The following is a 71,416-nucleotide window of genomic DNA, read 5'->3' on the forward strand; positions in this document are numbered from 1 at the left end:
GTGACCACCTGGACCTGTGATCACCATGACCATGATCACCTGGACCACCTGGACCTGTGACCACCTGGACCTTGTGATCACCTTGAGCATGACCACCTTGACCACGTGGACCCTGCGACCACCTGGACTTTGGAACCACCTGGACAGTGACCACCATGGCCACCTCGAGAGTGACCGCTTGGACCTGTGACCACCTTGACCATGATCACCTGGTCCTTTGGGCCACCTGGGCCCTGTGACCACCTTGAGAGTGACCACCTGGACCCTGCGACCACCTGGATTTCACGAGCACCTTAACCCTGGGACCACCTGGACCTGGGACCACCTGGACCCTGAGGCCACCTGGACCCTGAGGCCACCTGGACCTTGTGACCACCTTGATCATGATCACCTGGTCCTTTGGGCCACCTGAACCTTGGAACAACCTGGACTTTGGGACCACCTTGACCACCCTGAGAGTGACCACCTGGACTTTATGACCAGCTTGACCATCTGGAGAATGACCACCTGAACTTTGTGCCCACCTGGACCTGTGACGACCTGGACTCTGTGACCGCCTTGACCATGGCCACCTTGAGAGTGACCACCTGGTCCTTTGTGACCAGCTGATCCCCGTGCCCACCTGGACCCTGTGATCACCTGAACCTGTGACCACCTTGGCCATGACCACCCTGAGAGTGACCACCTGGACCTTGTGACCACCTGGACCTGTGCCCACCTGGACCTGTAACCACCCTGAGGGTGACCACCTGGACCTGTGACCACCTGAACCTGTGACCACCTGAACCTGTGACCACCTTGGCCATGACCACCCTGAGAGTGACCACCTGGACCTTGTGACCACCTGGATCTTGAGGCCACCTGGACCTTGAGGTCACCAGGACCCTGTGACCACCCTGAGAGTGACCACCTGGACCCTGTGATCACCTGAACTTCATGACCACCTTGATCCTGGGACCACCTGGACTTTGGGACCACCTTGACCATCCTGAGAGTGACCACCTGGACCTGTGACCACCTTGACCATGATCACCTTGTCCTTTGGGCCACCTGATCCCTGTGCCCACCTGGACCTTAGGGTCACCTGACCTTGTGCCCACCTGAACCCGCACCCACCTGGACCTGTGACCACTTTGATCACAATCACCTGAACCCTGTGACCACCTGAACCTTGGAAGCACCTGGACCTGTGACCACCTGGACCTTGTGCCCACCTGACCCCGTGCTCACCTGGACCTTGTGCCCACCTGGTCCTTCGGGCCACCTGGACATTGTGCCCACCTGACCCTGTGCCCACCTGACCCCGTGCCCACCTGACCCCGTGCTCACCTGGACCTGTGCTCACCTGGACCTTGTGCCCACCTGGTCCTTCGGGCCACCTGGACATTGTGCCCACCTGACCCTGTGCCCACCTGGACCTGTGCCCACCTGACCCCGTGCTCACCTGGACCTGTGCTCACCTGGACCTTCTGCCCACCTGGTCCTTCGGGCCACCTGGACATTGTGCCCACCTGACCCCGTGCCCACCTGGACCTGTGCTCACCTGGACATTGTGCCCACCTGACCCCGTGCCCACCTGGACCTGTGCTCACCTGGACCTTGTGCCCACCTGACCCCGTGCCCACCTGGACCTGTGCCCACCTGGACCTGTGACCACCTGGACCTGTGACCACCTGGACCTTGTTCCCACCTGACCCCGTGCCCACCTGCAGGCCCCGCCCCCTGTGTGGTGGCCCCGCTCCCGGCGCGGGCGGCTCTGCTGTGCCGGGGTTGGGACATCGGCCCCACGGCGCTGGTGGCACTGGTGGCACTGGTGGGACTGGTGGGACTGGTGGGGCGGGGCGGGGACCCTGCCCGGGCCTGGAATCCCGGAACTCCTCCCACGGGCTGTGGGGACATCCCGGAGGAGATCTGCTCCCACCTCGGCTCACCTGGGCTCACCTGGTCCTACCTGGGCTCACCTGGTCCTACCTGGGCTCACCTGGTTGCACCTGAGCTCACCTGGTCCTACCTGGGCTCACCTGAACCTACCTGGGCTCACCTGGTCCTACCTGGGCTCACCTGGTTGCACCTGAGCTCACCTGAATCTACCTGGACTCACCTGGTCCTACCTGGGCTCACCTGGTCCTACCTGAGCTCACGTGGTTGCACCTGAGCTCACCTGGTCCTACCTGGGCTCACCTGAATCTACCTGGGCTCACCTGGTCCTACCTGGGCTCACCTGGTTGCACCTGAGCTCACCTGGTCCTACCTGAGCTCACCTGGTCCTACCTGAGCTCACGTGGTTGCACCTGAGTGCCCCTGAACCTACCTGGGCTCACCTGGTCCCATTTGATCCCACCTGGGCTCACCTGGTCCCACCTGAGCTCACCTGGTCCTACCTGAGCTCACCTGATCCCACCTGGTCCCACCTCAGCTCACCTGGTCCTACCTGAGCTCCTCTAAACCTACCTGGGCTCACCTGGCTCCACCTGGTCCCACTTGGTCCCACCTGAGCTTCCCTGGTCCCACCTGAGCTCACCTGGCTCCACCTGAGCCCTACTTTGTCCCACCTGAGCTCACCTGGTCCTACCTGGTCCCACCTGAGCTCACTTGACCCCACCTTACCCCACCTGTGACCACCTGGACACTGGGAGCACCTGGACTTCATGAGCACCTTGACCACCTGGACAGTGACCACCTGGACATTGTGACCACCCTGAGAGTGACCACCTGGACAGTGACCACCTGGACAGTGACCACCTGGACAGTGATCACCTGGACATTGTGACCACCTCGACCGTGACCACCTGAACCCTGTGATCACCTGGAGAGTGACCATCACCTGCACCTCGGGGCCACCTCGACCATGACCACCTCGACCCCATGACCATCCTGAGAGTGACCACCTGGACCTGTGACCACCCGGAGAGTGACCACCTGGATCTTGGGGCCACCTGGACAGTGACCACCTTGACCATGACCAGAGTGACCACCTTGACCTGTGACTACTCTGAGAGTGACCACCTGTTCTTCATGACCACCTTGTCCACCTCGAGAGTGACCACCTGGACCTTGTGACCACCAGGACCCTCTGACCACCCTGAGAGTGACCACCTGAAACCTGTGACCACCGGGACCCTCTGACCACCCTGAGAGTGTCAACCTGACCCTGGGGACACCTTGACCACCTTGAGAGTGACCACCTGGACAGTGACCGCCTGGACAGTGACCGCCTGGACAGTGACCGCCTGGACCCTGTGACCACCTGGACAGTGACCATCACCTGCACCTCGGGGCCACCTCGACCATGACCACCTCGACCCTGTGACCACCTTGAGAGTGACCACCTGGACATTGTGACCACCTTGACCATGACCACCTTGACCATGACCACCTGAACATTGGGACCACCTCGAGAGTGACCACCTGGACTTCATGGCCACCTTGACCACCTTGAGTGACCACCTTGACCATGACCACCCTGAGAGTGACCACCTGGACCTCTGACCACCCTGAGAGTGTCCACCTGGACATTGTGACATCCTTGACCCTGTGACCACCCTGAGAGTGACCACCTGGACCTCTGACCACCTTGACCACCTTGAGAGTGACCACCTTGACCATGACCACCTTGAGAGTGACCACCTGGACATTGTGACCACCTTGACCATGACCATCCTGAGAGTGACCACCTGGACCTCTGACCACCTTGACCACCTTGAGAGTGACCACCTTGACCATGACCACCTTGAGAGTGACCACCTGGACATTGTGACCACCTTGACCACCTTGAATGACCACCTTGACCATGACCATCCTGAGAGTGACCACCTGGACCTCTGACCACCCTGAGAGTGTCCACCTGGACATTGTGACCTCCTTGACCCTGTGACCACCCTGAGAGTGACCACCTGGACCTCTGACCACCCTGACCATGACCACCAAAACCCCAAAACCTCAAACCCCCAAAATGACAAAACCGGAGTTCCCAAAAACCCCAAACACCCCAAACCCAAAAACCCCAAACCCCAAAATCCCTAAATCCCCAAATCCCAAAATCTCCAAATCCCAAAATCCCAAAATCTCCAAATCTCCAAATCTCCAAAACCCCAAATCCCAAAACCAAAACCCCAAACCCCCAAACCACAAACCCCCAAATCCCAAAAACCCCCAAAACCACCCCAAACCCCCCAAAACTCCAAAACCCCAAAATCCCAAGATCCCAAATCCCCAAAACCCAAACTCCAAAACCTCAAAACCTCAAAATCCCAACCCCCCAAATTCCCCAAAGCCCAAACTCCCAAACCCCAAAAACCCAAAATCCCAAACCTCAAAATCCCAAAACCAGAATCCCCAAACCTCAAAACCCCAAAACCCAAACCCCAAATCCCAAACCCCAAACCCTAAAACCAAAACCCCAAAATCCCCAAATCCCCAAAACCTCAAACCCAAATCCCCAAAATCCTCAAACCCCAAATCCTAAAACCAAAACCCCAAAACCCCAAAATCCCCAAATCCCCCAAAACTTCAAACTCCCCAAAACCCAAAAAGCAAAAATCCCAAAATCCCCAAATCCCAAAACCCCAAAACCCCAAATCCATCGGTTCCAACCCAAAACTGATTAAATTCCCCAAATTCCCAAGATATTTTTAGAAATTCCCGAAATATTTCCCCAAAATCCCCAAATTATTCCTGAAATTCCCAAAATTCACGAAACCATTCCCAGAATTCCTGAAATTCTTCCCAAAATAATTCCCAAAATTCCTGAAATCCACAAAACAATTCCCAAAATCATTCCCGAAATAATTCCCAAAAAATCCCAGAATAATTCCCCAAAAAATCCCAGAATTCCCAAAATATTTCCCCCAAATCCCCCAAATAATTGCCCAAAATTCCCAAAAGAATTCCTTAAAATTCAGAAAATAATTCCAAAATAATTCCCAAAAATTCTCAAAAATTTTTACCAAAAAATCCGCAAATAATTCCCCCAAAAATTCCCCCAAAATTCCCCAAAATAATTCCCAAAATAATTCCCAAAAATTCCCGAAATAATTCCTGAAAAAATTCCCAAAATTCCCGAAACATTTCCCAAAATTCCCCAAATAATTCCCCAAAATTCCCAAAATTTCCCAAAAAAGTCCCCAAAAATTCCCAATATTCCCAAAATAATTCCAAAAAAATTCCCTCAAAAATTCCCAAAAGAATTCCCAGAACAATTCCTTAAAATTCCCAAAATAATTCCTGAAATAATTCCCAAAAATTCCCCAAAAATTCCCCCAAAAATTCCCAAAAAAGTCCAAAAAAATTTCCCCAAAATTTCCCAAAAATTCCCCAAAGAATTCCTTCAAATTCTGAAAATAATTCCCGAAATAATTCCTGAAAAAAATCCCCAAAATTCCCAAAAATTCCCAAAAATATCCCCAAAAATTCCCCAAAATTCCCAAAAAAGTTCAAAAAAATTTCCCAAAAAAATTCCCCAAAAACCCCAAAAATTCCCAAAAAAAATTCCCAAAATACCCCAAAAAAAAATTCCCAAACAACCACAAATAATTCCCCAAAATTTTCCCAAATAATTCCCTAAAATTCAAAAAAATTCCCCAAAAATTCCAAAAAATTCCCCAAAATCCCCAAAAATCCGCAACAATTCCCCCAAAAATTCCCCAAAAATCCCCAAAAAAAATTCCCCAAAATTCCCCAAAATTCCCCAAAAATTCCCCCAAAATTCCCAAAAAATTCCCCAAAAAACTCCCCAAAAATTCCCCTAAAAAATTCCCCAAAAATTTTCCCAAAATTCCCCAAAATTCCCAAAATAATTCCCCAAAAATTCCCCAAAAACTCCCCAAAAATTCCCCCAAAAATTTCCCCAAAAATTCCCAAAATTCCCCAAAAATTCCCCAAAAATTCCCCAAAAATCCCCAAAATTCCCCAAAATTTCCCCCAAAATTCCACAAAAAATTCCTCCAAATTCCCAAAAATTCCCCAAAATACTCCCAAAAAATTCGCAAAAAAATTCCCCAAAAATTCCCCCAAATTCCCCAAAATCCCAAAATAATTCCCCAAAAATTCCCCAAAAATTCCCCAAAAAATTCCCCCAAAAATTTCCCCAAAATTTCCCAAAAATTCCCTAAAAATCCGCAAATAATTCCCCAAAAATTCCCCCCCTAATTCCCCAAAAAATTCCCCAAAATTCCCAAAAATTCCCCCCAAATTCCCCAAAATTCCCCAAAATTCCCTAAAAAATTCCCCCAAAATTCCCAAAAAATTCCCCAAAACTCCCAAAAAATTCCCCCAAAATTCCCCCAAAAATTCCCCCAAAATCCCCAAAATTACCTAAAAATCCCAAAATTCCCCAAAAAATTCCCCCAAAAATTCCCCAAAATTCCCCAAAAATCCCCCAAAATTTCCCAAAATTCAAAAATTCCCCAAAAATTCCCCAAAAAACTCCCCAAAATTCCCCAAAAATCCGCAAATAATTCCCTAAAATAATTCCCCCAAAATTCCCAAAAATTTCCCTAAAAATCCGCAAATAATTCCCCAAAAATTCCCCAAAAATTCCCCAAAAATCCGCAAATAATTCTTCAAAAATTCCCCAAAAATTCCTGAAATCATTTCCCAAAAATTCCTGAAAAATTCCCTAAAAATCCGCAAATAATTCCCCCAAAAATTCCCCAAAATTCCTTAAAATTCCGAAAATAATTCCCAAAAATTCCCCAAAAATTCCCCCCCAAAAATTCCCCCAAAATTTCCCTAAAAATCTGCAAATAATTCCGCAAAAATTCCTCAAAAATTCCCTAAAAATCCACAAATAATTCCCGAAATAATTCCCCAAAAATTCCGCCCCAAATTCCCAAAAATTCCCAAAATAATTCCCCAAAATCCCCCCAAAAATTCCCTAAAAATCCCAAAAAAATCCCAAAAATTCCCCAAAATTTCCCCCAAAATCCCAAAATAAAATTCCCTAAAATTCCCTAAAAATCCGCAAATAATTCCCCAAAAATTCCCCCAAAATTCCTAAAAATTCCCCAAATATTCCTAAAATCATTTAATAATTCCCCAAAATTCCCCAAAAATTCCCAAAATATTTCCCCAAAAGAATTCTCAAAAGAATTTCTTAAAATTCCCAAAACAATTCCCGAAATCATTCCCCAAAAATTCCCGAAAAATTCCCCAAAAGTCCCGAAAAATTTCCTAAAATTCCCCAAAAATCCGCAAATAATTCCCCCAAATTCCCCAAAATTCCCAAAAAGAATTCCCAAAATTCCTTAAAATCCTAAAATAATTCCCCAAAACATTCCCCCAAAAATTCCCCAAAATTCCCCACAAAATCCCCAAAAAATCCCCCAAAAAATTCCTCCAAATTCCCCAAAATTCCCCAAAAAACTCCCAAAAAATTCCCTAAAAATCCCCAAAATTCCCCCCAAAATTTCCCCCAAATTCCCGAAATAATTCCCCAAAAATTCCCCTAAAAATCCGCAACTAATTCCCCCAAAATTCCCCCAAATTCCCGAAATAATCCCCCCAAAATTCCCCCAAATTCCCCAAATCCCCCCGATCCGCGCGTTCCCCTCCCCCACTCACGCTCCTGCCCGTTCGCTGCCCGCGCCGGGGCCGGGCCGAGGAGGAGGAGGAGGAGGAGGAGGAGGAAGAGCACGGGGCCGAGGCCGAAGGCTCCGGGAGCCATTCCTGCCGAGAGCAGAGACAAAACCCGCCGGGAGCGAGGGGGTTAAAGGGGCGGGGCCAGCGGGTTGGGGGCGGGGCCACGGCCGGGGGGGCGGGGCCGCGATCCCGCTGGGGGTTGGGGGGAATTTTGGGGAATTTTTTAGGGATTTTTTTGGGGATTTTTTGGGGGGATTTTTGGGGTTTTGGGAGCCAAGTGAGATCCAGGGGAGATCTGGGGGGATTTTGGGGGGATTTCTGGGATTTTGGGGGGAGTTTTGGGGAATTTTTGGGGGATTTTTTGGGGATTTTTGGGGGTTTGGGGAGCCAGGTGAGATCCAGGTGAGGTTTGGGGGAGATTTTTAGCGGAATTTGGGGAATTTTGGGGGGATTTTTGGGGGATTTTTTTGGGTTTTGGGGGCCAAGTGAGATCCAGGTGAGATTTGGGAGGATTTTGGGGGGAATTTTTGGGATTTTGGGGGAATTTTTTGAGGAATTTTTGGAGAATTTGGGGGATTTTGGGGGGATTTTTGGGGATTTTTGGGGAATTTTGGGGGGATTTTGGGGTTTTGGGAGCCAGGTGAGATCTGGGGGGATTTTGGGGGAATTTTGGGGGATTTTTGGGAATTTTGGGGGATTTGGGGGTTTTGGGAGCCAGGTGAGATCCAGGTGAGATCTGGGGGGTTTTGGGAATTTTGGGGGAATTTTGCGGGATTTTTTGGGGAATTTTGGGGGGAATTTTGGGGGGTTTTAGGAGCCAAGTGAGATCCAGGTGACATTTGGGAGGATTTTGGGGGGAATTTTTGGGATTTTGGGGGAATTTTTTGAGGAATTTTTGGAGAATTTGGGGGAATTTTGGGGGAAATTTTGGGGATTTTTGGGGGATTTTTTGGGGAATTTTGGGGGATTTTTGGGGTTTTGGGAGCCAAGTGAGATCCAGGTGAGATCTGGGGGGGATTTTGGGGGGATTTCTGGGATTTTGGGGGGAGTTTTGGGGAATTTTTGGGGGATTTTTGGGGATTTTGGGGGTTTGGGGGAGCCAGGTGAGATCCAGGTGAGGTTTGGGGAGATTTTGGCGGGAATTTGGGGAATTTTGGGGGGATTTTTTGGGGATTTTTGGGTTTTGGGGAGCCAAGTGAGATCCAGGTGAGATTTGGGAGGATTTTGGGGGGAATTTTTGGGGATTTTGGGGGAATTTTTTGAGGAATTTTTGGAGAATTTGGGGGATTTTGGGGGGAATTTTGGGGATTTTTGGGGGATTTTTTGGGGAATTTTGGGGGGTTTTTTGGGGTTTTGGGAGCCAGGTGAGATCCAGGTGAGATCTGGGGGAATTTTGGGGGAATTTTTGGGATTTTGGGGAATTTTTTGGGGGATTTTGGGGATTTTGGGGGTTTTGGGAGCCAAGTGAGATCCAGGTGAGATTTGGGGAGATTTTGGGGGAATTGGGGGGAACTTTTGGGGGATTTTTTGGGGAATTTTTGGGGGATTTTGGGGGATTTTTCGGGGATTTTTTGGGTTTTGGGAGCCAGGTGAGATCCAGGTGAGATTTGGGGGGATTGGGGGGGGAATTTTGGGGATTTTGGGGAATTTTGGGGGGATTTTTGGGGGGATTTTTAGGGATTTTTTGGGGAATTTTGGGGGAATTTTTTGGGTTTTAGGAGCCAGGTGAGATCCAGGTGAGATTTGGGGGGATTTTGGGGGGAATTTTTGGGATTTTTGGGATTTTTTGGGGGGAGTTTGTGGAATTTTTGGGAATTTTGGGGGAATTTTGGGGTTTTGGGAGCCAAGTGAGATCCAGGTGAGATTTGGGGAGATTTTTTGGGGAATTGGGGGAATTTTGGGGGGATTTTTTGGGGAATTTTTGGGGGGATTTTTGGGAGCCAGGTGAGATCCAGGTGAGATCTGGGGGGCTTTTGGGGGAAATTTTTGGGATTTTGGGAGCAATTTGGGGGATTTTGGGAGCAATTTGGGGGATTTTGGGAGCCAGGTAAAATCCAGGTGAGATCCAGGGGAATTTTGGGGATTTGGGGGGAATTTTGGGACCCAGGTGAGATCCAGGGGGGATTTTGGGGCATTTGGGGGAATTTTGAGGGAATTTGGGGGGAAATTTTGGGGAATTTTGAGGAATTTTGGGACCCAGGTGAGATCCAGGTGAGATTGGGGGGATTTTGGGGGAATTCCTGAGATTTTTGGGGAATTTTTGGGGTCTTGAATCCAGGTGAGATCCAGGTGGGATCCAGGTGAGATCTCACCTGGATCCAAAACCCAAAAATCCGTCCCCGCCCTCAAATCACACCTGGATCGTGGCCACGCCCCCCCAACCACACCTGGATCGTGGCCACGCCCCCAATCACACCTGGATCGTGGCCACGCCCCCTAAAGCCTACTTGGATCGTGGCCACGCCCCCTCCCGGCTACCTCGATCACACCTGGATCCAAAACCCAAAAAATTCCCTCAAAATTCCCCTAAAATTCCCAAAAAATTCCCCCAAAAAATCCCCCAAAAATCCCACCTGGATCAGACTCACCTGGATCAGGGCTCACCTGGATCACACTCACCTGGCTCAGCTCTTACCTGTCTCACCTGGTTCGGACTCACCTGGATCAGCTCTCACCTGTCTCACCTGGATCACACTCACCTGGATCAGCTCTCACCTGTCTCACCTGGATCAGACTCACCTGGATCAGCTCTCACCTGTCTCACCTGGATCAGCCCTCACCTGGATCAGGGCTCACCTGGATCAGACTCACCTGGATTGGACACACCTGGCTCAGACCTCACCTGGATCAGCCCTTACCTGTCTCACCTGTCTGACCTGGTTTGGACCCACCTGGATTGGGGCTCACCTGGATCAGACTCACCTGGATCAGACCTTACCTGTCTCACCTGGCTCAGCTCTTACCTGTCTCACCTGGCTCGGGGCTCACTTGGATCAGACTCACCTGGATCAGCCCTCACCTGTCTCACCTGGATCAAACTCACCTGGCTCAGCTCTTACCTGTCTCATCTGGTTTGGACTCACCTGGATCGGACTCACCTGGATCAGTCTCACCTGGATCACACTCACCTGTCTCACCTGGCTCGGACTCACCTGTCTCACCTGGATCAGTCCTCACCTGTCTCACCTGGATCAGTCTCACCTGGATCAGCCCTCACCTGTCTGACCTGGTTTGGACTCACCTGGATCGGGGCTCACCTGGGTCAGTCTCACCTGGCTCAGATTCACCTGGATCGGGGCTCACCTGGCTCAGACCTCACCTGGCTCACACTCACCTGTCTCACCCTCACCTGTCTCAGCCCTCACCTGTCTCACCTGGCTGGGACTCACCTGGATCGGGTCGGGAGCAGCCGAGCCGGGATCTCCCGGGCCGGGAGTTTTTATAGGGCCGAGGAGGGGGCGTGGTTTTGTTGTGGGGCGGGGCATGTGACGTCAGAGGCGCAGTGGGCGGGGCCCCCGCCCCGCCCTGGGTGGGGGAGGGGCCGCGCTTTGATCTCCCCCCGGAAGCGCCCGGGGGGGGGGAGGGGGAGCGGCCCCGCCCCCAGCGCTGGGCTCGGGACTGAGCGCGATCCCGGCCTGATCCCGGGCCTGGGTTTAACCCTGGTCCCGAGCCTGGTCCTGGTCCTGGGCCTGAGCCTGGTCCTGAGCCTGGTCCTGGGCCTGGTCCTGTCCTGAACTTAACCCTGGTCCTGGTCCTGATCCTTGTCCTGGTCCTGAGCCTGGTCCTGCGCCTGATCCTAAACCTAATCCTGGTCCTGGTCCTAATTCTGGTCCTGAGCCTGATCCTGGTCCTGGTCCTGAGCCTGAGCCTGAGCCTGATCCTGGTCCTGGTCCTGAGCCTGATCCTTGTCCTGGTCCTGGTCCTGAGCCTGGTCCTGATCCTGGTCCTGAGCCTGGTCCTGAGCCTGATCCTTGTCCTGGTCCTGATCCTTGTCCTGGTCCTGATCCTTGTCCTGGTCCTGATCCTTGTCCTGGTCCTGGTCCTGAGCCTGAGCCTGAGCCTGAGCCTGATCCTTGTCCTGGTCCTGGTCCTGAGCCTGATCCTGGTCCTGGTCCTGATCCTTGTCCTGGTCCTGATCCTAATTCTGGTCCTGAGCCTGATCCTGGTCCTGGTCCTGGTCCTGGTCCCGGTCCTGGTCCTAATCTTGGTCCTGGGCCTAAGTGTGATCGCCGTCCTTATCTGCGTCCTGGTCCTGAGCCTAATCCTGATCCTGATCCTGGTCCTGGTCCTAATCCTGGTCCTGATCCCAGTCCTAATTCTGATCCCAGTCCTGACCCTGACCCTGATCCTGATCCTAAACTCGATCCCCGTCCTTATCTTGGTCCTGGTCCTGAGCCTAACCCTGGTCCTGAGCCTGGTCCTGGTCTGCAGCCTAATCCCAGTCCTGGTCCCAGTCCTGGTCCTGGTCCCGGTCCTGGTCCTAATCTTGGTCCTGAGCCTGAGTGCGATCGCCGTCCTTATCTGCGTCCTGGTCCTGAGCCTAATCCTGATCCTGATCCTGGTCCTGAGCCTAATCCTGATCCTGATCCTGGTCCTGGTCCTGGTCCTGAGCCTGATCCCAGACCTGGTCCTGAGCCTAACCCTGATCCTGATCCTGGTCCTGAGCCTGGTCCTGAGCCTAACCCTGATCCTGATCCTGACTGTGATTCTAATCTCGATCCCCATCCTTATTCTGATCCTGGTCCTGATCCCAATCCTGACCCTGATCCCGATCCTGATCCCGATTCCAATCCCCGATCCCGATCCCGATCCCGATCCCGATCCTGATCCTCATCCCAATCCCGATCCCGATCCCGATCCTGATCCCGATCCCGATCCTGATCCCGATCCTGATCCCGATCCTGATCCCGATCCCGGTCTTGATCCCGATCCCGATCCCGATCCCGATCCCGATCCCGATCCCGATCCTGATCCCGATCCCGATCCCGATCCCGATCCCAATCCTGGTCTTGATCCTGATCCCGATCCCGATCCCGATCCGGATCCCGATCCTGATCCCGATCCCGATCCTGATCCTCATCCCAATCCCGATCCCGATCCCGATCCCGATCCCGATCCTGATCCCGATCCTGATCCTGATCCCGATCCCGATCCTGATCCCAATCCTGATCCCGATCCCGATCCCGATCCCGATCCTGATCCCAATCCTGATCCCGATCCTGATCCCGATCCCAATCCCAATCCTGATCCCGATCCTGATCCCGATCCCGATCCCGATCCCGATCCCGATCCCGATCCTGGTCTTGATCCCAATTCCGATCCTTGATCCTGACCCTGGTCCAGGTTCTGATCCCGATCCCGATCAGGTGACCCAGGTGACACCTGAGGAGCCCCAGGTGACCCAGGTGACAATGAGGGGACACCTGAGGGGACACAGGGACACCTGCGGAGCTGCAGGTGACACCTGAGGGGACACTGAGTTGACACCTGAGGGGACACAGGTGACACCTGAGAAGCCCCCAGGTGACCCAGGGGACAATGGGGGGACACCTGAGGGGACCCAGGGACACCTGAGGGGGACACCTGAGGGGGACACCTGAGGGGACACCTGAGGGGACACAGGTGACACCTGAGGGGACAATGAGGGGACACAGGTGACAATGAGGAGACCCAGGTGACAATAAGGGGACTCAGGTGACAATGAGGGGACAATGAGGGGACCCAGGTGACAATAAGGGGACCCAGGTGACAATGAGGGGACACAGGTGACAATGAGGGGACACCTGAGGGGACCCAGGTGACAATGAGGGGACTCAGGTGACAATAAGGGGACCCAGGGACACCTGAGGAGCCCCAGGTGACAAAGGGGACCCCGGAAGTCGCCGGCGACAGCGACAGCGCCACCGCCCGAGGGGGGCGTGGCCAGACCGGTCCCGCCGGTGCCACCCGCGCTGTCACCGGTGCCACCCGCGCTGTCACCTGGGTGTCACCCGTGTGTCACCCGGCACCGCCACCCCCGCCCCCGCCCACGCTGGCACCGCGGGGACACCGCGGGTGGCGCTGGGGACACTGGTGACAGAGGGGACATTGGGGTGGCACAGGGGACAGAGGGGACACCGCGGGTGGCACCGGGGACACTGGGGACAGAGGGGACATTGGGGACACCGGGGGTGGTGCTGGGGACACTGGGGGTGGCACTGGGGACAGAGGGGACACTGCGGGTGGCACTGGGGACAGAGGGGACATTGGGGACATTGGGGTGGCATTGGGGACACCGGGGGTGGCACTGAGGGTGGCACAGGGGACATTGGGGACAGAGGGGACACCGCGGGTGGCACCGGGGACACCGGGGACAGAGAGGACAGTGGGGACACTGGGGGTGGCACTGGGGACAGAGGGGACAGAGGGGACAGTGGGGACACCGGGGACAGTGGGGACACTGGGGGTGGCACTGGGGTGGCACTGGGGTGGCACTGGGGGGCACAGGTGACCCAGGTGACACCGGGGACAGCGGGGGTGGCACTGGGGTGACATTGGGGACACCGGGAACAGCAGGGGTGGCACTAGGGGCACCAGGGATGACACAGGTGACACTGGTGGCACTGGGGGTGGCACCGGGGTGACACTGGGGACACCGGGGACACAGGTGGCAGCGAGGATGGCACCGGGGACACCGGGGGTGGCACTGGGGACGCTGGGGACACCGCAGGTGACACTGGGGGTGGCACCGGGGGGGTGGCACAGGTGACATTGGGGACACCGCAGGTGACACTGGGGGTGGCACTGGGGGGTGGCACAGGGGACACTGGGGACACACGTGACAAACGGGGGTGGCACTGGGGACACTGGGGGGATGGCGGCTGTGGTGGCCCAGGGGACACAGGTGACACCTGGGGGTGGCACAGGGGACACCAGGGATGGCACCGGGGTGGCACTGGGAACACCAGGGGTGACACCGGGGGTGGCACTGGGGATGGCACTGGGGGTGACACTGGTGACACTGGTGGCACTGGGGTGGCACAGCTGACACTGAGGGGTGGCACTGGGGGTGGCACTGGGGATGGCACTGGGGGTGACACTGGTGACACTGGTGGCACTGGGGTGGCACAGCTGACACTGAGGGGTGACACTGGGGGTGGCACTGGGGATGGCACTGGGGGTGACACCACAGGTGGCATTGGGGGTGGCACAGCTGACACTGAGGGGTGGCACTGGGGGTGGCACTGGGGGTGACACCACAGGTGGCATTGGGGGTGGCACAGGTGACACCACAGGTGGCACTGGGGGTGGCGCAGGTGACACTGAGGGGTGACACCGGGGGTGGCACTGGGGATGGCACAGGTGACACTGAGGGGTGACACTGGGGGTGGCACTGGGGATGGCACAGGTGACACCACAGGTGGCACTGGGGTGGCGCAGGTGACACTGGTGACACAGGTGGCACTGGGGTGGCACAGGTGACACTGAGGGGTGGCACCGGGGGTGGCACTGGGGATGGCACTGGGGGTGACACCACAGGTGGCACTGGGGGTGGCACAGGTGACACTGAGGGGTGACACCGGGGGTGGCACTGGGGATGGCACTGGGGTGACACCACAGGTGGCATTGGGGGTGGCACAGGTGACACTGAGGGGTGACACCGGGGGTGGCACTGGGGTGGCGCAGGTGACACTGAGGGGTGACACCACAGGTGGCATTGGGGGTGGCACAGGTGACACTGAGGGGTGGCACTGGGGGTGGCACTGGGGATGGCACAGGTGACACTGAGGGGTGGCACTGGGGGTGGCACTGGGGATGGCACAGGTGACACCACAGGTGGCATTGGGGGTGGCACAGGTGACACCACAGGTGGCACTGGGGATGGCACTGGGGGTGACACCACAGGTGGCATTGGGGGTGGCACAGGTGACACTGAGGGGTGGCACTGGGGTGGCACAGCTGACACTGAGGGGTGGCACTGGGGGTGGCACAGGTGACACCACAGGTGGCACTGGGGATGGCACTGGGGGTGACACCACAGGTGGCATTGGGGGTGGCACAGGTGGCCCCGTGGTCACGGTTTGGGGGCGTGGCCACGCACTGGGTGGTGGTGTTTGGGGGCGTGGCCAAATGTGAGGGCGTGGCTGATTTTTTGGGGACGTGTCCGGTCTTTTGGGGGCGTGGCCAAACGTGGGGCGTGGCTTATTTTGGCGAGGGCGTGGCCAGATTGGGGGCGTGTCTGGTCTTTTCGGGGCGTGGCCAAGCTTGGGGCGGGGCTACGGGTTTGGGGGCGTGGCCAGGATTTGGGGGCGTGGCCGCACATATGCTGCTGTTGTGGGGGGGCGGGCCCAAATGTGGGGGCGTGGCTGATTGGGGGGCGTGTCCTTCTTTAGGGGCGTGGCCAAGGTTGGGGCGGGGTTAAAGGTTTGGGGCGGATCTGCTGCGATTGGGGGCGTGGTCAGGTGTGGGGGTGGATTTGTGGGCGTGGCCAGAATCGAGGGGATTTTTAAAATTTTGGGATGGAATTTTTTCAGTATTTTTGGGATTTTTCTGTAAATTTTTTTGATTTTGGGATGGAATTTTTTCAGGATTTTTGGGTGGATTTTTGGGATTTTTCTGTGAATTTTTTTTATTTTGGGATGGAATTTTTTTCACGATTTTTGGGTGGAATTCTCGGGATTTTTCTGTGAATTTTTTTATTTTGGGATGGAAATTTTCAGTATTTTTTCAGGATTTTTGGGGTTTTTCTGTGAATTTTTTTTATTTTGGGATGAAATTTTTTCAGGATTTTTGGGGTGGAATTCTTGGGATTTTTCTGTGATTTTTTTTTTATTTTGGGATGGAATTTTCAGGATTTTTGGGGTGGATTTTTTGGGGACTTTTGGTGATTTTTTGGGGATTTTGGGCTGATTTATTTCTTAATTTTGGGGTGGATTTTTGGGGGGATTTTTTGGGATTTTTCTGTGGATTATTTTTTTAATTTTTGAAGCGGATTTTCCAAAATTTTTGGGATGGAATTTTGTGGATTTTGGGGCTCATCTTTGGGTGGATTTCTGAATTCCTGGACAAGGGGATTTGGGTCTGGACAATTTGGATTTTTAGGAGTGAAATTTTTGGGACTTTCGTCCCAAAATTTTGGGATTTTTGGGAATTTCAGGGGTGGATTTTTGTGGAATTTTGGGGTGAAATTTTCAGATTTTGGGGGTGGATTTGGGGGCTGGAATTTTGGGGGATTTGGGGATTTTGGGCAGGATTGTTTGGATTTTTTTGGAGTGGATTTTTTGGGACTTTTGGGGTGGGATTTGGGGATTTTGGGGATTTTGGGGGTGGATTTTTGGGTGGAATTTTGGGATTTCAGGGTGGATTTTTTGGGTGGAATTTTGGGATTTTGGGGATGGATTTTTGGGGTGGAAATTGGGATTTCAGGGTGGATTTTTGAGGTGGAATTTTGGGATTTTGGGGATAATTTTGGGGATTTTAGGGATGGATTTTTGGGTGGAATTTTGGGATTTCAGGGTGGATTTTTTGGGTGGAATTTTGGGATTTTGGGGGCCGATTTTTGTGGAATTTTGGGATTTGGGGGTTGAATGTTTTTGGACTTTTAGGGTGGAATTTTGGGATTTTGGGCAGGATTGTTTGGATATTTTTGGAGTGGATTTTTTGGGACTGTTGGGGTGGAATTTTGGGATTTTGGGGATGGATTTTTGTGGTGGAATTTTGGGATTTTGGGGGTGGATTTTTGTGGAATTTTGGGATTTTTGGGGATGGATTTTTGGGTGTAATTTTGGAGGTGGAGTTTTGTGGAATATTTGAGGTGAAATTCATCGGATTTTGGGGGTGGATTTTTGGGTTGGAATTTCGGAATTTTGGGGTGAAATTTTGGGGATTTTGGGGATGGATTTTTGGGGTGGATTTTTGGGATTTTGGGGGCCGATTTTTGTGGAATTTTGGGGTGAACTTTTGGGATTTTTGGGGATGGAATTTTTGGGACTTTGGGTTTCTGGAGACTGGGATTTTGGGGTGGATATTTTGGGATTTTGGGGATGGATTTTTGGGGTGGAATTTTGGGATTTTTGGGGATGGGTTTTTGGGTGTAATGTTGGGATTTCAGGGTGGATTTTTGAGGTGGAATTTTGGGATTTTGGGGATGGATTTTTGGGTGGAATTTTGGGATTTTGGGGCGGAGTTTTGTGGAATATTTGAGGTGAAATTTATCGGATTTTGGGAGTGGATTTTTTGGGTTGGAATTTCGGAATTTTGGGGTGAAATTTTGGGGATTTCAGGGTGGATTTTTGTAGTGGAATTTTGGGATTTTTGCGGATGGATTTTTGGCTGTAATGTTGGGATTTTAAGGTGGATTTTTGTGGAATTTTGGGGTGAATTTTTGGGGATTTTCAGAGTGTAATTTTTGGGTTTCAAGGTGGATTTTTTAGGATTTTTCTCATCCTGAACACCGGCGTTTGGGAGCGGATCATTCTTTTAATCTTGACGCTGTAACTTGCATTTTTGGGATTTTTGGGCTCGTGGCCCCCGGGGGTTTCTGTGGCAGTGGCGTCCCATTTTGGAGGCGTAATCGGGCGGGTTTTGGGTCAGTTCCGGGCCATGGTGTGGTGCAGCCAGCGTCGAGCGGCAGAGGTTGACGTAGATGCCGGGTTTGTGGGGGATTTTGGGAGGATTTCTGGGATTTTTTGGAGTGGATTTTTGGGACTTTTGGGGTGGAATTTTGGGGTTTTGGGGGTAGGTTTTTGAGGTGGAATTTTGGGATTTCAGGGTGGATTTTTGGGGTGGAATTTTGGGATTTCAGGGTGGATTTTTGAGTGGAATTTTGGGATTTTGGGGATGGATTTTTGAGGTGGAATTTTGGGATTTCAGGGTGGATTTTTGGGGTGGAATTTTGGGATTTCAGGGTGGATTTTTGAGGTGGAATTTTGGGGGTGGATTTTTGAGGGAATTTTGGGATTTTGTGGATGGATTTTTTGAGGTGGAATTTTGGGATTTTTGGGGATGGATTTTTGGGTGGAATTTTGGGATTTCAGGGTGGATTTTTGGGGTGGAATTTTGGGGGTGGATTTTTGTGGTGGAATTTTGGGATTTTGTGGATGGATTTTTGAGGTGGAATTTTGGGATTTGGGGGTTGAATGTTTTTGGACTTTTGGGGTGGAATTTTGGGATTTTGGGCAGGATTGTTTGGATTTTTTTGGAGTGGATTTTTTGGGACTTTTGGGGTGGAATTTTGGGATTTTTGCGGATGGATTTTTGGCTGTAATGTTGGGATTTTGGGATGGATTTTTGGGGATTTTTAGGGTCGAATTTGGGGAATTTTCAGGGTAGATGTTTGGGGTGGAATTTTGGGATTTTGGGGTGGATTTTTGGGTGTAATATTGGGATTTTGGAGGTGGATTTTTGTGGAATTTTTGGGATTTTCGGAGTGTAATTTTTGGGTTTCAAGGTGGATTTTTTAGGATTTTTCTCATCCTGAACACCGGCGTTTGGGAGCGGATCATTCTTTTAATCTTGACGCTGTAACTTGCATTTTTGGGATTTTTGGGCTCGTGGCCCCCGGGGGTTTCTGTGGCCGGCGCGTCCATTTTTGGGGCGAATCGGGCGGGTTTTGGGTCAGTTCCGGGCCATGGTGTGGTGCAGCCAGCGGCCGTAGCGGCAGAGGTTGACGTAGACGCCGGGTTTGTGGGGGATTTTGGGAGGATTTCTGGGATTTTTTGGAGTGGATTTTTGGGACTTTTGGGGTGGAATTTTGGGGTTTTGGGGGTAGGTTTTTGAGGTGGAATTTTGGGATTTCAGGGTGGATTTTTGGGGTGGAATTTTGGGATTTCAGGGTGGATTTTTGAGTGGAATTTTGGGATTTTGGGGATGGATTTTTGAGGTGGAATTTTGGGATTTCAGGGTGGATTTTTGGGGTGGAATTTTGGGATTTCAGGGTGGATTTTTGAGGTGGAATTTTGGGGGTGGATTTTTGAGTGGAATTTTGGGATTTTGGGGATGGATTTTTGAGGTGGAATTTTGGGATTTTTGGGGATGGATTTTTGGGTGGAATTTTGGGATTTCAGGGTGGATTTTTGGGGTGGAATTTTGGGGGTGGATTTTTGTGGTGGAATTTTGGGATTTTGTGGATGGATTTTTGAGGTGGAATTTTGGGATTTGGGGGTTGAATGTTTTTGGACTTTTGGGGTGGAATTTTGGGATTTTGGGCAGGATTGTTTGGATTTTTTTGGAGTGGATTTTTTGGGACTTTTGGGGTGGAATTTTGGGATTTTTGCGGATGGATTTTTGGCTGTAATGTTGGGATTTTGGGATGGATTTTTGGGGATTTTTAGGGTCGAATTTGGGGAATTTTCAGGGTAGATGTTTGGGGTGGAATTTTGGGATTTTGGGGGTGGATTTTTGGGTGTAATATTGGGATTTTGGAGGTGGATTTTTGTGGAATTTTTGGGATTTTCGGAGTGTAATTTTTGGGTTTCAAGGTGGATTTTTTAGGATTTTTCTCATCCTGAACACCGGCGTTTGGGAGCGGATCATTCTTTTAATCTTGACGCTGTAACTTGCATTTTTGGGATTTTTGGGCTCGTGGCCCCCGGGGGTTTCTGTGGCCGGCGCGTCCATTTTTGGGGCGAATCGGGCGGGTTTTGGGTCAGTTCCGGGCCATGGTGTGGTGCAGCCAGCGGCGTAACGGCAGAGGTTGACGTAGACGCCGGGTTTGTGGGGGATTTTGGGAGGATTTCTGGGATTTTTTGGAGTGGATTTTTGGGACTTTTGGGGTGGAATTTTGGGGTTTTGGGGGTAGGTTTTTGAGGTGGAATTTTGGGATTTCAGGGTGGATTTTTGGGGTGGAATTTTGGGATTTCAGGGTGGATTTTTGAGGTGGAATTTTGGGGGTGGATTTTTGAGTGGAATTTTGGGATTGTGGGGATGGATTTTTGAGGTGGAATTTTGGGATTTTTGGGGATGGATTTTTGGGTGGAATTTTGGGATTTCAGGGTGGATTTTTGGGGTGGAATTTTGGGGGTGGATTTTTGTGGTGGAATTTTGGGATTTTGTGGATGGATTTTTGAGGTGGAATTTTGGGATTTGGGGGTTGAATGTTTTTGGACTTTTGGGGTGGAATTTTGGGATTTTTGCGGATGGATTTTTGGCTGTAATGTTGGGATTTTGGGATGGATTTTTGGGGATTTTTAGGGTCGAATTTGGGGAATTTTCAGGGTAGATGTTTGGGGTGGAATTTTGGGATTTTGGGTGTGGATTTTTGGGTGTAATATTGGGATTTTGTAGGTGGATTTTTGTGGAATTTTTGGGATTTTCGGAGTGTAATTTTTGGGTTTCAAGGTGGATTTTTTAGGATTTTTCTCATCCTGAACACCGGGCGTTTGGGGAGCGGATCATTCTTTTTAACTTGACGCTGTAACTTGCATTTTTGGGATTTTTGGGCTCGTGGCCCCGGGGGTTTCTGTGGCCGGCGCGTCCATTTTTGGGGCGAATCGGGCGGGTTTTGGGTCAGTTCCGGGCCATGGTGTGGTGCAGCCAGCGGCCGTAGCGGCAGAGGTTGACGTAGATGCCGGGTTTGTGGGGGATTTTGGGAGGATTTCTGGGATTTTTTGGAGTGGATTTTTGGGACTTTTGGGGTGGAATTTTGGGGTTTTGGGGGTAGGTTTTTGAGGTGGAATTTTGGGATTTCAGGGTGGATTTTTGGGGTGGAATTTTGGGATTTCAGGGTGGATTTTTGAGGTGGAATTTTGGGGGTGGATTTTTGAGTGGAATTTTGGGATTGTGGGGATGGATTTTTGAGGTGGAATTTTGGGATTTTTGGGGATGGATTTTTGGGTGGAATTTTGGGATTTCAGGGTGGATTTTTGGGGTGGAATTTTGGGGGTGGATTTTTGTGGTGGAATTTTGGGATTTTGTGGATGGATTTTTGAGGTGGAATTTTGGGATTTAGGGGTTGAATGTTTTTGGACTTTTGGGGTGGAATTTTGGGATTTTGGGCAGGATTGTTTGGATTTTTTTGGAGTGGATTTTTTGGGACTTTTGGGGTGGAATTTTGGGATTTTTGCGGATGGATTTTTGGCTGTAATGTTGGGATTTTGGGATGGATTTTTGGGGATTTTTAGGGTCGAATTTGGGGAATTTTCAGGGTAGATGTTTGGGGTGGAATTTTGGGATTTTGGGGGTGGATTTTTGGGTGTAATATTGGGATTTTGGAGGTGGATTTTTGTGGAATTTTTGGGATTTTCGGAGTGTAATTTTTGGGTTTCAAGGTGGATTTTTTAGGATTTTTCTCATCCTGAACACCGGCGTTTGGGAGCGGATCATTCTTTTAATCTTGATGCTGTAACTTGCATTTTTGGGATTTTTGGGCTCGTGGCCCCCGGGGGTTTCTGTGGCCGGCGCGTCCATTTTTGGGGCGAATCGGGCGGGTTTTGGGTCAGTTCCGGGCCATGGTGTGGTGCAGCCAGCGGCCGTAGCGGCAGAGGTTGACGTAGACGCCGGGTTTGTGGGGGTCCCCGCAGACCCCCGGCCCCCAGGAGGTGATGCCCTGCAGGCGCCCGTTGCACACCAGGGGCCCCCCGGAGTCGCCCTGGGGGGACAAAATTCGGGGGGTCAGGGGCGGGACCCCCAAATTCCGGGGGAAATCCGCGAAAATCCGGCGAGAATCGGGAGAAATCGGCGCCGAATCGCTGTGAAATGGCCCCAAAACCCACCCCAAAATTGCCCCAAAACCGCACCCAAAATTTTCCCCAAAACACCCCAAAAATGTCCCAAAACCACCCCAAAATATCCCCCAAGAACACTCCATAATTGCCCCAAAGCCATGAACAAAACTGCCCTAAAAATGTCCCAAAAACGCCCCAAAATCACTCCAAAAATGTCCCAAAAATACCCCAAAATTGCCCCCAAAATGGCCCCAAATCACCCCAAAACAGGCCCCAAAAGGACCAAAATTGCCCCAAAACTGCCCCAAAATCACCCCAAAACCCACCCCAAAAATGCCCCAAAACTGCCCCAAAATTTCCCCCAAAAACACCCCATAATTGCCCCAAAACCATCAACAAAACTGCCCCAAAAATGTCCCAAAACCACCCTGAATTGCCTCAAAATTGCCCCAAAAATGTCCCAAAACCGCCCCAAAATCACTCCAAAAATGTCCCAAAAATACCCCAAAATTGCCCCCAAAATGGCCCCAATTCACCCAAAAACGGGCCCCAAAATGACCAAAATTGCCCCCAAACTGCCCCAAAAATTGCCCCAAAAATGCCCCAAAAATGTTCTCCACATGCCCTGAATTGCCCCAAAAAGACCTCAAAATCACCCCAAAACCCACTCCAAAATTGCCTCCAAACCGCCCCAAAATTTCCCCTGGAACACCCCAAAATTGCCCCAAAGCCATCAACAAAACTGCCCCAAAAATGTCCCAAAACCACCCCAAAACTGCCCCAAAATTTCCCCGAAAACACCCCAAAATTGCTTCGCAAATGCCCCGAAACAACTTCAAAATTGCCCTAAAAAATGGCCCCAAATTGCCCCAAAAAATATCCCCAAAATGCCTCAAAATTGCCCCCAAAAGCCCCCAAATCACCCCAAAACATCCCCAAAAATGACCAAAATTGCCCCAGAAATGCCCCAAAATTGCCCCCAAAACGCTCCAAAAATGCCCTGAATTGCCCCCAAAAGACCCCATATTAGCCAAAAAAACATCCCAAAAACGCCCCAAAAACACCCCGAAATCGCTCCCAAAATGTCCCAAAAACTGCCCCAAAATTGCCTGAAAAACACCCGAAAATTTCCCCAAAATTGCCCCAAAAATGCCTGAAAAGCCACCTCAAAATTGCCTCAAAATCACCCCAAAATTGCCCCAAAACCGCCCCAAAACTGCCTCAGAATTGCCCCAAAACTGCCAGGGATTGACCCAGAAATGCCCCATATCGCCTCAAAATTGTCCCAAATTCACCTCGGATTGACCCAAATTGCCCCAAATTGCCCAAATCTCCTCCAATTCTCCCAAATCAGCCCAAACTCACCTGGGATTGATCCCAAATCACCTCAGTCCCTCACCTGTCCCATCTCACCTGTCCCATCAGGTGTCACCTCACCTGTCCCACCTGTCCCCCTCTATTCCTTCACCTGTCCATGTCTCACCTGTCCCATCAGGTGTGATGTCACCTGTCCCGCACCTGTCACATCCATGTCACCTGTCCCATCTCAACTGTCCCATCTCACCTGTTCCTCACCTGTCTCACACCTGTCCCATCCCACCTGTCCCATCTCACCCGTCCCATCTCACCCGTCCCATCTCACCTGTCTCACCTGTCCCATCTCACCTGGCAGGTGTCGGCGCGGCTCTGGGGCTCTCCTGTCTCACCTGTCCCATCCCACCTGTCTCACCTGTCCCATCTCACCTGGCAGGTGTCGGCGCGGCTCTGGGGCTCTCCTGTCTCACCTGTCCCATCCCACCTGTCTCACCTGTCCCATCTCACCTGGCAGGTGTCGGCACGGCTCTGGGGCTCTCCTGTCTCACCTGTCCCATCTCACCTGTCTCACCTGTCCCATCTCACCTGGCAGGTGTCGGCGCGGCTCTGGGGCTCTCCGGCACAGACCATGTTGGGGGTGATGGAGTCGGGGTAGATGCGGCGACAGGTGAGCTCAGGTACGATCCGCACCTGGCTGCAGTGCAGGGCCTGCGGGAACGTCACTGAAAACACACCTGGGGTCACACCTGGGCAAGGAACCACCCCACACCTGTCTGGGGTCACACCTGGGGTCACACCTGGGGTCACACCTGGGCAAGGAACCACCCCACACCTGTCTGGGGTCACACCTGGGGTCACACCTGGGGTCACACCTGGGGTCAGGTAACAGCTACACCTGTCTGGGGTCACACCTGGGGTCACACCTGGGCAAGGAACCACCCCACACCTGTCTGGGGTCACACCTGGGGTCACACCTGGGGTCACACCTGGGGTCACACCTGTCTGGGGTCACACCTGGGGTCACACCTGTCTGGGGACACACCTGGGGTCACACCTGGGGTCACACCTGGGGTCAGGTAACAGCTACACCTGTCTGGGGTCACCTGGCTGCAGTGCAGGGCCTGCAAGAACATCACTGAAAACACACCTGGGGTCCCACCTGAGCAGGTAACACCTGGGCAGGTAACACCCGATCTGAGCTCTCACCTGTGCCCAGGTAACCCCTTCATTCCCACCCCATCCGTCCCAGGTCTGTTCCCACCCCTCACCTGTCCCAGGTGTGTCCCCCCTATCCCAGGTGTGTCTCAGGTGTCCCTCCCCTATCTCAGGTGTGTCTCCCGTTTCCCTCACCTGTCCCAGGTGTCCCTCCCCTATCTCAGGTGTGTCCCAGGTGTCCCTCACCTGTGCCTCACCTGTGGGGCTGGTGACGGAGCCCCATCCCGAGATCTGGCAGGTGGTTCCGGGCGCGGCGCAGGTGCGTGCCAGCGGCAGGGGGCTCACCTGGCGGCTCAGGTGCGCCGGCACCTGCAGCCGCAGCAGCATCAGGTCGCCGTCCTTGGAGCTCTCGTTGTAGCCGGGGTAGGGGAAGGTGCGCACCGAGAGGCGCCGCTGCTCACCTGGCGCAGGTGAGGCCTCGCCCGGCCCCGCCCCCGGCTCGCCTGGCGCAGGTGAGGCCTCGCCTGGAGGGGGGGGGTTGGGAGAGGCCTCACCTGGGCGCACCTGGGGGTGGGTGGGGCGGCCCAGGCGGACGGTGATGGGGCTGTGGGGGAGAGAGGGACAGGTGAGACGGGACAGGTGAGACAGGTGAGACGGGACAGGTGAGACAGGTGAGGCAGGACAGGTGAGACACAGGTGAGAGACAGGTGAGATGGGACAGGTGAGATGGGACAGGTGAGATGGGACAGGTGAGGCAGGTGAGATGGGACAGGTGAGATGGGACAGGTGAGGCAGGACAGGTGAGACAGGTGAGATGGGACAGGTGAGATGGGACAGGTGAGATGGGACAGGTGAGATGGGACAGGTGAGACAGGTGAGATGGGACAGGTGAGACGGGACAGGTGAGACGGGACAGGTGAGATGGGACAGGTGAGATTGGGCAGGTGAGATGGGACAGGTGAGATGGGACAGGTGAGATGGGACAGGTGAGATTGGGCAGGTGAGATGGGACAGGTGAGACAGGTGAGAGACAGGTGACCCCGTTACCTGCCCAGGTGAGCCCAACCCACAGCCACGTGTCACTTGAGCCACTCCCTTTGTCCCCAGGTGACCCTGTTACCTGTCCCAGGTGTGTCCAGGTATGCCCAGGCGTGCCCAGGTGTGTCTGTACCTGTCCCAGGTGTGCCCAGGTGTGCCCAGGTGTGCCCAGGTGTGTATCCCCCGTTACCTGTCCGTACCCGGGGGCGTGGCAGTGCGCCGCCGTCAGGACCCACCCAGGTGTGCCCAGGTGTGTCTGTACCGGTCCCAGCTGTGCCCAGGTGTGCCCAGGTGTGTCTGTACCTGTCCCAGCTGTGCCCAGGTGTGCCCAGCTGTGCCCAGGTGTGTCTGTACCTGTCCCAGGTGTGCCCAGGTATGCCCAGGTGTGCCCAGGTGTGTATCCCCCGTTACCTGTCCGGCCCGGGGGCAGTGCGCCGCCGTCAGGACCCACCCAGGTGTGCCCAGGTGTGTCTGTACCTGTCCCAGCTGTGCCCAGGTGTGCCCAGGTGTGTCTGTACCTGTCCCAGGTGTGCCCAGGTATGCCCAGGTGTGCCCAGGTGTGTCTGTACCTGTCCCAGCTGTGCCCAGGTGTGCCCAGCTGTGCCCAGGTGTGTCTGTACCTGTCCCAGGTGTGCCCAGGTATGCCCAGGTGTGCCCAGGTGTGTATCCCCCGTTACCTGTCCGTACCGGGCGTGGCAGTGCGCCGTCAGGACCCACCCAGGTGTGCCCAGGTGTGTCTGTACCTGTCCCAGGTGTGCCCAGCTGTGCCCAGGTGTGTGCTACCCATACCCAGGTGTGCCCAGGTGTGCCCAGGTGTGTGTTACCCGTGCCCAGCTGTGCCCAGGCGTGTCTGTACCTGTCCCAGGTGTGCCCAGGTGTGTGTTACCCATACCCAGGTGTGCCCAGCTGTGTATCCCCCGTTACCTGTCCGTACCCGGGGGCGTGGCAGTGCGCCGCCGTCAGGACCCACCTGGGCGCCACCAGGGTGCCCCCGCAGATGAAGCGCCGGCCCCGGAACAGCGCGGCCTGCCAGGGCGGGGCACAGGTGTGACCTTCCAGCACCCAGGCACCTGTATGGGCACACAGGTGACACAGGTGAGCCAGGGCGGGGCACAGGTGTGACCTTCCAGCACCCACGCACCTGTATGGGCACACAGGTGACACAGGTGAGCCAGGGCGGGGCACAGGTGTGACCTTCCAGCACCCACGCACCTGTATGGGCACACAGGTGAGACACAGGTGTGCCAGGGCGGGGCACAGGTGTGACCTTCCAGCACCCACGCACCTGTATGGGCACACAGGTGAGACACAGGTGTGCCAGGGCGGGGCACAGGTGTGACCTTCCAGCACCCACGCACCTGTATGGGCACACAGGTGACACACAGGTGTGCCAGGGCGGGGCACAGGTGTGACCTTCCAGCACCCACGCACCTGTATGGGCACACAGGTGACACAGGTGAGCCAGGGCGGGGCACAGGTGTGACCCTCGAGCACCCACACACCTGTATGGGCACACAGGTGAGACAGGGTGGGGCCAGGGCGGGGCACAGGTGTGACCCTCGAGCACCCAGGCACCTGTATGGGCACACAGGTGAGACACAGGTGAGATTAGAGTGGGTACAGGTGAGATTTGGGGTCACACAGGTGTGCCAGGGCGGGGCACAGGTGTGACCCTCGAGCACCCAGGCACCTGGGAGAGACACACAGGTGAGAGACAGGTGAGATTAGAGTGGGTACAGGTGAGATTTGGGGTGATACAGGTGAGTCTGGGGTCACACAGGTGAGCCAGGGCGGGGCACAGGTGTGACCTTCCAGGACCCACGCACCTGTATGGGCACCCAGGTGAGACAGGTGAGACAGGTGAGATTAGTTACAGGTGAGATTTGGGGTGATACAGGTGAGTCTGGGGTCACACAGGTGAGCCAGGGCGGGGTCAGGGCGGGGCACAGGTGTGACCCTCGAGCACCCACACACCTGTATGGGCACACAAGTGAGACAGGTGAGATTAGTTACAGGTGAGATTTGGGGTGATACAGGTGAGTCTGGGGTCACACAGGTGAGCCAGGGTGGGGCCAGGGCGGGGCACAGGTGTGACCTTCCAGCACCCAGGCACCTGTATGGGCACACAGGTGACACAGGTGAGCCAGGGCGGGGCACAGGTGTGACCTTCCAGCACCCACGCACCTGTATGGGCACACAGGTGACACACAGGTGTGCCAGGGCGGGGCACAGGTGTGACCTTCCAGCACCCACACACCTGTATGGGCACACAGGTGAGACAGGGTGGGGCCAGGGCGGGGCACAGGTGTGACCCTCGAGCACCCAGGCACCTGTATGGGCACACAGGTGAGACACAGGTGAGATTAGAGTGGGTACAGGTGAGATTTGGGGTCACACAGGTGTGCCAGGGCGGGGCACAGGTGTGACCCTCGAGCACCCAGGCACCTGGGAGAGACACACAGGTGAGAGACAGGTGAGATTAGAGTGGGTACAGGTGAGATTTGGGGTGATACAGGTGAGTCTGGGGTCACACAGGTGAGCCAGGGCGGGGCACAGGTGTGACCTTCCAGGACCCACGCACCTGTATGGGCACCCAGGTGAGACAGGTGAGACAGGTGAGATTAGTTACAGGTGAGATTTGGGGTGATACAGGTGAGTCTGGGGTCACACAGGTGAGCCAGGGCGGGGTCAGGGCGGGGCACAGGTGTGACCCTCGAGCACCCACACACCTGTATGGGCACACAAGTGAGACAGGTGAGATTAGTTACAGGTGAGATTTGGGGTGATACAGGTGAGTCTGGGGTCACACAGGTGAGCCAGGGTGGGGCCAGGGCGGGGCACAGGTGTGACCATAAAGAACCCAGGCACCTGTACAAACGGACAGGTGAGACAGGTGAGCCAGGGCGGGGCACAGGTGTGACCCTCGAGCACCCACACACCTGGGAGAGACACACAGGTGAGAGACAGGTGAGTCAGGGCGGGGCACAGGTGTGACCTTCCAGGACCCAGGCACCTGGGAGAGACACAGGTGAGACACAGGTGAGATTAGAGTGGGTACAGGTGAGATTTGGGGTCACACAGGTGTGCCAGGGCGGGGCACAGGTGTGACCCTCGAGCACCCACACACCTGTATGGGCACACAGGTGAGACAGGTGAGATTAGTTACAGGTGAGATTTGGGGTCACACAGGTGAGCCAGGGCGGGGTCAGGGCGGGGCACAGGTGTGACCCTCGAGCACCCACGCACCTGTGAGAGACACACAGGTGAGAGACAGGTGAGGTTTGGGGTCGCTCAGGTGAGATTAGAGCAGGTACAGGTGAGGTTTAGGGTCACACAGGTGAGTCCCAGGTGAGGTTTGGGGTGCCCAGGTGAGGTGAGCCAGGGCGGGGCACAGGTGTGACCCTCGAGCACCCACACACCTGGGGACAGGTGAGCCACAGGTGAGGTTTGGGGTGCCCAGGTGAGGTTTGGGGTGCCCAGGTGAGTCCCAGGTGAGGTTTGGGGTGCCCAGGTGAGGTTTGGGGTCACCCAGGTGAGTCCCAGGTGAGGTTTGGGGTCACACAGGTGAGGTTTGGGGTGCCCAGGTGAGGTTTGGGGTGCCCAGGTGAGTCCCAGGTGAGGTTTGGGGTGCCCAGGTGAGGTTTGGGGTGCCCAGGTGAGTCCCAGGTGAGGTTTGGGGTGCCCAGGTGAGGTTTGGGGTCACCCAGGTGAGTCTGGGGTCCTCCGGGTGACTTTGGGGTGCCCAGGTGAGGTCTGGGGTCCCTCAGGTGAGATTTTTGGGTCCCCAAGGTGAGTTTTGAGGTGCCCAGGTGAGGTTTGGGGTGCCCAGGTGAGGTTTGGGGTCCCTCAGGTGAGGTTTGGGATTCCCCAGGTAAATTTTGGGGACTCAGGTGAGTTTGGGGTCCCCAGGTGAATTTGGGGTCCCCCCAGATGTTTTGGGGTCCCCCAGGTGAATTTTTTGGGCTCAGGTGTGTCTGGGGTCCCTCAGGTGAGTTTAGAATGGCTACAGGTGAGGTTTGGGGTCGCACAGGCAAATTTTGGGGTTTCAGGTGAAGTTTTGGGGCCCCCCAGGTGTTTTTGGGATCCCTCAGGTGAATTTTGACTCCCCCAGGGGATTTTTGGGGTCCCCCGGATGTTTTTGGGGTCCCCCAGGTGTGTTTGGGGTCCCAGGTGAGGATTTGGAGTTCCCAGGTGAATTTTAGGATCCCTCAGGTGTTTTTGGGGTTCCCAGATGTTTTGGGGTCCCTCAGGTGAATTTTGGGATCCCCCAGGTGTTTTGGGGTCCCCCTGGATATTTTTGGGGTCTCCGATGATTTTTGGGATCCCCCAGGTGAATTTTGGGGTCCCCCAGGTGGTGTTTGGGGTCTCAGGTGAATTTTGGGGATCCCCAGGTAAATTTTTGGGGTCTCAGGTGATTTTTGGGGTCCCCCTGGATATTTTTGGGGTCTCCGATGATTTTGGGGTCTCAGGTGAAGTTTTTGGGGTCCCTCGGGTGTTTTTGGGGTTCCCCAAGTAGATTTTGGGGTCCCTCAGAGATTTTTGGGGTCCCCTTGGATATTTTGGGGGTTTCAGGTGAAGTTTTTGGGATCCCCCAGGTGTCTTTGGGGTCTCAGACGATTTTTGGGTTCTCAGGTGAATTTCGGGGTCCCCCCCAGGCGTTTTTGGGGTCTCAGGTGAATTTTGGGGGTCTCCAGGTAAATTTGGGATCCCCCAGGTGAATTTTGGGGTCCCCCGGAGGTTTTTGGGGTCCCCCTGGTGAATTTTTGGGGTCTCAGGTGAATTTTGGGGTCCCCTGGAGGTTTTCGGCGTCTCAGGTGAAGTTTTTGGGGTCCCCCTGGATATTTTTGGGGTCTCAGGTGAATTTTTGGGGTCCCCCAGGTGTTTTTGGGGTGCCCTGGATATTTTGGGGTCTCAGACGATTTTGGGGCCCCTCAGGTGAATTTTGGGGTCCCCCTGGTGTTTTTGGGGTCTCAGGTGAGATTTTTGGGGTCCCCCAGGTGGTGTTTGGTGTCTCAGGTGAATTTTGGGGTCCCCAGGTAAATTTTGGGGTCCCCCAGGAGAATTTTTGGGTTCTCAGGTGAATTTTGGGGTCTCAGGTGAAGTTTTTGGGGTCTCAGGTGAAGTTTTTGGGGTCCCCCTGGATATTTTTGGGGTCTCCGATGATTTTTGGGGTCTCAGGCGAATTTTGAGGTCTCAGGTGAGGTCTTTGGGGTCCCTCAGGTGTTTTTGGGGTTCCCCAAGTAGATTTTGAGGTCCCTCAGAGATTTTTGGGGTCCCCTGGAGGTTTTTGGGGTCTCAGGTGAATTTTGGGGTCCCCCTGGTGTTTTTGGGGTCCCCCGGAGGTTTTTGGGGTCTCAGGTGAATTTTGGGGTCCCCTGGAGGTTTTTGGGGTCCCCCAGGTGAATTTTTGGGGTCTCAGGTGAATTTTGGGGTCCCCTGGAGGTTTTTGGGGTCTCAGGTGAATTTTTGGGGTCTCAGGTGATTTTTGGGGTCCCCCCCGGTGTTTTTGGGGTCTCACCTGTGGCCGCGGGCAGGAGCAGCAGCAGCAGCAGCAGCCGCATCCCGAGGCTGAAATGGGGGAAAAAACGGAGATTTGGGGTAAAATGGGAATTTGGGGAAAAAATTGGGAATTTTTGAGAGGGGAAAAAAATTGGGGAATTTTGGGAAATTTTGGGGGAAATCTGGGAGGAAAGAATTGGGAATTTAGGGGGAATTTGGGGAGGAATTTGGGGGAGGAAATTGGGAATTTTTGGGAGGGAAAATTTGAGAATTTAGGGGGAAAAAATTGGGAATTTTTGGGAGGGAAAATTTGAGAATTTAGGGGGAAAAAATTGGGAATTTTTGGGAGGGAAAAATTGAAAATTGGGGGGAAATTTGGGAGGAAAAAATGGGAATTTGGGGAAGAAAATTGAGGGGAAAAATGGGAATTTTAGGGTAAAAATGGGAATTTTGGGGAAAAATTGGGAGGGAAAATGGGAGTTTTGGGAGGGAAATTGAGGGGGAAAGGAATTTGGGGAATTGTGGAGAAATTTGGGGAATTTTGGGAGGAAAAATGGGAATTTTGGGGGAAAGAGGGAGGGGAAAAATGGGAATTGTTGAGGTGAAAATTGGAAATTTTGGGGGAGAAAATGGGGGAATTGGAGGAAAAAAGGGAATTTTGGGGAAATTGGATGAAAATTGGGAATTCTGGGGGGAATTTGGGAAAATTTGGGGGGAAATGGGAATTTTTAGGAAAATTGGAGGAAAATTCGGGAATTTTTTGTAGAAAAATGGGAATTTTGGGGAAAATGGGGGGGAAAATTGGGAATTTTGGGGAGAATTTGGGAATTTTGAGAGGAAAATGGGAATTTGGGGGAAATTTGGGGAAATTGGAGGAAAATTGGGAATTTGGGGGTGAATTTGGGAAAATTGGAGGGAAAATTGGGGATTTTGGGGGGAATTTGGGGATTTTGGGAGGAAAAATGGGAAATTTGGGGGAATTTTGGGGAAAATTGGGAATTTGGGGGGAAATCAGGAATTTTGGGGGAAAGTGGGAAGGAAAAAATGGGAATTTGGAGGAATTTTGGGGGAAATTCAGAGGAAAAATGGCAATTTTTGGAGGAAAAAAGGGAATTTTTTGGGGAAAAATGGGAATTGGGGGGCAGGAAATTGAAGGGAAATGGGAATTTTGAGGAAATTTGGGAGGAAAATTTGGAATTTTGGGGAAGAGAATGGGAATTTTTGAGGAATAAAGGGAATTTGGGGGGATAATTGTGAATTTCGAGGGGAGAAAACGGAGAAAAAATGGGAATTTTGGGGGGAAATGAAAATTTTGGGAGGAAAAATGGGAATTTGGGGGAAATTTGGGAATTTTGGGAGGGAAAATGGGAATTTTGGGGAAAATTGGGAGAAAATTGGGAATTTGGGGAGGGTGGGAATTTGGGGGGAAAATGGCAATTTGGGAAAATTGGGGGGAAAAATGAGAATTTTGAGAGGAAAAATGGGAATTGGGGGGAAAATTGGAGGAAAAATTGGGAATTTTGGGGGGAAAATTTGGGAATTTGGGGGGAATTTGGGAAAATTGGAGGAAAAATTGGGGATTTGGGGCGGGAATTTGGGAATTTTGGGGGAATTGGGGGGAATTGGGGGAAAAATCAGAAATTTGGGGGAGGAAATGAGGAATTTGGGGAAAATCGGGAATTTTAGGGGGAAATTTGGGATAAAAGGGGAAAATGGGAAAAAAGAGGGAAAAGGGGGAAAAGCCCAAAATTCCCGATTGGAATCCTCTGGAAAATCCAAAAATTCCCCTGAAAAACCCCAAATTTCATCGGGAACCGCAAAAATTCCTCAGAAATCCCCAAAATTCCCTTGGAAAATCCCCAAAATTCCCCAGAAAAACCCCCAAATTCCCTGGAAAAATCCCCAAAATTCTTTTAGAAAATCCCAAAATCTCCCGGGAAACCCCAAAAGTTCCCTGGAAAATCCCAAAAATCCCTCGGAAAACCCCAAATTCCCACTGGAAAATCCCTAAAAATTCCCTGGAAAAGCTGAAAATCTCCCGGGAAAATCCTAAAATTCCCTGGAAAAACCCCAAAATCTCCCGAAAATTTCCTTGGAAAAGCCCCGAAACTTTTGGAAAATCCCCAAAATTCCCAGAAAAAGCCCCAAATTCCCATGGAAAAACACAAAAAGTCCCCAGGAAATTCCAAAATTCCCTCGGAAATCCCCAAATTCTCCCTGAAAAATCCCAAAATCTCTCGGGAAAGTCCCAAAAATCCCCAGAAAAAGCCCCAAAATCCCCCAAAAATCCCCTGGAAACCCCAAAATTCTCTCGGGATCTCCTGAAATTCCCTCGGAAAACCCAAAAAATCCCAGAAAACCCCGAAAAATCCCTTGGGAAATCTCCTGGAAAACCCCAAGAATTCCCAGAAAAACCCAAAATTTCTGAAATCCCCGAATTCCCTTGGGGAAAAACCCCCAAATTCCCGGAAAACCCAAAAATCTCCTGGAAAATCCCAAATTCCCTTGGAAAAACCCCAAAATTCCTTGGAAAAACCCAAAATCTCCCGGAAATCCCCAAGTTCCCCTGGGAAAACCCCAAATTCTCCCTGGAAAATCCCAAATTTCCCTCGAAAAACCCCAAAGTTTCCAGGAAAAAACCCAAAAATCCCCCGGAAAAACCCTAAAATCTCCCAGAAATCCCCAAATTCCCTTGGGAAAATCCCAAAAATCCCCTGGAAAATCCCAAAATTTCCCGGGAAAATCCCAAAATCTCCCGGAAAAATCCCAAAATCTCATGAAAAACCCCAACAATTCCCTTGAAAAATCCCAAATTCCCGGGAAAACCCCAAAAATTCCCGGGAAAATTCCCAAAATTCCCTTGAAAAATCCCAAATTCCCTCGGAAATCCCCAGAATTTCCAGGAAAAATCTCAAAATTCCCCGAAAAAAAATCCCAGAATTTCCCGGGCAAACCCCAAAATCCCCTCAAAAAATCCCAAAATTTCCCCGGAAATCCCCAAAATTTCCCGGAAAAATCCCAAAATCTCACGGAAAACCCCAAAAATTGCCTGAAAAATCCCAAATTCCCTCGGAAATCCCCAAAATCTCCCGGAAAAATCCCAAAATTCCCGGAAAAAATCCCAGAATTTCCCGGGAAAACCCCAAAATTTCCCGGGAAAAGCCCAAATTTCCCGGGAAAAACCCAAAATTTCCCGGGAAAATCCCAGAATTTCCCGGAAAATCCCAAAAATCCCCCGGAAAATCCCAAATTCCCATGTTAAAACACCCCAAAGTTCCCGGAAATCCCTGAAATCTCCCAGAAAAATCCCAAAATTCCCGGAAAAAATCCCCAAATTTCCCGGGAAAACCTCAAAAAACCCTCGGAAAATCCCCAAAATCTCCCGGGAAAATCCCAAAATTTCCCTTGAAAATCCCTGAAACCTCCCGGAAAATCCCCAAAAATTTCCCGGAAAAGCCCAAAATCTCCTGGACAAACCCCAAAATTTCCCGGGAAAATCCCAAAATTTTCCTGGAAAATCCCAAAATTCCCCGGAAAATCCAGAAAGTCCCCTGGAAAAACCCGAAAGTTCCCGGAAAAATCCCAAATTCTCATGGAAAACCCCAAAAATTGCCTGAAAATCCCAAATTCCCTCGGAAATCCCCAAAATTTCCCGGAAAAATCCCAAAATTCCCGGAAAAAATCCCAGAATTTCCCGGGAAAACCCCAAAATTTCCCGGGAAAACCTCAAAAAACCCTCGGAAAATCCCAAAAATCTCCCGGAAAATCCCAAATTCCCATGGAAAAAAACCCCAAAGTTCCCGGAAATCCCCAAAATCTCCCGGGAAAATCCCAAAATTTCCCTTGAAAATCCCTGAAACCTCCCGGAAAATCCCCCAAAATTTCCCGGAAAACCCCAGAATTTCCCCGGAAAATCCCGAAAATCCCCTGGAAAAACCCCAAAGTTCCCGGAAATCCCCAAAATCTCCCAGAAAAATCCCAAATTCTCACTGCAAAATCCCAAAATCTCCTGGAAAACCCCAAAATTTCCCGGAAAAATCTCAAAATTCCTGGAAAAAAATCCCAGAATTTCCCGGGAAAACCTCAAAAAACCCCCGGAAAATCCCCAGAATTTCCCGGAAACCCCCAGAATTCCCCCGGAAAACCCCAGAATTTCCCGGGAAATCCCAGGATTTCGCGGGAAAAGCCCCGAATTTCGCGGGAAAAGGCCGAAAGCGGCGGAATTGCCGCGGTTCCCACCTGGTGCCGGTGCCGGGAGGAGGAGGAGGAGGGGGAGGGGAGGAAGGGCGGGAGGGGGAGGGGAGGGGGAGGAGGAGGGGGTGGGGGAGGGGAGGAAGCGCCGCCCGAGCCCCAAAATCCCTTCCGGGAGCGGCCGGAAAGGGAGAGGCGGAAAATCCCCAAAATTGGGGGGAAAAGTCCTAAAAATTCCCGGGAAAATCCCGAAAATTGGGGGGGAAAAATCCCAAAAAGTCACCCCAAAAATTCCCCCCTAAATGGGGGGGAAAATCCCTTTAAAACCCCCGGAAAAATCCCAGGAAAATCCCCAAAAATGGGGGAAAAAACCCAAAAGTTGGGGGGGAATCGCCCCAAAAAATCCTCCAAAAATCCCTAAAAAATGGGGGGAAATTCCTGAAAAAAACCCCAAAAAATCCCAGAAAAATCCCCCAAAATTGGGGAAAAAATCCCCAAAATTGGAGGGGATCTCCCCAGAAAATCCTCCAAAAATCACCAAAAAATGGGGAAATCCCAAAAATTGGGGAGAAAATCCTCCCAAAAATCCCAGAAAAATCCCAAAAATTGGGGGAAAGCACCAAAAAATGGGGGGGAAAAATCCCAAAAATTGGGGGAAAATCCCCCAAAAATCCTCCAAAAATGGGGGGAAATCCCAAAAAATCCCCAGAAAAATGGGGGAAAAATTCCAAAAATTGGAGGGAAAATATCCCAAAAATTGGGGAGAAATTCCTAAAAAAACCCCAGAAAAATCCCCAAAAATGGAGAAAAATTCCCCCCAAAAATCCTCCAAAAAATCCCCAAAAATGGGAGAAACAGCCCCAAAATTGGGGGGAAAATCCCTTTTAAAAATCCCAGAAAAATCCCGAAAATTGGGGGGAAAAAATCCCCAAAATTGGGGAGAAAATGCCCCCAAAAATCCTCCAAAACTGGGGGAAATATCCCCAAAAAAATCCCAGAAAAATCCCGAAAAATGGGGCTAAAAACTCCCAAAAATTGGGGAGAAATTCCTAAAAAAAATCCCAGAAAAATCCCGAAAAATAGGGAAAAAAATCCCAAAAATTGGGGGAAAATCCCCCCAAAAAATCCCCCCAAAAATCCCCCTCAAAAAAATCCCCCAAAATGGGAGAAAGAACCCCAAAAATTGGGGGAAAAATCCCTTTAAAAATCCCAGAAAAATCCCGAAAATTGGGAGAAAAAACCCCAAAAATTGGGGGAAAATCCCTTTAAAAATCCCAAAAACGGGGGGAAAAAATCCCAAAAATTGGGGGAGAAATCCCAAAAAAATCCCAGAAAAATCCCCAAAATTGGGAGGGGAAAAATCCCAAATTTTGGGGAGAAATTCCTAAAAAAAATCCCAGAAAAATCCCCAAAAATGGGGGAAAAATCCCCTCAAAAATCCTCCAAAAAATCCCCAAAAATGGGAGGAAAAACCCAAAATTTGGGGGGGAAAATCCCAAAAATTGGGGAAAAAATCCCTTTAAAAATCCCAGAAAAATCCCGAAAATTGGGGGGAATCTCCCAAAAATTCCCCCCAAAATGGGAGGGAAAATCCCAAAAATTGGAGGAAAATCGCCCCCCCAAAAATCCCCAAAATCGGGGAGAAAATGCCCCCAAAAATCCTCCAAAAAATGGGGAAAAATTCCTAAAAAAGCCCCAGAAAAACCCCAGGAAAATCCCCAAAAATTGGGGAAAAAACCCAAAATTGGGGGGGAATCTCCCCAAAAAATCCTCCAAAAATCCCTAAAAACTGGGGGGAAATTCCTAAAAAAATAAACCCAGAAAAATCCCAGAAAAATCCCAAAAAGTGGGGGGAAATTCCTAAATATATCCCAGAAAAATCCCGAAAATTGGGGGAAAAAAATCCCCAAAATTGGAGGGAATCTCCCAAAAAAATCCTGCAAAAATCGCCAAAAATGGGGGGGGGAAATTCCCAAAAATTGGGGAGAAAATCCCCCCAAAAATCCTCCAAAAAATGGGAGGAAAATCCCTAAAAAATCTCCAGAAAAATCCCAGAAAAATCCCCAAAAATGGGGAACAAATTCCCCCCCAAAATCCTCCAAAAATTGGGGAAAATCCCTAAAAAAATCCCCCCAAAATCCCCAAAAATGGGAGAAACAGCCCCAAAAATTGGGGAGAAATTCCCTTTAAAAATCCCAGAAAAATCCCGAAAATTGGGGAGAAAATGCCCCCAAAAATCCTCCAAAACGTGGGGGGGGAAATCCCTAAAAAAATCCCAGAAAAATTCCAAAAATGAGGGGGAAATCCCCCCAAAAATATCATAAAAATCCCGAAAAATGGGAGGAAATTTTAAAAAATCCCCAAAAAATTGGGAGGGGAATCCCAAAAAAAATCTCCCCCAAAGATGGGGGAAAATCCCTAAAAATCCCCAGAAAAATCCCCCAAAATGGGAGAAAAAACCCCAAAAATTGGGGAAAAAATCCCTTGAAAAATCCCAGAAAAATCCCGAAAATTGGGGGGAAAAAAATCCCCAAAATTGGGGGGAAATCGCCCAAAAAATCCTCCAAAAAATCACCAAAAAATGGGAGAAAAAAACCAAAACTTGGGGGAAAAAATCCCTTTTAAAATCCCAGAAAAATCCCGAAAAATGGGAGAAAAATCCCCAAAATTGGGAGGAAAACCCCAAAAATTGGGGAAAAAATCCCTTTAAAAATCCCAGAAAAATCCCGAAAAATGGGGAAGAAATCCCCCAAAATTGGGGAGAAATCCCCCAAAAAATCATCCAAAAAATCCCCAAAAATGGGAGGAAATTTAAAAAATATTTAATAATAATAATAATAATAATAATAATAATAATAATAATAATAATAATAATAATAATAATAATAATAATAATAATAATAATAAATTTGGGATAATTGCGCCCCAAAATTTGGAATAAGTTCCCTAAAATTCGGGAGAAATTTTCCCAAAAAATTGTGAGAAATTTCCCCAAAAATTCTGGACAAATTCTCAAAAAATTTGGGATAATTTCCCTAAAATTTGGGATAAATTCCTAAAAATTTGGGATAATTTCCCCCAAAATTGGGATAAATTTCTCCAAAAATTGGGATCAACTTCTGAAATTTGGGATAAATCCAAAAATTCAGGAAAATTCTCCCAAAATTTTCGGAGAAATTCCCAAAAATTTGGGAGAAATTCCTACAAAACTGGGGATCAATCCCCAAAATAATTGGGACAAATCCCAAATGTTGAAGAAATTCCCCCAAATTTTGTGGAAAATCCTAAAAACAAAATGGGAAAAATTCCTCAGGTTTGGGAGAAATTCCCCCAAAAAGAAGAAATCCCAAAAAATTTGGGAAAAATTAAAAAAATTTGGGGAAAAAATCCCAAAAAATTGGCGGGAAATGGGCCCCGTTTGGGCCCCTGGGGGCGGGGCCAGGGCTCGGCTCCTGATTGGCTGATGGGGGAGTGGGCGGGGCCAGCATGGACTGGTACGGACCAGTACAGAGCAGTATGGACCAGTATGGACCAGTATGGACCAGTATGGACCAGTACAGAGCAGTATGGACCAGTATGGACCAGTATGGACCAGTATGGACCAGCATGGACTGGTACGGACCAGTACGGACCAGTATGGACCAGTATGGACCAGTATGGACCAGTATGGACCAGTACAGAGCAGTATGGACCAGTATGGACCAGTATGGACCAGTACAGAGCAGTATGGACCAGTATGGACCAGTATGGACCAGTATGGACCAGCATGGACTGGTACGGACCAGTACGGACCAGTAGGGACCAGTATGGACCAGTATGGACCAGTATGGACCAGTATGGACCAGTACAGAGCAGTATGGACCAGTATGGACCAGTATGGACCAGTACGGACCAGTATGGACCAGTATGGACCAGTATGGACCAGTATGGACCAGTACAGAGCAGTATGGACCAGTATGGACCAGTATGGACCAGTATGGACCAGTATGGACCAGCATGGACTGGTACGGACCAGTACGGACCAGTATGGACCAGTATGGACCAGTATGGACCAGTATGGACCAGTACAGAGCAGTATGGACCAGTATGGACCAGTATGGACCAGTACAGAGCAGTATGGACCAGTATGGACCAGTATGGACCAGTATGGACCAGCATGGACTGGTACGGACCAGTACGGACCAGTAGGGACCAGTATGGACCAGTATGGACCAGTATGGACCACTACGGACCAGTACGGACCAGTAGGGACCAGTACGGACCAGTCCCTCCCAGTTCATCCCAGTGCTCCCAGTTCAAACCAGTTCATCCCAGTCCATCCCAGTAAGGCTCAGCCCATTCCCAGCTCAAACCAGTTCAATCCCAGTTCATCCCAATCCCTCCCAGTTCAATCCCAGTTCAGCCCAGTAAAGCCCAGTTCAATCCCAGTAAAGTTCAGCCCATTCCCAGTTCCCTCCCAGTCCAATCCCAGTTCAGCCCAGTACATCCCAGTAAGGTTGAGTCCCATCCCAGTCCCTCCCATTTCCCTCCCAGTCAGTCCCAGTTCATCCCAGTTCAAACCAGTTCCCTCCCAGTTCAAACCAGTTCATTCCAGTAAGGCCCAGTTCCCTCCCAGTCCAATCCCAGTTCAGCCCAGTTCAATCCCAGTAAGGCCCAGTCCATTCCCAGTCCCTCCCAGTCCCTCCCAGTCCCTCCCAGTTCAGCCCAGTTCAAACCAGTAACACCCCAGTCCACTCCCAGTGCTCTCAGTTCACCCCTGACTCCTCCCAGTTCATCCCAGTAAGCACCAGTAACCCCTCCCAGTCCCTCCCAGTCCCTCCCAGTTCCCAGTCCCAGTTTGGCTCCAGTCCCAAACTGGGAGTTACTGGGAGGGGCGGTGCTGACTCAGCAGCTCCGGGGCCGGGACTGGGAACCTCCCAGTTCAAACCAGTTCAGACCAGTCCAGCCCAGTAACCCCTCCCAGTTCATCCCAGTTCAAACCAGTTCATCCCAGTATCTTCCCAGTTCATCCCAGTTCAAACCAGTAACCCCCCAGTCCCTTCCCAGTGCTCCCAGTTCATCCCAGTCTGTCCCAGTCCCTCCCAGTAACCCCAGTAACCCCCCAGACCCCTCCCAGTTCATCCCAGTTCAAACCAGTAACCCCCAGTCCCTTCCCAGTGCTCCCAGTTCATCCCAGTCTGTCCCAGTAACTCCCAGTTCTCTCCCAGTTCATCCCAGTAAACACCAGTAACCCGTCCTAGTGTTCCCAGTAACTCCCAGTTCATCCCAGTGCTCCCAGTTCCCTCCCAGTTTATCCCAGTTTATCCCAGTAACCCCTCCCAGTTCCCTCTCAGGGCCCTCCCAGTGCTCCCAGTATCCTCCCAGTCCCTCCCAGTTCATCCCAGTATCCCACCCAGTGCTCCCAGTTCAAACCAGTTCACCCCAGTAACCCGTCCCAGTAACTCCCAGTCCATCCCAATTCCCTCCCAGTCCATCCCAGTTCAATCCCAGTTCAAACCAGTAACACCCCAGTCCATTCCCAGTGCTCCCAGTTCCCTCCCAGTCCCTCCCAGTTCAAACCAGTAAACACCAGTAACCCCTCCCAGTAACTCCCAGTTCATTCCAGTTCCCTCCCAGTAACCCCCAGACCCCTCCCAGTTCATCCCAGTTCCATCCCAGTTCAAACCAGTAACCCCTAGTCCACTCCCAGTGCTCCCAGTTCACCCCTGACTCCTCCCAGTTCATCCCAGTAAACACCAGTAACCCCTCCCAGTAACTCCCAGTAACTCCCAGTTCATCCCAGTCCCATCCCAGTTCAAACCAGTTCATCCCAGTAAGCACCAGTAACCCTTCCCAGTGCTCCCAGTCCCTCCCAGTTCACCCCAGTCCCATCCCAGTTCAAACCAGTAAGCACCAGTAACCCCTCCCGGTGCTCCCAGTTTATCCCAGTCCCTCCCAGTTCATCCCAGTTCAAACCAGTAACCCCTCCCAGTCCCTCCCAGTTCATCCCAGTTCATCCCAGTAACCACCAGTGACCCCTCCTGCTGCTCCCAGTTCAGCCCAGTTCCCCCCTCGCAGTAATTAATTAATTAATTAGTTAATTAACTCTAATTAATTACCGGGCCCCAATAACCATTAAGTAATCACCCATTAATTAATAACTCCATTAATCACCCCGAGCCCCTTTTATTACCCCATTAACCACCCCCCCAAGCCATTAATTAGCCCCTCATTAATCAATTAACCCGCCAATTCATCAATTTCCTTTATTTAACAAAACCCCCCCAGGCCCCGCCCACACCCCAAACCCCGCAGCCACTTCCGGGTTAGGCCACGCCCACTCCTGCGTTAGACCACGCCCACTCTCGAATGGCGTCGGTGACTTCTGGGTTAGGCCACGCCCCCGCCGGAGGAGCGATGACGTCATTTCTCCTTGGGAGGGGGCCTGGGGGGGGGGAGAACCAGTGAGAACCAGTATGGACCAGTATGGACCAGTACGGACCAGTATGGACCAGTACGGACCAGCATGGACCAGTATGGACCAGTACGGACCAGTACGGACCAGTATGGACCAGTACGGACCAGTATGGACCAGCATGGACCAGTATAAACCAGTACGGACCTGTACGGACCAGTACGGACCAGTATGGACCAGTACGGACCAGTACGGACCAGTATAAACCAGTACGGACCAGTACGGACCAGTACGGACCAGTATAAACCAGTACGGACCAGTATGGACCAGTATGGACCAGTACAGACCAGTACGGACCAGTACGGACCAGTATGGACCAGTACGGATCAGTATAAACCAGTACGGACCAGTACGGACCAGTATGGACCAGTATGGACCAGTACGGACCAGTACGGACCAGTATGGACCAGTACGGACCAGTATGGACCAGTACGGATCAGTATAAACCAGTACAGACCAGTACGGACCAGTATGGACCAGTATGGACCAGTACGGACCAGTATGGACCAGTACGGATCAGTATGGACCAGTACGGACCAGTATAGACCAGTACGGACCAGTATGGACCAGTATGGACCAGTACGGACCAGTATGGACCAGTACGGATCAGTATGGACCAGTACGGACCAGTATAGACCAGTACGGACCAGTATGGACCAGCATGGACCGGTACGGACCAGTATGGACCAGCATGGACCGGTACGGACCAGTATGGACCAGTACGGACCAGTACAGACCAGTACGGACCAGTACAGACCAGTACGGACCAGTACAGACCAGTATGGACTAGTATGGACCAGTAGGGACCAGTACGGACCAGTATGGACCAGTTCCCATTTTTCACCCTAAAATCCCCATTTTTGCACCTAAATCTCCCGGGGTTTTTCCCCCCAGTCCCTCCCAGTTCCCTCCCAGTACAAACCAGTTCCCCTTTCACCCCCCAAAATTCCCATTTTTACCTACAAAATCTCCATTTTTCACCCTAAAATCGCCATTTTTGAACCTAAAAATCCCAGATTTTTCCCTCCCACTCCCTCCCAGTATAAACCAGTATAAACCAGTTCATCCCAGTTCCCATTTTATCCCCAAAATTCCCATTTTACCCCCCCAAAATCCCCATTTTTCACCCTAAAATCGCCATTTTTGCGCCCAAATCCCCCGGGTTTTTTCCCCCCAGTCCCTCCCAGTACAAACCAGTCTGTCCCAGTATAACCAGTACAAACCAGTCCCATTCCCCCTCCCAAAATTCCCATTTTTGCCTCCAAAAATCCCCATTTTTCACCCTAAATCCCCCAATTTTTTTCCTCCCAGTCCCTCCCAATATAAACCAGTATATCCCAGTACAAACCAGTATAACCCAGTTCCCTCCCAGTATAAACCAGTTCATCCCAGTTCCCTTTCTATCCCCAAAATCCCCATTTTTCCCCATAAAATTCCCATTTTTCCCCATAAAATCCCCATTTTTCACCCTAAAATCGCCATTTTTGCGCCCAAATCCCCCGGGTTTTTTCCTCCCAGTCCCTCCCAGTATAAACCAGTCTGTCCCAGTATAACCAGTACGCTCCAGTCCCATTTTCCCCCCCAAAAATTCCCATTTTTCACCCCTAAAATCCCCATTTTTGCACCTAAACCTCCCGGGTTTTTTCCCCCCAGTCCCTCCCAGTACAAACCAGTATAACCCAGTACAAACCAGTCCCCTTTCTATCCCCAAAATCCCCATTTTTCCCCATAAAATTCCCATTTTTCCCCATAAAATCCCCATTTTTCACCCTAAAATCGCCATTTTTGCGCCCAAATCCCCCGGGCTTTTTCCCCCCAGTCCCTCCCAGTCCCTCCCAGTATAACCCAGTCCGTCCCAGTCACCGGTAGACGCCGACCACCACGGCGTGGTCCCTCTCGTAGGGCTCCAGCGTCAGCTGCTCCTGCGGCTTCATCCTCTCGGCCGTCATCTTCCTCACCTCGCCCTCGAACACGGCCTCGGCCGGCGCCGTCGAGTCGATGCAGTTCGCCTGCGGGCGAACCCGTTCCGACCGGTTAGAACCCGTCAGAACCGGTTAGAACCAGTTTGAACCGGTTTGAGCCAGTTAGAACCGGTTTGAGCCCACCTAGAACCAGTTAGAACTGGTTAGAACTGGTTAGATCCCACTTAGAACCAGTTAGAACCAGTTTGAGCCCACTTAGAACCGTTTAGAACCAGTTAGAGCTGGTTTGAGCCCACTTAGAACCGGTTAGAACCAGTTTGAGCCCACTTAGAACCGTTTAGAACCGGTCAGAGCCGGTTTGAGCCCACTTAGAACCAGTTAGAGCCCACTTAGAACCGGTTAGAACCAGCTTGAGCACAGTTAGAACCAGTTAGAACTGGTTTGAGCCCAGTTTGAACCAGTTAGAACCGGTTAGATTCCACTTAGAACCAGTTAGAACTGGTTAGATCCCACTTAGTACCAGTTAGAACCAGTTTGAGCCCACTTAGAACCGGTTAGAACAGGTTTGAGCCCAGTTAGAACCAGTTTGAACTGGTTTGAGCCCAGTTAGAACCAGTTTGAGCCCAGTTAGAACCGGTTTGAACTGGTTAGATTCCACTTAGAACTGGTTAGAATCGGTTTGAGCCCAGTTAGAACCAGTCAGAACTGGTTGGAACCAGCTTGAGCACAGTTAGAACCAGTTAGAACTGGTTTGAGCCCAGTTAGAACCACTTAGAACCGGTTTGAGCCCACTTAGAACCGTTTAGAACCGGTTTGAGCCGGTTTGAGCCCACTTAGAACCGGTTAGAGCCGGTTTGAGCCCACTTAGAACCGGTTAGAACCGGTTTGAGCCCACTTAGAACCGGTTAGAGCCCAGTTAGAACCAGTTAGAACTGGTTTGAGCCCAGTTAGAACTCATCAGAACCAGTCAGGCCTGGTTAGAACCAGTTTGAGTCCAGTTAGAACCAGTTAGAAATGGTTTGAGCCCAGTTAGAACCGGTTTGAGCCAGTCAGACCTGGTGAAATCCCAGTTAGAACCAGTTAGAACCAGTATGAGCCAGTCTGAACTGGTTAGATCCCAGTAAGAACCAGTTTCAACCAGTCAGAACCGGTTAGAACCGGCCTGAGCCCAGTTAGAACCAGTCAGAGCCGCCTGGAGCTCGTTAGAACCGGTTCCAACCCAATTAGAACCAGTTAGATCCCAGTTAGAACCAGTTTGAACCAGTTAAATCCCAGTCAGAACCAGTTCGAACCAGTCAGAACCAGTTTGAGGCAGTTAGAACCAGTTAAATGCCAGTCAGAACCAGTCAGATCCAGTTAAATCCCAGTAAGAACCAGTTAGAACCAGTTAAATCCCCGTTTGAACTGGTTAGATCCAGTACTAACCAGGTCAATCCCAGTCAGAACCAGCTCAAACCAGTTCAACCCCAGTTCCAGACTGGTTCCAGCCACCCAGTGACCTGTACTGGTCCATACTGGTCTATACTGGTCCGTACTGGTCCGTACTGGTCCATACTGGTCCATACTGGTCCGTACTGGTCCGTACTGGTCCGTACTGGTCCGTACTGGTCCGTACTGGTCCATACTGGTCCATACTGGTCCATACTGGTCTATACTGGTCTATACTGGTCTATACTGGTCCGTACTGGTCCGTACTGGTCCATACTGGTCTATACTGGTCCGTACTGGTCTATACTGGTCCGTACTGGTCTATACTGGTCCGTACTGGTCCGTACTGGTCCGTACTGGTCCGTACTGGTCCGTACTGGTCCGTACTGGTCCGTACTGGTTTTTACCTTGATGGAGATGAGGAAGTGCCCCCCCGAGCGCAGGAAGTGATGCGCGTTCAGCGCCACGATGCGCGTCTGGTCCGGCTGCGCCACGTCGGCGAAGATCACGTCCACCATGCCTGGATGAGGGGCAAAAACCCAAATTATCCTGAATTTATCCCAAATTTATCCCGGAATTCCAGAAAAAACCCCAAAATTCCAGGAAAAAACCCAAAAATTCCAACCAAAAACCTCAAAATTGCCCCAAAATTCCAGCCAGGAACCCAAAAAAACCCCAAAACTTGGTGCCCACCAAGATCACGCCCACCATGCCTGGAACGGGGCAAAATCCCAAATTAGCCCAAATTTATCCCAAAAAATCCAGGAATTCTGGACAAAATTCAAAAATTCCAGAAAAAATCCCAAAATTCCCACAAAATTCCTCAAAATTCCCACAAAATTCCAGCCAGGAACCCAAAAAACCCCAAAATTTGATGCCCACCAAGATCACGACCACCATGCCTGGAATGGGGCAAAATCCCAAATTTATCCCAAAATTATGGAAAAATCCAGAAAGTCCAGAAAAAAATCCCAAAATTCCACAAAAATCCTCAAAATTGCCCCAAAATTCCAGCCAGGAACTCAAAATAACCCCAAAATTTGGTGCCCACCAAGATCACGTCCACCATGCCTGGATGAGGGGAAAAACCCAAATTTATCCCAAATTTATCCCAGAATTCCAAAAAAACCCAAAATTCCAGGAAAAAACCCAAAAATTCCAACCAAAAACCTCAAAATTGCCCCAAAATTCCAGCCAGGAACCCAAAAAAACCCCAAAACTTGGTGCCCACCAAGATCACGTCCATCATGCCTGGAACGGGGCAAAAATTCCAAATTATCCCAAATTTATCCCAAATTCTGGACAAAATTCAGAAATTCCTGGAAAAAATCCCAAAATTCCCAAGAAATTCCTCAAAATTGCCCCAAAATTCCAGCCAGGAACCCAAAAAGACCCAAAATTTGGTGCCCACCAAGATCATGACCACCATGCCTGGAACGGGGCAAAAATTCCAAATTAGCCCAAATTTATCCCAAAAAATCCAGGAATTCTGGACAAAATTCAAAAATTCCAGAAAAAATCCCAAAATTCCCACAAAATTCCTCAAAATTCCCACAAAATTCCAGCCAGGAACCCAAAAAACCCCAAAATTTGATGCCCACCAAGATCACGACCACCATGCCTGGAATGGGGCAAAATCCCAAATTTATCCCAAAATTATGGAAAAATCCAGAAAGTCCAGAAAAAAATCCCAAAATTCCACAAAAATCCTCAAAATTGCCCCAAAATTCCAGCCAGGAACTCAAAATAACCCCAAAATTTGGTGCCCACCAAGATCACGTCCACCATGCCTGGATGAGGGGAAAAACCCAAATTTATCCCAAATTTATCCCGGAATTCCAGAAAAAACCCCAAAATTCCAGGAAAAAACCCCAAAAATTCCAACCAAAAACCTCAAAATTGCCCCAAAATTCCAGCCAGGAACCCAAAAACACCCCAAAACTTGGTGCCCACCAAGATCACGTCCATCATGCCTGGAACGGGCAAAAATTCCAAATTATCCCAAATTTATCCCAAATTCTGGACAAAATTCAGAAATTCCTGGAAAAAATCCCAAAATTCCCAAGAAATTCCTCAAAATTGCCCCAAAATTCCAGCCAGGAACCCAAAAAGACCCAAAATTTGGTGCCCACCAAGATCACGCCCACCATGCCTGGAACGGGGCAAAAATTCCAAATTAGCCCAAATTCACCCCAAAATTATCCCGGAATTCCAGAAAAAACCCAAAATTCCAGGAAAAAACCCAAAAATTCCAACCAAAAACCTCAAAATTGCCCCAAAATTCCAGCCAGGAACTCAAAATAACCCCAAAATTTGGTGCCCACCAAGATCACGCCCACCATGCCTGGATGAGGGGAAAAACCCAAATCATCCCAAATTTATCCCAAATTCTGGACAAAATTCAGAAATTCCTGGAAAAAATCCCAAAATTCCCAAGAAATTCCTCAAAATTGCCCCAAAATTCCAGCCAGGAACCCAAAAGACCCAAATTTTGTGCCCACCAAGATCCAGCCCACCATGCCTGGAATGGGGCAAAAATTCCAAATTAGCCCAAATTCACCCCAAAATTATCCCGGAATTCCAGAAAAAACCCAAAATTCCAGGAAAAAACCCAAAAATTCCAACCAAAAACCTCAAAATTGCCCCAAAATTCCAGCCAGGAACTCAAAATAACCCCAAAATTTGGTGCCCACCAAGATCACGCCCACCATGCCTGGAACGGGGCAAAATCCCAAATTATCCCAAATTTATCCCAAATTCTGGACAAAATTCAGAAATTCCTGGAAAAAATCCCAAAATTCCCAAGAGATGGTTTGAACTGGGATGGGATTGGGGGTTACTGGTTTGAACTGGGATGGGATTCAGGGTTACTGGTTTGAACTGGGATGGGATTGGGGGTTACTGGTTTGAACTGGGATGGGATTGGGGGTTACTGGTTTGAACTGGGATGGGATTCAGGGTTACTGGTTTGAACTGGGATGGGATTCAGGGTTACTGGTTTGAACTGGGAGGGAACTGGGATGGGATTGGGGGTTACTGGTTTGAACTGGGATGGGATTCAGGGTTACTGGTTTGAACTGGGATGGGATTGGGGGTTACTGGTTTGAACTGGGATGGGATTGGGGGTTACTGGTTTGAACTGGGATGGGATTGGGGTTACTGGTTTGAACTGGGATGGGATTCAGGGTTACTGGTTTGAACTGGGATGGGATTGGGGTTACTGGTTTGAACTGGGAGGACACTGGGGTGAACTGGGGACACTGGGAGGGAACTGGGGGGGTTACTGGTTTGAACTGGGAGTTACTGGGATGAACTGGGAGGGAACTGGGAGAGGATTTGGGGTAACTGGTTTGAACTGGGATGAACTGGGAGCAGTTTGTTGCCCGGTCGGGCTAATTAACCCTTAATGAGCTAATGAATGGCCAGGCTGATAATCAATGAGCTGGGGGCTAATCAATTGTCCAGCTAATTAATTAGCCGCTAATTAGCATAATTAATGGGAGGTTTGTCCTCTTGTTTCTCCTTGCAGGGTGGAGTTAATTAACAATCAGGCTTAATTAATGGTTAATTAATTAATGATTTTATTCTGCTGTGTTGGCTGCTGCTGTTTGTCATTGTAGGGCGCAATTAACGAACAACAAAGTAATTAATAATGAGATAACGAACGGGCTGGGCGTTAATTAGTGTGCTGACGAATTAATTAGCTGCTAATTAGCATCATTAATGAGTTTTATCCCCTTATTTGCTATTGCAGGGCGGGGCTGATTAAGAATTAAGGAGCCAATTAACAGCCTAGGGAAGCAATTAATTGACTCTGTGGGAATCAATTGGTTCGCTCATTAATTAGCTGCTAATTACCTTAATTAATGACGGTTTTCTCTTCCAAAACCCCCCACAAAAAAATAAAATTAAAGTTTAATTGAAATTAAATTTAATTAAGATTAAAATGTAATTTTTTCTGTTTTCCCAGCAATTAACGCCTCAGGCTCCTAATTAATCCTTATGCTAATTAATAATTAATGACTGCAGGGTGGGATTAGTTACAAATTAATGAGCTAATTAATACGTTAGGTTAATCATTAATTAACTAGGTGCTAAGCAGTCAATTAGCTAATTAATTAGCTGTTAATTAGAGTCAACAATAATTTTCCAACCTCTTTTCTGCTTAATTTCCTTGTTCTTCATTATTAGTTGCCATTTATTTATAATTAATGAGCTAATTAACCGGCTGGGTTGACCATTAATTAACTAGACTGGAACCAGTTATTTAGCTCATTAGCTAGCTGCTAATTAGAATAATTAATGGTTCTTCAATCTGTTTCTATTTCTGTTTTTAGTTTCTCTATTTTTCATTATTAGGTGGCATTAATTAATAATTAATGAGCTAATTAGCAAGCTAGGTTAATGATAAATTGATTAGGGTTGAATCTATTGCTTAGCTAATTAATTACCTGTTAATTACGATCATTAATGATTTTTAAGGTGTTTCTGTTTCTATTTAATTTTGTTAATTTTGCTAATTAGCTGGCAATAATTAATGAGGTAATTAACAGGTTGGGCTGAGATAATTAATTAATAAGTGCTGATATAATTAGCTAATAAGTACTGGTAGTAAATAATGATAATTAGCTAAACAGGTACTAAAGAATGAATTAATTAGATAATTAATTAGCTGCTAATTAGCACAATTAATTCTTTTTAAAATTTCCTTTCCTACTGATTTCACTTGTCATATTTATCATGGTGGCTGCGGATTGATTAACAATTAATGAGCTAATTATTAAACTTGATAACTAAGTAGGTTCTAATTAGTCACGTAGCTAATTAATTAGCCGCTAATTACTTTAATTAGCGACGTTTCTGTCGTCTCAACTCCGACAAAAACATTGAAAAATTCCAATTTTTTCCCGTTTTTCCCGCAATGAACGCTCTGCACGCCCAATTAACCCCTCGGGCCGCTGATGAATGTTCTCCGGAGGGGGATTAACGAGCGGGGGTGTTAATTGCGCTCTCTAATTAGGTTAATTGGCCATGGCCGAGGACATGCAGCTGAAGCTGTGCCGCTACCGCACGGCGCCGTTCGACAGCCGCTTCCCCAACCAGAACCAGACGCGCAACTGCTGGCAGAACTACCTGGGTACGGACCCAAAACCCCCGGAATTCACCCCAAAATCCACCCGGGGAAACCCAAATTACCAAAAATGCAAAAATTCCCACGAGAAAACCCCAAAAATTCCCATAAAAATGGCCCCAAAATGCCCAAATTGGGGGATTTTATCCCCAAAATCTTCACCCAAAAGCTCCCAGAATCGCCCAAATTTACCCCAAATTCTCCCCAAAATCCCCCAAATTCACCCCGAAATCCGCCCGGGGAACCCAAAATTACCAAAATTGCAAAAATTCCCATGAAAATCCCCCAAAAATTCCCATAAAAATGGCCCCAAAATACCCAAATTTGGGGATTTTTATCTTTGATTCCGGAACCAGAACCAGACGCAAATCTACCTGGGTATGGACCCAAAATCCCCCAAATTCCCCCCAAAATCCCCCAAATTCACCCCAAAGATCAGCTGGGGAACCCCAAATTACCAAAAATGCAAAAATTCCCATGAAAATCCCCCAAAAATTCCCATAAAAATGGCCCCAAAACGCCCAAATTTGGGATTTCTGTCACCGCTTCCCCAACCAGAACCAGACGCGCAACTGCGGGCGGAACTACCTGGGTACGGACCCAAAATCCCCCGAATTCACCCCAAAATCCCCCAAATTCACCCCAAAATCCACCCGGGGAAACCGAAATTACCAAAAATGCAAAAATTCCCATGAAAACCCCCAAAAATTCCCATTAAAATGGCCCCAAAACGCCCAAATTTGGGGATTTTATCCCCAAAATCTTCTCCCAAAATCCCCCAAATTCACCCCAAATTCTCCCCCAAATTTCTCAAATTCACCCCAAAATCCACCTGGGGAACCCCAAATTACCAAAAATGCAAAACTTCCCACGAAGAAAACCCAAAAATTCCCATAAAAATGGCCCCAAAATGACCCCAAAACGCCCAAATTTGGGGATTTTATCTCCAAAATCTTGTCCAAAATTCACCCCAAAATCTCCAAAATTCATCCCAAAATCCCCCGAATTCTCCCCAAAATCCCCCAAATTCACCCCGAAATCCGCTTGGGGAACCCCAAATTACCAAAATTGCAAAAATTCCCACGAGAAAACCCCAAAAATTCCCATTAAAATGGCCCCAAAATGCCCAAATTTGGGATTTTTATCTTTGATTCCGGAACCAGAACCAGACGCAAAACTACCTGGGTATGGACCCAAAATCCCCCAAATTCCCCAAAATCCCCCAAATTCACCCCAAAATCCACCCGGGGAACCCCAAATTACCAAAAATGCAAAAATTCCCGCGAAAATCCCCCAAAAATTCCCATAAAAATGGCCCCAAAATGCCCAAATTTGGGGATTTTTGTCGCCGCTTCCCCAACCAGAACCAGACGCGCAACTGCTGGCAGAACTACCTGGGTATGGACCCCAAATCCCCGGAATTCACCCCAAAATCCCCCAAATTCACCCCAAAATCCACCTGGGGAACCCCAAAATCCACCTGGGGAAACCCAAATTACCAAAAATGCAAAAATTCCCATGAAAATGGCCCCAAAATTGCCCCCAAAACGCCCAAATTTGGGGATTTTATCCCCAAAATCTTCACCCAAATTCACCCCAAACTCCCCCAAATTCACCCCAAAATCCACCTGGGGAACCCCAAATTACCAAAAACACAAAAATTCCCATGAAAATCCCCCAAAAATTCCCATAAAAATGGCCCAAAAATGACCCCAAAACGCCCAAATTTGAGGATTTTATCCCCAAAATCTTCGCCCAGATTGACCCCAAAATCTTCACGCAAATTCATCCCAAAATCCCCCAAATTCACCCCGAAATCCACCCGGGGAACCCCAAATTACCAAAAATGCAAAAATTCCCATGAAAATCCCCCCAAAATTCCCATAAAAATGGCCCCAAAATGCCCAAATTGGGGATTTTATCCCCAAAATCTTCTCCCAAAATCCCCCAAATTCACCCCAAATTCTTCCCCAAATTTCTCAAATTCACCCCAAAATCCACCTGGGGAACCCCAAATTACCAAAAATGCAAAACTTCCCACGAAGAAAACCCAAAAATTCCCATAAAAATGGCCCCAAAATGACCCCAAAACGCCCAAATTTGGGGATTTTATCTCCAAAATCTTGTCCAAAATTCACCCCAAAATCTCCAAAATTCATCCCAAAATCCCCCGAATTCTCCCCAAAATCCCCCAAATTCACCCTGAAATCCGCCCGGGGAACCCCAAATTACCAAAAATGCAAAAATTCCCACGAGAAAACCCCAAAAATTCCCATAAAAATGGCCCCAAAATGCCCAAATTGGGGATTTTTATCTTTGATTCCGGAACCAGAACCAGACGCAAAACTACCTGGGTATGGACCCAAAATCCCCCAAATTCACCCCAAAATCCACCCGGGGAACCCAAAATTACCAAAATTGCAAAAATTCCCATGAAAATCCCCCAAAAATTCCCATAAAAATGGCCCAAAATACCCAAATTTGGGGATTTTTATCTTTGATTCCGGAACCAGAACCAGACGCAAATCTACCTGGGTATGGACCCAAAATCCCCCAAATTCCCCCCAAAATCCCCCAAATTCACCCCAAAGATCAGCTGGGGAACCCCAAATTACCAAAAATGCAAAAATTCCCATGAAAATCCCCCAAAAATTCCCATTAAAACGGCCCCAAAACACCCAAATTTGGGGATTTTATCTCCAAAATCTTCTCCCAAAATCCCCCAAATTCACCCCAAATTCTCCCCCAAATTCCTCAAATTCACCCCAAAATCCACCCGGGGAACCCCAAATTACCAAAAATGCAAAACTTCCCACGAAGAAAACCCAAAAATTCCCATAAAAATGGCCCCAAAATGACCCCAAAACGCCCAAATTTGGGGATTTTATCTCCAAAATCTTGTCCAAAATTCACCCCAAAATCTCCAAAATTCATCCCAAAATCCCCCGAATTCTCCCCAAAATCCCCCAAATTCACCCTGAAATCCGCCCGGGGAACCCCAAATTACCAAAAATGCAAAAATTCCCATGAAAATCCCCCAAAAATTCCCATAAAAATGGCCCCAAAATACCCAAATTTGGGGATTTTTGTCGCCGCTTCCCCAACCAGAACCAGACGCGCAACTGCTGGCAGAACTACCTGGGTATGGACCCAAATCCCCCAAATTCACCCCAAAATCCCCCAAATTCACCCCAAAATCCACCTGGGGAACCCCAAAATCCCAAAAACGCAAAAATTCCCACGAAAAAAAACCCAAAAATTCCCATAAAAATCGCCCCAAAACGCCCAAATTTCGGGATTTTATCTCCAAAATGTTGTCCAAAATTCACCCCAAAATGTCCAAAATTCACCCCAAAATCCCCCAGATTCACCCCAAAATCCACCTGGGGAATCCCGAAATCCCAAAAATGCAAAAATTCCCATGAAAAAAACCCAAAAATTCCCATAAAAATGGCCCCAAAATGCCCAAATTGGGGGGTTTTTCTCCCCGCTCTGGCTGCTCGTTGTCCCCGATGTCCCCAATGTCCCCTCAGTGTCCCCAATGTCCCCAATGTCCCCAGTGTCCCCAATGTCCCCAATGTCCCCTCAGTGTCCCCAATGTCCCCTCAGTGTCCCCAATGTCCCCAGTGTCCCCGATCCCCCAATCTCCCGTTGTCCCCAAATCCCCCAAATGTCCCCAATGTCCCCAATGTCGTCTCAACGTCCCCAAAATGTTCTCAATGTCCTTGATCCCTCTGATGTCCCTGATGTCCCCTCAATGTCCCCAATATGCTCCCAATGTCCCCAAATGTCCCCAGTGTCTGCAATGTCCCCTCAGTGTCCCCAAATGTCCCCAATGTCTTCTCACTGTCCCCAGTGTCCCCAATGTCCCCAATGTCCCTGATTCCCAAATGTCCCCAATGTCCCCAATGTCTCCTATTGTCCCCAATGTCCCCATTGTCCCCAATCCCCCAATGTCCCCATTGATGTCCCCAATGTCTCCTATTGTCCCCAATGTCCCCATTGTCCCCAATCCCCCAATGTCCCCATTGATGTCCCCAATGTCTCCTATTGTCCCCAATGTCCCCATTGTCCCCAATCCCCCAATGTCCCCATTGATGTCCCCATTGATGTCCCCAGACTTCCAGCGGTGCCAGCGCGCCATGGACGCCCGCGGCGCTGATGCCACCAATGTCCCCAATGTCCCTTCGGTGTCCCCAATGTCCCCAGTGTCCCCATTGATGTCCCCAATGTCCCCAATGTCCCCAGTGTCCCCAATGTCCCCAACATCCCCATTGTCCCCAATGTCCCCAATGTCCCTGCAATGTCCCCAATGTCCCCAATCCCCCAATGTCCCCAGTGTCCCCACTGATGTCCCCACTGATGTCCCCATTGGTGTCCCCAGACTTCCAGCGGTGCCAGCGCGCCATGGACGCCCGCGGCGCCGATGCCACCCCGTGCCAGTGGTACTTCCGCGTCTACAAGTCCCTGTGTCCCACCTCGTGGGTGAGCGCTGTCCCCAAATGTCCCCAAATGTCACCCCATGTCCCCAGAGTATCCCCAAAGTGTCCCCGAGGGGCCCCAATGTCCCCAGTCCTTCCAATGTCCCCAAATGTCCCCAACACCCCAAAAATGTCCCCAGTGTCCCCAACCGCCCCAATGTCCCCAAACCCCCCCAAAATGTCCCCAAATGTCCCCAATTCCTCTCAATGTCCCCAACCCCCCGATGTCCCCTCAATGTCCCCAATGTCCCCATTCCCCCCCAACATCCCCAATTGTCCCCAACCCCCCAAAATGTCCCCAACCCCCCCAGTGTCCCCAAATGTCCCCAATGTCCCCAACCCCCTCAATGTTCCCAAATCACCCAATGTCCCCTCAATGTCCCCATTCCTCTCAATGTCCCCAATCCCCAATGTCCCCAATGTCCCCAACCCCCCCAAAATGTCCCCAATCCCCCAAATGTCCCCAACATCCTCAATGTCCCCAACATTCTCAATGTCCCCTGTGTCCCCTCAATGTCCCCAAATGTCCCCAATTCCTCTCAATGTCCCCCCAATGTCCCCATTCCCCCCAACATCCCAAATGTCCCCAACCACTGCAAAAATGTCCCCAATGTCCCCAACCCCCCCAAATGTCCCCAATCCCCCAAAATGTCCCCAACCCCCCCCAGTGTCCCCAAATGTCCCCAATGTCCCCAACCCCCTCAATGTCCCCAAATCCCCCAATGTCCCCAATCCCCTAAATGTCCCCAAACTCCTCAATGTCCCCAATGTCCCCATTCCCCCCAACATCCCCAATGTCCCCAACCCCCCAAAATGTCCCCAATGTCCCGAAAACCCCCCAATGTCCCCATTAATGTCCCCAATTCCCCCAGTCCCCTGATGTCCCCAACTCCCAGATGTCCCCAAATGTCCCCAACCCCCCAAAATGTCCCCTCAATGTCCCCAACCCCCCCAGCATCCCCAAATGTCCCCAATGTCCCCCAATCCCCCAAATGTCCCCAAATGTCCCCAATGTCCCCAATCCCCCCAATGTCCCCAATGTCCCCAATCCCCCAAATGTCCCCAACCCCCCCAATGTCCCCATTCATGTCCCCAATGTCCCCAATCCCCCCAATGTCCCCATTCCCCCCAACATCCCCAATGTCCCCAACCCCCCCAAAATGTCCCCAATGTCCCCAATCCCCCAAAATGTCCCCAATCCCCCCAATGTCCCCAAACTCCTCAATGTCCCCAATCCCCCCGATGTCCCCCAAATGTCCCCATTCCCCCCAACATCCCAAATGTCCCCAACCCCTCCCTCCCCCAATTCCACCACTCCCAATTCCCCAATTGTATGTGTCCCCGGTCCCGTTTGTGTCCCCAGGTGACGGCGTGGGACGAGGCCCGCGAGGAGGGCACCTTCCCCGGCAAGATCTGAGCTGTCCCCAGGCCCGGGGACACCGGGGACGCGCCCGGCGGGGAGGTGACACCGAGGAGGGGACGCGCGGTGGCACCGGCAATAAAGGGTTAAAACGCGGGCCTGGCCCTCGGCTCCTTCGGGGACACGTTGGGGACAGTTTGGGGACATCTGGGGACAGTTTGGGGACATTTGGGGACAGTTTGGGGGGATTTAGGAGCATCTGGGGACAGTTTGGGGGTATTTGGGGACAATTTCGGGGTGTTTGGGGACAATTTGGGGGCGTTTGGGGGCGTTTGGGGACATTTGTGGGCTTGGGGACATTGTGGGGTTGGGGACTCTTTGGGGACGCGCGGTGGCACCGACAATAAAGGGTTAAAATCCGGGCCTGGCCCTTCATTTTGGGGACGTTTGGGGACAATTGTGGGGGTTTGGGGACAGTTTTGAGACCATTTGGGGGGGATTTAGGAGCATCTGGGGACAATTTGGGGGCATTTGGGGACAATTTCGGGGCGTTTGGGGACAATTTGGGGACAATTTGTGGGGATTTGGGGACATTGGGGACATTGTGGGCTTGGGGACACTTTGGGGACCCTCGGTGGCCTTTGGGGACGCGCGGTGGCACCGGCAATAAAGGGTTAAAATCCGGGCCTGGCCCTTCATTTTGGGGACATTCGGGGACAGTTTGGGGACAGTTTTGAGACAATTTGGGGGGATTTAGGAGCATCTGGGGACAATTTGGGGACATTTTGGGGGTTTTTGGGGACAATTTGGGGACAATTTGGGGGGATTTAGGAGCATCTGGGGACAATTTGGGGGCGTTTGGGGACAATTTGGGGGCTTGGGGACATTTGGGGGCTTGGGGACAATTTGGGGACATTTGTGGGGGTTTGGGGACAGTTTTGAGCCACTTTGTGGGGGATTTAGGAGCATCTGGGGACAATTTGGGGACGTTTAGGGACAATTTGGGGGCGTTTGGGGACACTGGGGACATTGTGGGCTTGGGGACACTTTGGGGGTGTTTGGTGTCCTGCCCATGCCTGGGACCTCTCCCAGTCCATCCCAGTCCCTCCCAGTGACCCCCAGGTGACACCAGTGACCCCCGGGTGACACCAGTGAGTTTATTGTCCTCACGGCCCCAGGGGGACCCCCGGGAGTGGCCCCAGTGCTCCCAGTGCCCCTCCCAGACCCCCCAGACCCCCCAGACCCCCCAGTCCTCCCAGTGCTCCCAGTGGAGCTCCCAGTGCTCCCAGTGGAGCTCCTCCCAGTGCTCCCAGTGGAGCTCCCAGTGCTCCCAGTGCTCCCAGTGCTCCCAGTGGAGCTCCTCCCAGTGCTCCCAGTGGAGCTCCCAGTGCTCCCAGTGGAGCTCCTCCCAGTGCTCCCAGTGGAGCTCCTCCCAGTGCTCCCAGTGGAGCTCCTCCCAGTGGTTCCATTGCTCCCAGTGGAGCTCCTCCCAGTGCTCCCAGTCCTCCCAGTGCTCCCAGTGGAGCTCCTCCCAGAGCTCCCAGTCCACCCAGTGGAGCTCCTCCCAGTGGAGCTCCTCCCAGTGGAGCTGCTCCCAGTGGAGCTGCTCCCAGTGCTCCCAGTGGAGCTCCTCCCAGTGCTCCCAGTGCTCCCAGTGGAGCTCCTCCCAGTGGTTCCAGTGGAGCTCCTCCCAGTGCTCCCAGTGCTCCCAGTGGAGCTCCTCCCAGTGGTTCCAGCAGGCGACCTGGTGGGGACACGGGGTGGGGGTCACTCGTTGCGGTCATCGTGGTCGTCTTCATCACGTCATCGGCATCGGCATCATCACACCACCATCATCGTCATCATCATCACCATCACACCACCATCGTCATCGTCGTTATCATCATCATCATCATCCCACCGCCATCATCATCGTCATCGTCATCATCACCATCACACCGCCATCGTCATCGTCATCGTCACCATCCCACCACCATCATCGTCATCGTCATCGTCACCATCACACCACCATCATCATCATCATCACCATCACACCGCCATCGTCATCGTCATCATCATCACACCGCCATCATCATCGTCATCGTCATCGTCATCGTCATCTCACTGCCATCATCATCATCGTCATTATCGTCATCATGATCTTCATCCCACCACCATCATCCCACCACCACCATTGTCATTGTCGTCTTCTTCATCCCATCATCATCTTCGTCCCATCATCATCATCATCTTCATCCCACCACCATCATCCCACCACCATCATCGTCATCTTCGTCACACCACCATCATCATCCTCATCGTCATCACCATAGTCATCTTCATCCCACCACCACCGCCACCATTGTCATTGTCGTCTTCATCACCCCATCATCATCTTCATCCCATCATCCTCACCTTCATCCCCCCATCACCTTCATCCCTCCATCACCTTCATCCCCCCATCACCTTCATCCCTCCATCACCATCCTCACCTTCATCCCTCCATCACCTTCCTCCCCCCATCACCTTCATCCCCCATCACCTTCATCCCACCATCACCTTCATCCCACCATCACCATCCTCACCTTCATCCCTCCATCACCATCCTCACCTTCCTCCCCCCATCACCTTCATCCCCCCATCACCTTCATCCCTCCATCACCATCCTCACCTTCATCCCTCCATCACCATCCTCACCTTCATCCCTCCATCACCATCCTCACCTTCATCCCTCCATCACCATCCTCACCTTCATCCCCCCATCACCTTCATCCCCCCATCACCTTCATCCCACCATCACCATCCTCACCTTCATCCCACCATCACCATCCTCACCTTCATCCCCCATCACCTTCATCCCCCCATCACCTTCATCCCACCATCACCATCCTCACCTTCATCCCTCCATCACCATCCTCACCTTCATCCCCCCATCACCTTCCTCCCCCCATCACCATCCTCACCTTCCTCCCCCCCGCCCCTCCTCCTCCTCCTCACCTGTGTTCAGGTCCCGGGGGGGCCGGGAGGGGGCGGGGCCAGGGGCCGGGCGGGGCCGGGGGGCTGCGGGGGGAGGGGACAACACGGGGTCACCTCGGGGTCACCTCGGGGTCACCGTGGGGTCACCTCGGGGTCACCAAGGGGTCACCTCGGGGTCACAGGGGGACACAGAGGGACACTGGGATGGACACAGGAAGGTCATGGATGGACATGAGAGGGTCACAAGTGGACACAGAGGTCATGGATTGAAACAAAAGTCATGGATGGACATGAGAAGGTCAAGGATGGACACGAGGTCATGGATGGACACAGATGGACACAAGGTCATGGATGGACACAGAGGTCATGGATGGAGATGGGGAGGTCATGGATGGACACAAAGATGGACACGGGGATGGACACAGGGATGGACACAGAGGTCAAGGATGGACACAGGGAGGTCATAGATGGATACAAAGGTCATGGATGGACACAGAGGTCAAGGATGGACACTGGGGTGGACACAGAGGTCAGGGATGGACACAGAGGTCAGAGACGAACACTGGGATGGACACAGAGGTCAGAGATGGACACGAGAAGGTCACCACGGTCACACCGAGGTCCTAGAAGGACCCATGAAGGCCTCGCCACCCCCCCGTGTCCCTGTCCTGTGTCCCACTCACGGCAGCGAGGACACGGCCCGGGCTCCTCGTGGTCACTCCTGGAGTCCCTGCGGTCACTCCTTGTGTCCCTGCGGTCACTCTCGATGTCCCTGTGGTCACTCCTGGAGTCCCTGTGGTCACTGCGGTCACTCCTGGTGTCCCTGCTGTCCCTGTGGTCACTCTTGCTGTCCCTGCGGTCACTGTGGTCACTGCGGTCACTCCTGGTGTCCCTGTGGTCAGTCCTGCTGTCCCCCTGGTCACTTCTGGTGTCCCTGTGGTCACTCCCGTGGTCACTCCTGGTGTCCCCATGGTCACTCTTGCGGTCAGTGCCGAGGTCATTGCCGGTGTCCCCGTGGTCACTGCGGTCACTCCTGGTGTCCCTGCTGTCCCTGTGGTCACTCTTGCTGTCCCTGCGGTCACTGTGGTCACTCCCGTGGTCACTGCGGTCACTCCAGCGGTCAGTGCCAAGGTCATTGCCGGTGTCCCTGTGGTCACTGCGGTCACTCTTGCTGTCCCTGCTGTCCCTGCGGTCACTGCGGTCACTGCGGTCACTCCAGCGGTCACTCCCATGGTCACTCCGAAGGTCACTCCCGTGGTCACTCCCGAGGTCACTCCCGAGGTCACTCTCGTGGTCAGTGCCAAGGTCAGTGTCGTGGTCACTCCGGAAGTGGCCGCAGGGGCCGCAGGTGGCGTTGCGCAGCCGAGGGGACACGGTCACGGCCACGCTGTCCCCGGGGCCGGTGGCCACGCGCAGGTCAGGGGTCACCAGCAGCAGGGCGTGGCCGGGGGCGGGGCCGGGGGCGGGGCCGGGGGCGGGGCCCACGCAGGCGGAGCCGTCCGGGAGGCAGAAGGGCAGCGGGAGAGGAGACCCGTCCAGCTGGGGGAGGGGCGGCAGCTTCGTCATCGTCATCATCATTGTCAGCATCATCATCATCACCATCGTCATCATCGTCATCAGCATCATCATCATCACCATTGTCATCATCATCATCGACTCCATCATCATCACCATCATCATCATCGTCATCGTCATCATCATCATCATCATCAACAGCATCATCATCATCATCGTCATCACCATCATCATCAACTCCATCATCATCATCATCGTCATCATCATCGTCAGCATCATCATCATCACCATCGTCATCATCGTCATCAGCATCGTCATCATCATCGTCATCATCATCGACTCCATCATCATCACCATCATCATCATCGTCATCGTCATCATCATCATCATCATCAACAGCATCATCATCATCGTCATCATCATCATCATCATCAACTCCATCATCATCATTTTCGTCATCATCATCATCATCAACTCCATCATCATCATCATCAACTCCATCATCATCACCATCATCATCATCATCGTCATCATTGTCATCATCATCGTCATCGTCATCGTCATTGTCAGCATCATCATCATCATCAACTCCATCATCGTCATCGTCATCGTCATCATCATCATCATCATCACCATTGTCATCATCATCATCGACTCCATCATCATCACCATCATCATCATCGTCATCGTCATCATCACCATCATCATCAACTCCATCATCATCATCATCGTCATCGTCATCATTGTCATCATCATCATCATCACCATCATCTCCATCATCATCGTCATCATCATCCACTCCATCATCATCACCAGCATCATCATCATCGTCATCAACTCCATCATCATCATCAACTCCATCATCGTCATCGTCATCATCATCACCATCATCATCATCATCATCATCAACTCCATCGTCATCATCATCATCGTCATCATCATCATCAACTCCATCATCATCATCCATCATCATCCATCACCCAACCCTCTCCATTTAACCTTCATCCATCATCATCATCATCGTCGTCATCATCAACTCCATCCTCATCATCATCAACTCCATCATCATCCTCATCATCCTCATCACCATCATCACTGCAATCTCCATCATCCTTCATCCTCCATCCATCCTTCATCCACCATCACCATCCTCATCATCACCCATCCATCCGTCACCGCCCTCCCCCCCTTTGCCCCGCCCCCTGTGCCCCGCCCCTTTGCCCCGCCCCGTGTTCTGTCACCTGTGCCCCGCCCCCTTTGCCCCGCCCCCTTTGCCCCTCCCCCTGTTCTCTCACCTGTGCCCCGCCCCCTTTGCCCCGCCCCCTTTGCCCCTCCCCCGTGTTCTGTCACCTGTGCCCCGCCCCTTTGCCCCGCCCCCCGTGCTCTCTCACCTGTGCCCCGCCCCCGCTCAGGTGCCACCTCCGCTCCGCCTCCGTCACCGTCACCGTCACCGGCCCCGCCCTTCCCCCCCCCAGCGCCACCTCCAGCGCGGGGGGAGGGGCGGGGGGAGGGGCGCGGCCCCCCCGCGGTGGGGGAGGGGCGCAGGTGCGCAGCAGCACCTGGGGGGAGGGGCGGCGGCCACGCCCCTTCCGGAAGCGCCTGGAGCTCACCTGGCAGGTGGGGGGGGAGGGGCTGAGGGGCGGGGCTGGGAGAGGGGCTGGGGGAGGGGCTGAGAGGGGAAGGGGAGAGGGGGGGGGGAGGGGTTAGGGAAGGGGCCCGGACATGGATTGGGGGAGGGGGGGAATGTCCGGGAACCTCCCCCGACAGGTGAGGGGCACACCTGAGATACACCTGAGATACACCTGGGATACACCTGGGTTACACCTGGGATACACCTGGGATACACCTGAGATACACCTGGGTTACACCTGAGATACACCTGGGTTACACCTGGGATACACCTGGGATACACCTGGGATACACCTGGGTTACACCTGAGATACACCTGGGTTACACCTGAGATACACCTGGGATACACCTGAGTTACACCTGGGTTACACCTGGGATACACCTGGGATACACCTGGGTTACACCTGGGATACACCTGGGTTACACCTGGGAACACCTGGGGGCATCTGGGGACACCTGGGACTTCCCACGCCCACCTGGGACACACCTGGGCGCACTTGGGACTCACCTGTGCCCCCTAGTTGCCCCCCCACCCCCTCCCGTGTCACCTCCCACACTCACCTGTGCCACAGGTGCCCCCCCGTACCCCCCAGGTGCCCTCACCTGTCCCCAAATTCCCCCCATCCCCTCACCTGTGGCACACAGGTACCACCCCAGCCCCTCACCTGTCCCAGGTGTGCCCTTACCTGTCGGACAGGTGCGCTGCCCGGCGCAGGCCCCGCAGAGCGCCCCACCTGTCCCAGGTGTGCCCTTACCTGTCGGACAGGTGCGCTGCCCGGCGCAGGCCCCCAGAGCGCTCCGGCCGCCGCCGCTGTCGCCGTCACGGTCACGGCGCCGTCACCTGCCAGGCTCACCTGCAGCCCCGCCCAGGTGAGCAGCACCTGCCGCTGCCCCCCCCGGCGCCGCACCTGGAGCCGCCCCCCGGCCAGGGACAGCGGGAGGGGCACGGGGCGGCCACGCACCTGGGACAGGGGAGACACACCTGGTGAGACACAGCTGGACAGGTGAGACACAGCTGGTGAGACACAGCTGGGACAGGTGAGACACAGATGGTGAGACACAGCTGGGACAGGTGAGACACAGCTGGACAGGTGAGACACACCTGGGACAGGTGAGACACAGCTGGTGAGACACAGCTGGACAGGTGAGACACAGCTGGTGAGACACAGCTGGACAGGTGAGACACAGCTGGGACAGGTGAGACACAGCTGGACAGGTGAGACACAGCTGGGACAGGTGAGGGATGGGGGACACACCTGGGACAGGTGGACACACCTCATCAGACACCTGGGATACACCTGGGGCAGGTGAGACACACACCTGGGACAGGGGGGACACACATTAGGGACAGGTGAGACACAGCTGGTGAGACACACCTGGGACACACCTGGGACAGGTGAGACACACCTGGTGAGACACCTGGGGCAGGGGAGACCCCTGGGACAGGTGGGACACACCTGGGATACACCTGGTCAGGTGAGACACACACCTGGGAGAGGTGGGACACACCTGGTCAGACAGCTGGGACAGGTGAGACACAGCTGGGAAAGGTGGGACGCACACCTGGGACAGGTGAGACACATCTGGGGCACACCTGGGACAGGTGAGACACAGCTGGGGCACACCTGGGACAGGTGAGACACAGCTGGTGAGACACCTGATCAGGTGGGACACATCTGGGGCACACCTGGGACAGGAACACACCTGGGACAGGGAGAGGGACACACCTGGGACAGGGAGAGGGACACACCTGGGACAGGGACACACCTGGGACAGGGACAGGGACACACCTGGGAGGGAGCACACCTGGGTCAGGGACGGGGACACACTTGGGACAGGGACACACCTGGGACAGGGACAGGGACACACCTGGGTCAGGGACACACCTGGGTCAGGGACGCACCTGGGACAGGGACAGGGACACACCTGGGAGGGAGCACACCTGGGTCAGGGACGGGGACACACTTGGGACAGGGACACACCGGGGACAGAGCACACCTGTGCAGGTGCGTCACTCACCCTGGCCGTTCTCCCCTCTCCGTGCCTCAGCTCCACCTGGACCCCGGCTCCGGCCACCCTCACCTGCCCGAAGGTGGCGCCAGGACCAGAGCCCACCTGGCCGGAGAGCCACACCTGGAGCCCAGGTGAGCCAGGTGAGGTGGCACAGGTGGCCACCAGGGGACAGGTGAGCGGCAGCCGCCAGGTGAGGCCGTCGAAGGCGCGGAAACGGCGCCGGCTCAGGACGTGGCACACGAGGGGCGGGGCCGGCGCACAGGTGGGGGCACAGGTGAGGCCAGGTGGGCAGGGTGGGGCCTGGCAGGTGGATCCAGGTGGGCAGGTGAGGTCCTGGCAGGTCACAGTGATGGGGACACACCTGGGCGTGGTTCCATCCATCCGACAGGTGGACCCAGGTGGGCAGGTGAGGTCCTGGCAGGTCACAGTGATGGGGACACACCTGGGCGTGGTTCCATCCATCCGACAGGTGGATCCAGGTGGGCAGGTGAGGTCCTGGCAGGTCGGTGACCCCTTGGGGACACACCTGGGCGTGGTTCTGTCCATCTGACAGGTGGAGCCAGGTGGGCAGGTGAGGTCCTGGCAGGTCACCTTGATGGGGACACACCTGGGCGTGGTTCCATCCATCCGACAGGTGGAGCCAGGTGGGCAGGTGAGGTCCTGGCAGGTCAGTGACCCCTTGGGGACACACCTGGGCGTGGCTCCATCCATCCGACAGGTGGATCCAGGTGGGCAGGTGAGGTCCTGGCAGGTCACAGTGATGGGGACACACCTGGGTGTCATCTTCTCCATTCTACAGGTGGATCCAGGTGGGCAGGTGAGGTCCTGGCAGGTCACCTTGATGGGGACACACCTGGGCGTGGTTCCATCCATCCGACAGGTGGATCCAGGTGGGCAGGTGAGGTCCTTGCAGGTCACAGTGATGGGGACACACCTGGGCGTGGTTCTGTCCATCTGACAGGTGGACCCAGGTGGGCAGGTGAGGTCCTGGCAGGTCACAGTGATGGGAACACACCTGGGCGTGGTTCCGTCCATCTGACAGGTGGACCCAGGTGGGCAGGTGAGGTCCTGGCAGGTCACCTTCATGGGGACACACCTGGGCGTGGTTCCATCCATCCGACAGGTGGACCCAGGTGGGCAGGTGAGGTCCTGGCAGGTCACAGTGATGGGGACACACCTGGGCGTGGTTCCATCCATCCGACAGGTGGACCCAGGTGGGCAGGTGAGGTCCTGGCAGGTCACCTTCATGGGGACACACCTGGGCGTGGTTCCATCCATCCGACAGGTGGACCCAGGTGGGCAGGTGAGGTCCTGGCAGGTCACAGTGATGGGGACACACCTGGATGTCATCTTCTCCATTCTACAGGTGGATCCAGGTGGGCAGGTGAGGTCCTGGCAGGTCGGTGCCACCTTGGGAACACACCTGGGCGTGGTTCCGTCCATCCGACAGGTGGACCCAGGTGGGCAGGTGAGGTCCTGGCAGGTCACCTTGATGGGGACACACCTGGGCGTGGTTCCGTCCATCCGACAGGTGGACCCAGGTGGGCAGCGGACGCTGTCACACGAGGCCACCTTGGGGACACACCTGGGCCAGCCCTGCAGCACCTGGCAGGTGGCACCTGGCTCGCAGGTGACGTCGGAGCAGGACGGGCCGGGGACGGCGCGGACACGGCGCGGGACACGGACACACTGCGGCCACCCTGCGGTCACCTGGCACCTGGTGGCCTTGGGACAGTGGAGGTCACGGCAGGAAGGTCTCCTGATGGACACCTTGGTCTGGACACACCGGGGATGACCACTGACCATGTGGCACGTGGTGTCCTTGGGACACTGGACATCAGTGCAGGATGGTCGCTGATGGACACACTGCGGCCACCCATTGGTCATCTGGCATTGGGTTCCCTGGGGACAGTGGAGGTCACTGCAGAAAGGTCTCCTGATGGACACCTTGGTCTGGACACACCTTGGCCACCCACTGACCATCTTGCAGGTGGTGTCCTTGGGACACTGGACATCACTACAAGAGGGTTGGTGATGGACACACTGCGGCCACCCATCGGTCATCTGGCAGTGGGTTCCCTGGGGACAGTGGACATCACGGCAGGAAGGTCTCCTGATGGACGTCTTGGTCTGGACACACTGGGGATGACCACTGACCATGTGACACGTGGTGTCCTTGGGACACTGGACATCACGGCAGGACGGTGGCCTTGGGGACACCTTGGTGTGGACACACCTTGGCCACCCAGCGATGACCTGGCACACGTGGCCCTTCTGGCAGTGGACATCCTGGCAGGATGGTTGCTGATGGACACACTGCGGCCACCCACTGACCATCTGGCACATTGTCCCCTTCTGGCAGTGGACATCCTGGCAGGATGGAGAGTAGTGGACACACTGCGGCCACCCATCGGTCATCTTGCACTGGGTGTCCTTGGAGCACTGGACATCACTGCAGGAAGGTCTCCTGATGGACGTCTTGGTCTGGACACACCGTGGCCACCCACTGACCATATGGCACATTGTCCCCTTCTGGCAGTGGACATCCTGGCAGGATGGTCGCTGATGGACACACTGCGGCCACCCATCGGTCATCTTGCAGGTGGTGTCCTTGGGACAGTGGAGGTCCCTGCAGGAAGGTCTCCTGATGGACGTCTTGGTCTGGACACACTGGGGATGACCACTGACCACGTGACACGTGGTGCCCTGGGGACAGTGGAGGTCACTGCAGGACGGTGGCCTTGGGGACATTTTGGTCTGGACACACTGTGGCCACCCACTGACCATCAGGCACATTGTCCCCTTCTCACACCGGACATCACTGCAGGATGGTCGGTGATGGACACACTGCGGCCACCCATCGGTCATCTGGCATTGGGTTCCCTGGGGACAGTGGACGTCACTGCAGGAAGGTCTCCTGATGGACGTCCTGGTGGGGACACACCGTGGCCACCCGCTGACCATGTGGCACGTGGTGTCCTTGGAGCACTGGACATCACTGCAAGAGGGTTGATGATGGACACACTGCGGCCACCCATCGGTCATCTGGCAGGTGGTGCCCTGGGGACAGTGGAGGTCACTGCAGGAAGGTCTCCTGATGGACGTCTTGGTGGGGACACAGCGTGGCCACCCACTGACCATGTGGCACATTGTCCCCTTCTGGCAGTGGACATCACTACACGATGGTCGCTGATGGACACACTGTGGCCACCCATCGGTCAACTTACAGGTGGTGCCCTGGGGACAGTGGACATGACTGCAGGAAGGTCTCCTGATGGACGTCTTGGTCTGGACACACCGGGGATGACCACTGACCATGTGACACGAGGTGTCCTTGGGACAATGAAGGTCACTGCAGGATGGTTGGTCATGGACACACTGCGGCCACCCATCGGTCATCTCACACCTGGTGCCCTGTGGGCAGTGGAGGTCACGGCAGGAAGGTCTCCTGATGGACGTCTTGGTGGGGACACACCTTGGCCACCCACTGACCATGTGGCACATTGTCCCCTTCTGGCACGGGACATCACTACACGATGGTTGGTGGCGGACACACTGCGGCCACCCATTGGTCATCGTGCAGGTGGTGTCCTGGGGACAGCGGACACCATGGCAGGAAGGTCTCCTGATGGACGTCCTGGTGGGGACACACTGTGGCCACCCAGCGATGACCTGGCACACGTGGCCCTTCTGGCACTGGACATCACTGCACGATGGTCGCTGATGGACACACTGCGGCCACCCATCGGTCATCTTGCAGGAGGTGTCCTTGGAGCACTGGACATCACGGCAGGATGGTCTCCTGATGGACGTCCTGGTGGGGACACACCGTGGCCACCCACTGACCATGTGGCACATTGTCCCCTTCTGGCACTGGACATCCTGGCAGGATGGAGAGTGATGGACACACTGCGGCCACCCATCGGTCATCTTGCAGGTGGTGCTCTGAGGACAGTGGAGGTCACGGCAGGACGGTCTCCTGATGGACGTCTTGGTCTGGACACACCGTGGCCACCCACTGACCATGTGACACCTGGTGTCCTTGGAGCACTGGACATCATGGCAGGACGGTTGGTCATGGACACACTGCGGCCACCCATTGGTCATCTTGCACCTGGTACCCTGTGGACAGTGGACATCCCGGCAGGAAGGTCTCCTGATGGACGTCTTGGTGGGGACACAGCGTGGCCACCCACTGACCATATGACACCTGGTGTCCTTGAAGCACTGGACATCATGACAGGACGGGGGCTTGTGGACACACTGCGGCCACCCATCGGTCATCTTGCAGTGGGTTCCTTGGGGACAGTGGAGGTCACTGCAGGAAGGTCTCCTTGGGGTCAGGTTGCTCTGGACACACTGCGGCCAGCCATTGGTCATCTTGCAGGAGGTGTCCTTGGGACAGTGGACATCACGGCAGGAAGGTCTCCTGATGGACGTCTTGCTCTGGACACAGCGTGGCCACCCACTGACCATCAGGCACATTGTCCCCCTCTGGCACTGGACATCACTGCAGGATGGAGAGTAGTGGACACACTGCGGCCACCCATTGGTCATCTTACAAATGAGGCCTTTGGGACAGTTGAGGTCAGCACAAGAAGGTCTCCTGATGGACGTCCTGGTGGGGACACACCGTGGCCACCCACTGACCATGTGGCACATTGTCCCCTTCTGGCACTGGACATCCTGGCAGGATGGTCGCTGATGGACACACTGCGGCCACCCATCGGTCATCTGGCATTGGGTTCCTTGTGGACAGTGGACATCGCTGCAGGAAGGTCTCCTGATGGACGTCTTGGTGGGGACACACTGCGGCCACCCACTGACCATGTGACACATTGTCCCCTTCTGGCAGTGGACATCATGGCAGGATGGAGAGTAGTGGACACACTGCGGCCACCCATTGGTCATCTTGCACTGGGTGTCCTTAGGACAGTGGACATCACGGCAGGAAGGTCTCCTGATGGACGTCTTGGTGGGGACACACCGTGGCCACCCACTGACCATCTGGCACATTGTCCCCTTCTGGCACCAGACATCACTGCACAATGGTCGCTCATGGACACACTGTGGCCACCCATCGGTCATCTGGCAGTGGGTTCCCTGGGGACAGTGGACATCACGGCAGGAAGGTCTCCTGATGGACGTCTTGGTCTGGACACACTGGGGATGACCACTGACCACGTGACACGTGGTGTCCTTGGGACACTGGACATCACGGCAGGACGGTGGCCTTGGGGACACCTTGGTGTGGACACACCGTGGCCACCCACTGACCATCAGGCACATTGTCCCCTTCTGGCAGTGGACATCATGGCAGGATGGTTGGTGATGGACACACTGGGGTTGACCACTGACCATCTGGCACTGGGTTCCTTGGGGACACTGGAGGTCACCGCAGGTTGGTGGCCTTGGTGGCACCTTGTTCTGGACGCACCGTGGCCACCCATGGAGCAGGTGACACGAGGAGCCCTGGGGACACCGGACGCTGTCACACGATGGTGGCTGATGGACACACTGAGGGTGACCATTGGTCATCTGGCACGAGGTGTCCTTGGGACAGTGGACATCACGGCAGGAAGGTCTCTTGATGGATGTCTTGGTCTGGACACACCGGGGATGACCACTGACCACGTGACACGTGGTGTCCTTGGGACACTGGAGGTCACCGCAGGATGGTGGCCTTGGTGGCACCTTGGTGTGGACACACCTAGGGTGACCACTGACCACCTGGCACGAGGTGTCCTTGGGACACTGGAGGTCACCGCAGGACGGTGGCCTTGGTGGCACCTTCTTCTGGATGCATTGTGGCCACCCATGGAGCAGGTGACACGAGGAGCCCTGGGGACACCGGACGCCGTCACACGACGGTGGCTGATGGACACACTGAGGGTGACCATTGGTCATCTGGCACGAGGTGTCCTTGGGACAGTGGAGGTCACTGCAGGATGGACTCTGGATGGACATCTTGGTCTGGACACACCTTGGCCACCCGTCAATCACCTGGCACGTGGTGTCCTTCTGGCACCGGACGCTGTCACACGATGGCCGCTTGTGGACACACCTGGGGTGACCATTGGTCATCTGGCACGAGGTGTCCTTGGGACACTGGACATCACGGCAGGTGGGTGGCTGATGGACACACCTGGGGTGACCATTGGTCATCAGGCACGAGGTGTCCTTGGGACACTGGACATCATGGCAGGAAGGTTTTCTTGGGGTCAGCTTGGTCTGGACACACTGTGGCCACCCACTGACCATCTGGCATGTGGTGTCCTTGGGACACTGGACATCGTGACATGACGGGGGGTCATGGACACACTGTGGCCACCCATTGGTCATCTTGCAGGAGGTGTCCTGTGGACAGTGGACATCACGGCAGGAAGGTCTCCTGATGGACGTCTTGGTCCGGACACACCGGGGATGACCACTGACCATGTGACACGTGGTGTCCTTGGAGCACTGGACATCCTGACATGATGTCCGGTGATGGACACACTGCGGCCACCCATCGGTCATCTGGCATTGTGTTCCTTGGGGACACTGGAGGTCACTGCAGGATGGACTCTTGATGGACATCTTGGTGTGGACACACCGAGGCTGACCATTGGTCATCTGGCACGAGGTGTCCTTGGGACACTGGAGGTCACTGCAGGATGGTGGCCTTGGTGGCACCTTGGTGTGGACACACCTGGGTTGACCATTGGTCATCTGGCACGAGGTGTCCTTGGGACACTGGAGGTCACTGCAGGATGGACTCTTGATGGACATCTTGGTGCGGATGCACCTGGGGTGACCACTGACCATCTGGCACGTGGTGTCCTTGGGACAGTGGAGGTCACCGCAGGTTGGTGGCCTTGGTGGCACCTTCTTCTGGATGCATTGTGGCCACCCATGGAGCAGGTGACACGAGGAGCCCTGGGGACACCGGACGCTGTCACACGACGGTGGCTGATGGACACACCGGGGGTGACCATTGGTCATCTGGCACGTGGTGTCCTTGGGACAGTGGAGGTCACTGCAGGATGGACTCTGGATGGACATCTTGGTCTGGACACACCTTGGCCACCCGTCAATCACCTGGCACGTGGTGTCCTTCTGGCACCGGACG

The 71,416-nt window shown here is 52.6% G+C and overlaps 2 protein-coding genes across 2 annotated transcripts; one reads left to right on the forward strand and one right to left on the reverse strand.

The window, feature by feature from the left end:
- Positions 1 to 21,903: 21,903 nt before the first annotated feature.
- Positions 21,904 to 35,471, reverse strand: LOC115916817 (kallikrein-14-like). Its single transcript, XM_030970557.1, has 6 exons — positions 35,466 to 35,471; positions 31,246 to 31,295; positions 26,662 to 26,797; positions 24,947 to 25,293; positions 24,120 to 24,256; positions 21,904 to 22,144 (listed from the first exon to the last, which is right to left on the reverse strand). The coding sequence occupies exons 2-6, from the start codon at positions 31,286 to 31,288 to the stop codon at positions 21,992 to 21,994; spliced, it is 816 nt and encodes a 271-aa protein (XP_030826417.1). The 5' UTR covers positions 31,289 to 31,295; positions 35,466 to 35,471; the 3' UTR covers positions 21,904 to 21,991.
- Positions 35,472 to 50,246: 14,775 nt separating this feature from the next.
- Positions 50,247 to 56,350, forward strand: LOC115916815 (cytochrome c oxidase subunit 6B1). The gene is made up of 3 exons (XM_030970555.1): positions 50,247 to 50,358; positions 54,737 to 54,837; positions 56,197 to 56,350. The coding sequence occupies exons 1-3, from the start codon at positions 50,253 to 50,255 to the stop codon at positions 56,248 to 56,250; spliced, it is 261 nt and encodes an 86-aa protein (XP_030826415.1). The 5' UTR covers positions 50,247 to 50,252; the 3' UTR covers positions 56,251 to 56,350.
- The last annotated feature ends 15,066 nt before the right edge of the window (positions 56,351 to 71,416 follow it).

The sequence above is a fragment of the Camarhynchus parvulus genome, unplaced genomic scaffold, assembly GCF_901933205.1.
Source record: "Camarhynchus parvulus unplaced genomic scaffold, STF_HiC, whole genome shotgun sequence".
Taxonomy (NCBI): Eukaryota; Metazoa; Chordata; class Aves; order Passeriformes; family Thraupidae; genus Camarhynchus; species Camarhynchus parvulus.

What these genes read in the sequence shown, in the direction of transcription:
- LOC115916817 (XM_030970557.1), bottom strand. Translation starts at nt 31,288, where the DNA reads ATGCGGCTGCTGCTGCTGCTGCTGCTCCTGCCCGCGGCCACAG. An exon ending in CTCCGTCACCAGCCCCACAG is followed by an intron (nt 24,257 to 24,946) that starts GTGAGGCACAGG and finishes GTGTGTTTTCAG; the next exon opens with TGACGTTCCCGCAGGCCCTG. An exon ending in GCCGCGCCGACACCTGCCAG is followed by an intron (nt 22,145 to 24,119) that starts GTGAGATGGGAC and finishes TTGTCCCCCCAG; the next exon opens with GGCGACTCCGGGGGGCCCCT.
- LOC115916815 (XM_030970555.1), top strand. Translation starts at nt 50,253, where the DNA reads ATGGCCGAGGACATGCAGCTGAAGCTGTGCCGCTACCGCACGGCGCCG. An exon ending in CTGCTGGCAGAACTACCTGG is followed by an intron (nt 50,359 to 54,736) that starts GTACGGACCCAA and finishes TGGTGTCCCCAG; the next exon opens with ACTTCCAGCGGTGCCAGCGC. An exon ending in CCCTGTGTCCCACCTCGTGG is followed by an intron (nt 54,838 to 56,196) that starts GTGAGCGCTGTC and finishes TTGTGTCCCCAG; the next exon opens with GTGACGGCGTGGGACGAGGC.